General features: G+C 36.9%; 2 protein-coding genes across 10 annotated transcripts in view; one reads left to right on the forward strand and one right to left on the reverse strand.

Annotated features, from left to right (window-relative positions):
• Positions 1–18,118, forward strand: part of LOC148076354 (transcription initiation factor TFIID subunit 4) — a 120,540-nt gene extending 102,422 nt beyond the window's left edge. For all 5 annotated transcript variants that reach the window (XM_087793581.1, XM_087793584.1, XM_087793582.1 and 2 more), the window contains one exon: positions 16,129–18,118. In XM_087793581.1, coding sequence (XP_087649707.1) covers positions 16,129–16,296 — 168 coding nt within the window. In that variant the 3' untranslated portion in view covers positions 16,297–18,118. The remainder of the gene's footprint in view (positions 1–16,128) is intronic.
• Positions 18,119–19,038: 920 nt separating this feature from the next.
• On the reverse strand, positions 19,039–60,557 carry kctd15b (potassium channel tetramerization domain containing 15b). Of its 5 annotated transcripts, none has more exons than XM_087793597.1 (5): positions 60,493–60,557; positions 55,558–55,733; positions 48,195–48,339; positions 38,189–38,494; positions 19,039–21,611 (listed from the first exon to the last, which is right to left on the reverse strand). In XM_087793597.1, the coding sequence occupies exons 2-5, from the start codon at positions 55,719–55,721 to the stop codon at positions 21,453–21,455; spliced, it is 774 nt and encodes a 257-aa protein (XP_087649723.1). In that variant the 5' UTR covers positions 55,722–55,733; positions 60,493–60,557; the 3' UTR covers positions 19,039–21,452. The 5 variants fall into 5 exon arrangements, with proteins under 5 accessions (XP_087649723.1, XP_087649721.1, XP_087649720.1 ...); XM_087793595.1 differs by lacking the exon at positions 60,493–60,557 and adding an exon at positions 57,525–57,966; XM_087793594.1 differs by lacking the exon at positions 60,493–60,557 and adding an exon at positions 57,208–57,447.
• Positions 60,558–60,948: the final 391 nt, after the last annotated feature.

The following is a 60,948-nucleotide window of genomic DNA, read 5'->3' on the forward strand; positions in this document are numbered from 1 at the left end:
TATAACATGTTCGTCCGTTGACCTTTGACTTTGATGTTTTATTCTGTTAATATAAGGTTAGTTTAGGTTAGGTTATGTAGAACTTCATTGATCCCTCAGGAGGTCTCCTTTGGTATTTTTTTTTTTTACAATTATCCACAGCAAATACAGCAATTTTTCATTAAAAATAATCAAAATAAAATAAGAACTTTATTGACACCACACAGTCACAGAAAACAATGCGGATAGACAATGAATGAATATATGAATAAATATTTGGAGTTGAACTAGTAATACATACATACATACTTAAAAAGTAAACAATACTTCTACGTGATCAGTTTTTACTGACACAGTTTTGAGGGACCGTCAAACCAAAAGAACAAAGTGACAAAGAAAATAAGCATTTTTTTTCTTGATGTATTCCTGACACAGGAAATACACAAAACGAAAATATGAGCAAGTTTAATGATTATTTTAACAGTTGAATATACATTTTATCTTAATATAAATCATAAAGTTTAGGTTGAAAAAATGTTTAAATATACATCATAAAAGTGGTTTAGCTCAAAATATATTTTCATCTGATTATGAGGGACAAGTAATACTTGTTTTTTTAAGTGTCTTATAGCTAAGTCTTTTTACAAATTATATTTGGAGTTGAACTAGTAATACATAGTTTAAAAAGTAAACAATACTTTTACGTGATCAGTTTTTTTAGTTCGACTCTGACCTAATAAAGTTTTGAGGGACCGTCAAACCAAAAGAACAAAGCGACAAAGAAAATAAGCATTTTTTTCTTGATATACTGTATATCTGACACAGGAATTACACAAAACGAAAATGTCAGCAAGTTTAATGTTTTTTTTAACAGAAAACAATATTTGAAAAAAATGTACCAATGGGCCGCTTTCTTTGTCATAAGCTCCGCCCATTGAGTCAGTGAACTAATACATTTGATTGGATCAGCCAATAAAAACTAGTTTAGTTCTTGAAAGATCCTATCAATGCAACATGAAGCAGATAAAGAAATTAATGCTATTTTAGAGCAATTTTCCTGTGAGTGCTCTGGTGGATTTGCATCTTTTTTTTTACCAAAAAGTCAAACGCTGCGACCACTTTTTCGCGTCCTGTGTCAGGATCTGGATTTGTTTTGCGGCAGTTCTGGGTTATAAATACGTTCTGTCCGGGCTCCCCTGACTGACTTTTATGTACACACACCACGGGGTCTGGAGCGCCACGACATGTAAACATACCTCCTCGACTGTTTTGTGTCACTAAACTTTAGTGCTCTGCCGAGTGCTGTGTGTACTTGTGTGGGTTTTGTGCGTGTGGTCCGACTTCAGCGGAGATGTTTAAAAGACCCCTGTTGTCTTTAGGAGCCGCTGGACCTCACCGAACACACAGAAGCTACGACGACTCCAAAGAGAAACACACTTTAAAATAAGGTTATAATAATGTGACCGTTGTCTTTATCAAATGTATTTATAAAGATATATAATAGACTTGACATAACAATTATAAATTAGGATTGATCATGAATTAGCCTTTCATGATGATTTAACCTGTTGTCTATTATGACTAAATTGTGTTGACCTTATTTTAAGATGTACAAACAAGATTGAGTTGCTTATGAGTCATAAGTCATAAGATGTCAAAATTAAGCTTGTTTGTTGTGACTAAAGGGCAACATGGGTTCAAGACAGTTTCAATGAACAAGACATTCACGATGCGTTTAAAAACTATCTTTATATTTTAACTTGAATATTACGTCAGTGGAGCCACAATTTACCCAGTTGCGAGGGACCGTCAAAACCAAAAGAACGACGAGACAGAAAGAAAAAAAGGCTTTTCTGGACAAAAAGAAAATATTACTTATTGGAATTATTATCTCAAAAGATCTAATACATTTTATTGAAAATGTTGGATTATTTAAAATTAAAATTGCAGAACTTAAAAGAATACTTTTATAATTTTAAATAACAAGGTCCTCAAACATACAGTTTAAGTTTTAGGGACCGTCAAACCAAAAAACAATGTAACAATGAAAATTATTGTTGTATTCCTCACATAGGAAACAGACAAAAAGGAAATATCAGGAAGTTGAATTACTATTTTACCAGTTTTAACCCTTGTGTAATCTCAGTGGCCTAAAAACAAATGTTTTTGTGGTATCCCTTGTGTTGTCTCTGGGTCAAGATGAATGACCTCCACCGTTGCATATGTATTCGTGGAAGCCAGGGAGGTCGTTCACCTTGACCCAGAGACAACACAAGGGATAATATACTTTTTATATAAATATACACCATAAAAGGTAGATTTAAAAACGTTTAGAAATACATTTATCTCAAAATATATTTTAATTTTATTCTGAGGGACAAGAAATACTTTTTAGTGACTTGTAGCCAACTATTTTAACAAATGATATTTGGAGTGATACATAGTTTAAAAAGTAAACAATACTCAATACAGTTGTTAAGTTCAACTTTGACCTAATACAGTTTTGAGGGACCGTCAAGCCAAAAGAACAAAGTGACAACGAACACAGGAAATACACAAAACGAAAATATCAGCAAGTTTATTGATTATTTTAACAGTTTAATATACATGTTATTTAAATATAAATCATAAAGTTTAGATTGAAAAACGTTTAAAAATACATCATAAAAGTGGTTTATATCAAAAAAATATATTTTTTATCATATTCTGAGGGACTAAAAATAACTGGAAATGCTTCTCCTATAATAGTTGTGACTAAAAATGAGATATAAAAAAATACGTGACAATAGTGTTCTCGGCGCAGAAAGCCTGGATTGCGCGGTAACGGCCGTGGGTGAACACTGGAGCTGTTTGAACACCGGGCGGCGCCGCAGGTGCGCCTTCGCTCGGGCGCCGGTGGGCGACTCTTCCGGCGGTTCCCGCCTCAGGTGCAGCGAAGAATTGAGCACTTCCTCTTACCAGATAATTATTATAGCAGACAAGGGTGTGGATTTAAAAACCATGTCAATATGTAGATAAGCTCTACACACACACTTGTGAACACACAGCTGCTTGGAAAAACTGTTGTATTTGGTGTAATAACGCAAGGTTGCCAAAATGCTGTGCAGGTAGAAAGAGAAAAAGCCTCCTGGGCCCCCGTGGAAGTGAACATGGTGGGAGGAATGAGGCCTGCAGGAACCAGAGAGAGAGAAAACATGAACTCAGTCCAAATTCTGCAGCGCTGCCTGTTATTTTGCCCCGAACCTACCCTCGGATTCCACACTAAAAAATTGTATTTTGGTATTGACACCGTGGCACGGAATGCTCTTGATTCATTGCGCTATGCACCGATATCAACTTTATTAGCCGCGAATCACTGGCAGGAGCTCCAGCAGCTCTCGGCCCTGCCGGCTCGTCGGATGAGAAGCGGTGACACTGGGGGTCAGGAACACTTCATTACAGAAAGTAGTCCATAAATTTTTTTTTTTTTTTTTTTTTCTGGGGCCATCTGAATGAATCATGTTACAGAAGAGACTTGGATTTTTTTTTTTCTTTCTAGCGCAGGAACGCTGGGACCGGTGTCAAGAGGCGACGATTTAAGCGATGTCAAAAGTGGCCCCGTTTATATCAATCGTGGATCAAAGACGGACCCGTCGTCGTGTAAAACGTGCTTCCTAATCTCTTGCATCTGCATATCTATCCCCCCCCCCCCCCCCCCCCCCTCGGTGCCTTTCCATTTCAAGTATCTGAAACATGTCTTTTGAGGGGTTTTCGGTGGAGGCTGACAGTTTAACAGGCGAGGGGTACGTGTCGCCTTTTTTCTCGGGTCTCCAGTCGCTGTGTGAATGTTTTAAAAACCCTTTGCTCGCGTCTAATTATTCCTTTTTCGTGAGGTCATTTGTTCAATACCTTTTTTTTTTTCTTCTAAACTGGCTTTTTTTTCCGTTAACTGGTGGTTCACATCAAACAAAAGCCTCATTTGCTAAAGTTGCGCCCCGATATATCCATCGGCGGCGACAAAGAAAAAAAAACACCCTCCATTGGTCGCCACCCTCTCACTCATGGTGGATGAAAAATGCAAGAGGAATGACAGCGCCACACACCAGTGGAAGTGGCTCAAAAAAAAAAACCAACAAGGGCTCATTAGCGGCTTCTGAAGACAAGCGTTCTGACTTGAGACTCATTACACTTCTTTTATTTTTAACTCTAATTGGGTTCATTTTATATATGAAACGCTTTGAATATTTCATGTCAAAAAAGAAAAGAAAAAAAAGTTCTGCTTCTGATACTTTGCAAAGAGGCTTCGGCACCGCGACGGTTACGGCTCGGGTTATCAAACTAGTTTGTGGATTATTTGTGGGTCAAAATCTCCGGAGAAAACAAACAAAATTTATGCAGTAAAACCAAACACTCGTGATGTTGGCTCTGTTTATACAGTAATGAAATGAATAAGCTTTTGTTGTTTTTTTCTATGAAGCTTGAGTTTTTATGACTGAATCTTTTCATGGACGTCGTAGAGGTTTTCTGATTTGCTGCTTTAGATTTAAATCTTAGAGGTTTAACGTACACGTATGTTTCATGTGACGCTAAATGTTGATGAAGATATACATGGTATTTATACATTGAATTATTAAAAGTAAAATAAAAAAGTGTAGAGTCATTTTTAAGACATTAACCTAAGGTAACAAAACTATAACTGCAGCTAGAACTGTTTTCTTATGAGCTAAGATAGTAAGTGTATAATCAGTTTAACGATAATTTAAAGTAAAATAAAACCCATTGTATTATTGTTAAATATCGTTACAATTGAAACCAAATTAAAGACAAAGTCAATTTAAACCTTTATATCTTGTTAACAATTTATTTAGGCCAAAACAAAAAACAAAAAATTAGATACAAAGACAGACTTTCCTGATTTCACGCTACAAAAATAGTCTTTACTGGTTGAAATCCCTGAATGCGAGTGTGAGGATGTCAAGGCGACCAATTGAACGCTTGACGATAGAAGGCGATCGACCAATGACACGCTTACGCTACTGTCTGACCCTTTTCTATTGGTCGACATTTTAATTAGCATTGAGATGGAAAATGAGTGGTTAAGCGCACATGTTCTAAAAAGACGCAGATAAACATGACAATAAATCGACATTTAAACTTTTTAACCCTTGTGTTATCTCAGGGTCAACGTGACCCGGAGGCCCGGAAACAAATGTGTTTGTGGCATCCCTTGTGTTGCCTCTGGGTCTAGGTTAGCATATGCAGTGGTGGAGGTCATTCACATTGACCCAGAGACAACACAAGGTGTACCACAAACACATTCGTTTTTTTGGGCCTCTGGGTAACCTTGACCCAGAGACAACACAAGGGATACCACAAACACATTTGTTTTTTCAGGCCTCTGGGTCACCTTGACCCTGAGATAACACTAGGGGTTAAGATGATGAAAATCCTGGGTAGATTTGTAAAGGGAAACTATTTTTAGCAACCAAAACAATAGATTTTATGAATATTTCTCTGTTGTTATTTTTTTGTTTTTTCATTTACAAGGATTGAGTTAAACTGCAGATTCAGATTTTTTCCTGGATGTTATTCAAGTGGCTAAAATGTTGTCAGAACCAAACGATTTAACCCAATGCTAACAGGCATCTACGTCTTAGCTTAGCTTAGCTTATTTTGCTAACTGATTACACTTTTTTAATTAAAGTCTAAAATTCTGCCGTAAGCGTTTCAATGAGCCGCCCTTAGAACCTTTTGTTTGCCTTCACGCAAACCTTTTGTTTCTCTCAGCTGTAAAAAAAAAAAAAAAAAGCCAAAGCGCTGAGATGGTGTTTCCAGGCCTGGGAAGTTGGAAGCTCTTTGTTTTTTCATTTGTGCGAAGGAAAGGTTCCGGGTGCAGCACACGCTTCAGCTGGGGTGACCCTGTGACTGTCTTCTGAGGAATCGTGCTCGCAGCCCCTGCAGAAAACACTGCTCCAGGGTCAACTTTCATCTCAGCGCTAACCTGTGGACTTTGAAACTCAGGGGCGATGGAATTGCAGCTTTGTCAGTACACTTACTAATTAGTAAATTCCTGACCCGGAGCGAGATGTTTTAATTATGTGTTGTGTCAACGAGTTTGCAGATTTAATCCGAGCGTCGGTACACACTCAAGTGCGCCGGAGATTGTCGCTTTTTTTTTTTTTTCCAAGATGAATCGCCGATTGAATCTCTCTCTGACCCGCATCACCCCGGTTTTGTGGGGCGACATCAGGGTCCCCGAGTCGCCCCAATTAGACTCTTTGAGTCGAACCAAAAAAAAAATCTGCGTGGTTCCGATGGCGAAACAATGTGTTGTGCTGGGCGTGAGCTCTCTGTTGCAGTGAGTCAGTGTGAGGCTCGGCAGGAAGGGGTTAAACAGAAATTGAGCGGGGATGCTGGGGGCAGCAGTGCTGCAGAACATAGCAGTGTTCGTGCGAAGGCAAGTCATTTCCCGAAACACTGCAGACACATGGCCTGCGGCGCTCTAAAACCTTTGGAGACCAAAATGGCTTGCAGGAGTTAGAAGTAATAAGGTGTTTTTTTTTTTGCCTTCTTTCTCCTTGACTGGAATTCTGCACGGTTGCTATGCATTGCCACGGAGCTGTGTTTCTGTTTTTATGGTTTATGTGGGTATTAAGATGCTCTGCGAGCGGCCATTTTTGAGATTTGTTGTTCTTTACTTGTGGAGTAAATGGAAGTAGTTTGTTTTCGAAGCAATACCCTTCGTTCTCCTGCGCCGATCAAAGCGTGCCCTCGCACCTCTCTGTATTTCACCTCCATTTTTTCCCCGTCTTCCAAATTGCACATCGGATAAAAGCGTGGACTGTTCCTCTTAAAGGGATAGTTCACCCTACATTTCACTCATTTTCTGCTCGCCCTCGTGGCGACTTATCTGGGTTTTTTGGAGTTACAGGCAGAAAAGTCTATATGGCGCCCGCTTTTCTTCGTCCTTCTTGTTCTAAAATACAAACTTAAAAACATCCAAATACTTCCATACTGCTCGTACATAATGTCCATCTTGTCCTGAAGTATATTTAAAGATCATATTAAACAAGTCTTTATTTCAAGCTTGTTTGTAGCAGAAACTAAAATGCTAACATGCTCATATTTTTAGCTCATATTAAACATATCTATAGTATAAGCTTGTTTTTAGCAGAAGCTAAAATACTAACATTCTTATATGTTAAGCTCATATTAAACAAGTCTATATTTTAAGCTTGTTTTTAGCAGAAGTTAAAATGCTAACATACGTATATTTAAAGATCATATTAAACACGTCTTTATTTCAAGCTTGTTTGTAGTAGAAGCTAAAATGCTAACATTCTTATATGTTAAGCTCATATTAAACAAGTCTATATTTTAAGCTTGTTTGTAGCAGAAGCTAAAATGCTAACATGCATATATTTCAAGCTCATATTAAACAAGTCTATATTATACTGTAGTTTGTAGCAGAAGCTAAAATGCTAACATGCATATATTTCAAGCTCATATAAAAGATGTCTATATATTAAGCTTGTTTATAGCAGAGGCAAAAATGCTAACATGCTTATATTTTGAGCTAATACTAAACAAGTCCATATTTTAAGATTATTTGTAGCAGAAGCTAAAAGGCTAACATGCTGGCAAAGTACGTGTTAGCTCATATTAAAAATATCTTTAACTAACACTAGTTTGAAGCCGAAGCTCAAATGCTAACATATTTATATTTCAAGCTCATATTAAACAAGTCTATATATTAAGTTTGTTTGTAGCATAATCAAAAATGCTAACATGCTTATATTTTGAGCTAATACTAAACAAGTCTATATTTTAAGATTCTTTGTAGCAGAAGCTAAAAGGCTAACATGCCGGCAAAGTACATGTTAGCTCATATTAAAAATATCTTTATTTAACACTAGTTTGAAGCCGAAGCTCAAATGCTAACATGCATATATTTCAAGCTCATATTAAACAAGTCTATATTTTAAGATTCTTTGTAGCAGAAGCTAAAATGCTAACATGCTGGCAAAGTACGTGTTAGCTCATATTAAAAATATCTTTATCTAACACTAGTTGAAGCAGAAGCTAAAATGCTAACATATTTATATTTTAAGATCATTTTTAACAAGTCTATATTTAATGCTAGTTTGTAGCCGAAGCTCAAATGCTAATATGCATATATTTCAGGCTCATATTAAACAAGTCTATATTTTAAGATTATTTGTAGCAGAAGCTAAAAGGCTAACATGCTGGCAAAGTATGTGTTAGCTCATATTAAAAATATCTTTATTTAACACTAGTTGAAGCAGAAGCTAAAATGCTAACATGTTTATATTTTAAGATCATTTTTAAAAAGTCTATATTTAATGCTATATATATTTTAATCTAGAAAAGTGAGCTCCTGTAATGACCGTCATATGAACTAACATTTGTGTCTGTAACTCTAAAAAGGAACATATTACTCTGAAAATAATCCCAACTCTCAGTCGACATGAGTTTGAGTAGCAACTGAGTGAAATTAAAAATTAAGGAATAGAAACCCAAGACGTGAACAAAGATGCAAGTGTCGGCGTTTGGTCGTAAAGCCGCGGCATCAGTCGACCACGACCTCTCTGATGAGCGGAGCGCTGAACCGAGACGCTGTTCATCCTTTCCCAGGGTTCTGCTAATCTGGGCCGACGTCTCAGGTTCAAAGACGAGGCTGCGGCACATAATCCTGCGAAGTACATCTGTGAATTATTATTCTAATTCTCGATACATTTATTAGAGCTGAATAAACTCCACATCAAATACATCACTCGGGCAACGTCGGCAGAGCCCGAGGCCGATACGCCGACATCTGTTAACTCTTTCAAAATGGCCTCATCCAGCATGTCTGTGGGCGTCGGGGAGCAGGGAGAAGACGAGAGGGAGGGAAAGACTCTGGTGCTGATTAATGGCGGCGCTAGAAGAAGCTTTTCGTAGAGACGACGGGGCTGAAGGTGAAAGTTGAGGCAAAGATTTGAGTCGTTTTTATTCATCGTAACAAACCTACGGTGACGTCCATACGGTTGGTGTTGAAACGATCAGGAGAGTCTGCAGTAATAACATCTAATATATTGAATTAAAGGGGTTTAAGACAATATTGCTACACCTCAATATCCTGATTTTTTATTATTTTTTTGCACAATACAGTATCAATATTTAACAGTGATCTGTAAATTTCAGAATCTAATTTTAAAACTATATTTTTGCTACAAATCTGTTGATGATTTAAAATAAAATAAAATTATAAAACGGCATTCATGACCTGGAGGTACTGAACCATTAAATCGCTAATAAATAAACGCAAAAATAATATTTGTTTAGTGTTTTTATCCACTTCAGAAAGATGACTGCCGTAAACAGGAAGTGACGTTTCAGTCCGTCAATAACAGGAAGTCTATCTTTTTTGGAAAGTGTATAAAGTTTATCAAAAATGAATTGTTTGTCAAGTAACTACGAGTGAGTTAATTTTCTTTCTTTGATTTAATTTAATTTTAATTGTTGTTTATTCAAATCGTATATATTTTTTATCACAATTCTTTATTATTTATATTTGCAGAAAAAGTGTTTATAAAATAAAAAAAATTGATAAACAATGAACATGCAAAATATTCATGGAATAAGTTCATTTTAGCGTTAAAAATAAATATTGATACAGTTTTATATTGCGTTTCTTTTTCTTTCATTTCCACAATACTTTTATCGATATTCCAAAAGCACTGTATAGATAGAAAAAATAAAAAAAATGTAAACATTCATTATTATTATTATTATTATTATTTTAAATTATTTGGTTTATATTCGTTTTTCATGGTTTATACGTTTGTGTAAAATTAAACAATATTTTTTAAATTTAAAATCTAAATGCAAATATTCATAATGTAAGATTGAAACAGTCATTATGCCTCCACAGCTTAAGTAAAAATGAGTCCCATCAGTTACCGGTGATGACTGAGGACGAGAGGATACAGTCGACTCCAGCAGCTTTTAAAGCTGATGTTTGGACATATTTAGGTTTTAAATCAAATGAAAGCAGTTACGACTTCATCAAGAGTCATGTGGTCTGTAAATTCTGTAACACCAGAGTCAAGTACTCGACAATACTACAAATATATCCTTGTTACTACAGTACTACAATATATGGTGATCATGATTTGTTTGTTTGTTATTAAGAGAAGGGCAAATTTTGTCCTGCGACTGATCAAAAACATCATAAAAATGTGTGTTTACTGCATTCATTTGTGTTCAATTCTGCTTCTACACACAGACTCACAACACAAACAGGTGCACACAGAGAATGTGTGCGTTTCTTTCTTTTTGTTTCCGCCACTCAGCGTCTGCTACTTTTGCTGAGAAGCGCTGAGGCAGCAGTTTGTCCCGCGGAGGCCGGGCGGCTCTGTGGGCCTGGCAAAGTGGGCCATTAACCCAGCGCCCTGAGGTGTGTGACCCGGGCCAGATCCAATATTGGCTTCGGCATCAAGGCACAGGTGCCACTCAGGGTTCAAATCATCACCGGCGCCTCTTTTCTGCTGTGATAAAGGATCAGAATGTAAATTCTCTGACTCCCACCCCCTGCTTCCATGGTGCATTCATGGACCGTCATGGAGCAGTTTTAGGTTCAGTGTTAAGGCGGATATACTGATTTTGCTTGGTTTTTGATATCAAATCAGCAACAAAGACAGAAAATACCAGGCCAAGAAATTACAGTTAATATTAACTGTAGTGTAAAAATTATTGTTGTTTTTTTTACATTATTTTCACAAATAAGTTCATTATTTATTCAATTTCTGTTCACTTTATCTATTTATCTTTTTTTTTAGAGCAATCTATGTTAAACCACAGATATAAAATGTAAATAAAACTTGAATAGAAACCAAAAGAAATCTGTTAATGGTTTGTGAAAAACCACACAAATAAAAAGGTTATCCATGATAACCCAGAGGTACTAATAGTCCTAAATGATAAATTTGCTGAAAAATAAATGTCAAATGAATGTTTGTTTAATTTATTCCGCTTTAGAAACTCGACCGCCGGGTTTTTTAAGTGAATAAAAAAAGAATATTGTCAAAAGAAAGTCCAAATGGATCGACCAAAGGAACAGGAAGTGACTCTGGTCACTAACAGGAAGTAAACCTGGAATGTGCAAGAACTTTTTCAAAACAAACCATTTCTTTTGTCAAGTTACTGAGATTTTAGTCAAATATTATTAAACAAAAAAAACAAGATTTTAAGCGACAAGTGAAGATAATTGAGCTGTTTCTTGTTATTTATTTAGAGATATGTAGAAAATAATCAGTAAATCTAGTAAAAGTTCTTGAAAATCCGTCTGAGAATATTTTCAAAGAACTAGAAATAAAAAATACTTTAAAGGGAAACCGTATCAGTGATTGATACATTGATTTTTTTTCTTCTTCTATTTATTGCATTCTATTATTATTGTTATTAAGTATTATTGTTGTTAATGTTATAAGCTACTGCATCTAAAGATAAATGTTATTTTGGTTAAAAAACTTGTTCAAATCCAACTTTACTTGAGATTAATCATGATTAATTAACTGCATTTGTTAATAATTGAATCTATTCAATAAATGTATCATGTTCATGATGTCATTCGGATATAATTCTATTCTTAAATTAATATTTTTCAGAATAAATCCAAAATGACACCTGTTAACAGTATATATTTCAGAATAAAAGCAGCTTCTTTTCCTTGTTGTCCTTTTATTTTCCAGGTTTTAAACCACAAATAACAAAATCAAGAGTTTAAAACCTTCTCCTTCCTCAAACCTTTCTTCTTTCCTCCTCTTTGGTCGTCTCCTCCGTACAAGTGGAGATGTCTGAAGAGATGTATCGAAAGTATTCCTGTGCGTTGTGTACGACGGATATGTCATGTGACAGGAAGCCCGTCGGCGGCCATCACAGATAAAATGACAGATGCTGCTTCTCTGCCTCGTGGATCCGTTTCTCGGGCCGAGACGATTTTTTATCTTTTTTAATCTCCTTCTCTTTCTCCTCCTCGCCTCGACCCGACAAACGCTCGCATGTCGTTCCGCACTTAGACCCGTAATGGCCGCCGAGCGTGTGGTCGATGGTGTTTCTCTGTGTTGTGGTGCTTAGACGTCCGGCTGTTGTCGGTCAGCGGAGATGACAAGAGAGTGGATTCCTGGACGAGCCTGACCTTTCCGTCTGTGTTTGGATCATGTCTGCGAGCCAGAGACGGAAAAGGCTTTTCTGGAAAATCTCACGACAAGTACAGCAATGTCTGACTCTAATCACCGCCCCCCCCCCCTCCTCCTCCGGGGCCCCGGGGCCGCCCGTCCGTCCAGGTGGATGGATGGCTTTGATTGGTAAAATCTGTGCCCGTGTCACCGGGCCGGCCGGTGAGTGGCAGTAATTGTCATGGCAGCGGGCAGAACCATCCCTCACTCGTGCTCGACCACCGCTGACCTGATTAGAGGTCGAGCGCTCGGTTCTGACTCGGACGCACATTATGAACCCTAAAACATTTGTTAGGATTTACTTCATCAAAATATTTTCATCTTGTTTTTCATCTTATCGGATCGAACGTGTCGCTTTATTTCTCGGACGAATATCTGACCCAACGTGGATCTGCTGCAAGATTTCACCAACAATTTTTTCGTTTTTTCTTTTACAAGTTTTCTTTTGTCAACAGTGGAGTGAATATTATTTATAAATATTTTAAAAATATTTTAATTATTATTATTATTATTTATTTTATTTATATATTATTTTTTCACATATCTTAATACATTTAATTTATTTATGTTCTATCTAAATTACCTATATTATTATTATTAATATTAAATTTTACACATTTTATTATGTATTCTTTTGACACATATTCATTATATTTAATTATTATTATGGTTCTTGTTTCAATTGTTATTTTTTATTATTATTTTATTTTATTTTCCAACCATATCTTATAGTGACTATAATGGGATTTTTTTAAGTTTCTGTTAAAATTGTATTAATTATAATCTTCAAATGTGGCTTGACAACGATATTGTAATTAAAAAATATATATATATATATAAATGTCACAATTTTGGCAACACCATATTTTACATTAATATACTCAATATCACTAATATTCTTTGCCAGTAGGATATTCTTTGCAAGTAGAAGTAAAAAAAACTAAAAATGTATACAGTACATTTTTATTTGTTTTATTTGTTGTTGAAACTGTCATACACCCGGATTTTATTTTTATTTTTTCAAAATTTTATTACCATTTTTGCGACACAATATTCGAAATGTATGTATTAAATTTGACCAAATTTTAAAATGTCTTTTAATGAAATTATTTTACACTAAATCAAGTTTATTCTTATACGATATAAGAATCTACTTCAGGTCATTTCTAGTATGATATTCAAAATAGAAAATTGTAGTTTTTAGAAAGTAAAAAAGTGTTTCTGTTAATAACAAAATTGATGATTGACGTCAATACTTTGTACTTGGAAAAAATATTTTCCTTTTCATTTTATTTTTTCTTAATCAAAGCTGTTTGAAGAAACACGAGAATATTTCTCTTAGTGTTGATGGAAATAAGTGCAACTGTCGTCTCAGACTCACCGTTGTAAAGCAGTTTCAAGGTCACGTGACCCTCTCTGGGTGAAGGTGTCCAGTGAAGAGCAGTATTGGAAACACAACTAGGGGGCGCTACTGTGCGAGTCCTGACGTCACAGATAAGGTGTAGGATGTCAACGTTCATGTTGAAGTCGTTCCTCACTGAAGGTCCAGAAGAGGAACGTGAGGCTTCACTGCTTCATCCGAACAGATGCTCCAGTAATTCTTCTGCTGTTTCTTGTGAATCCACTCGAACGTTTGCAATTAAATCCTGTCGGTGCCGACTTCACTGACTTCTCTCGGTGTTTACGTGCTCGTGGAGGATCAAACACAGACGACTATTTGTGTTGCAGAGAAGTTCAGTCTCGTTGTTTGTGCCGCGTCAAAACACGTCCCCAGTTGTTTGACTTCAAGATTATCGGGTTTCAAAATGGCCGACACGCGCCTCTCTTTGACCCGCAGGTTCATTTGTTGCACACTTGTGTAAAACATCACAACCTTTGAACGTCTTTAACAAAGTGTGATGAATTTGAAAAGCACTCAGTGAGCGCAGGCCTCTGCCAAGGGTCACATATTATATATATATGGTATATTTGTGTTACTGTGTTCACACGCCACGATTGTTTCTCTCACTGGGAATCGAACGTGGGTCGACGGTTGAAAGTGTGTTACGTCGAAATATGTTTGTCAAGATTCTAGTGCTGTTTGTAGCAACACTAAAACAATGAGACAACACAAGGGATACCACAAATACATTCATCATGACAAAATTATGTGTAAATCTTTAATGAGCATAAAGTTGATGTTTGTGCTTCAAGACAAACAATGTCAACAAAATGTTGTGTATTTCTAAACGAAAATCTGACTTTTTTGTTACTTGCTCACTAGTTTTTGTGATAATTCTTCTTTATTTGTATTATTTATTATAATGTTAACACATTCATTATTACTTTACATTTTCATTTTAGCTTACATCTGTTTTTATTTACACTTCATATTTTATTATTATTATACTTTAGTACACATTTTATTTTATTTTTCACATTGTGTACTTTTGTTTTACACATTTAACTGTTGTTCTTTATTTGTAATATCAATTATTATGTTAATACATTTTATTTGTAACTACTATACATTTTAAACCTTATATCTTATTATTAGTTAACCAAGTTTGTTTTTTTTCACATTTTTTTCTTTTTAGATATTTTTATTCTTCACATTTAATTATTGTTCTTTATTTGTAATTTCAATTATTATGTTAACACATTGTATTTATAATTACTATACATTTTACACCTTATATCTATTATTAGTTTACCAAGTTGTTGTTTTTTTTCACATTTTTTTCTTTTTACATATTTTTATTCTACACATTTAATTATTGTTCTTTATTTGTATTGTTTATTATTATGTTTACACATTCATTATTACTTTACATTTTCATTTTTAGTTTACATATTTTTTTATTTACACTTTATATTTTATTATTATTGTACTTTTGTACACATTTTATTTTATTTTTCACGTTTAACTATTGTTCTTTATTTGTAATTTCAATTATTATGTTAATACATTATATTTATAATTACTATACATTTTACACCTTATATCTTATTATTAGTTTACAATTTGATGTTTTTTCACATTTTTTTCTTTTTACATATTTTTATTCTACAGATTTAATTATTGTTCTTTATTTTTATTGTTTATTATTATGTTTACACATTATATTTATTATTACTTAAAATGTTTATTTTAGTTTACAACTTTTATGTTTTACCCCTTATATCTTATTATTAGTTTACCAAGTTGTTGTTTTTTCACATTTTTTTCTTTTTAGATATTTTTATTTTACACATTTAATTATTGCTCTTTATTTGTATTGTTTATTAGCAAGTTTACATATTATATTTATTATTACTTAAAATTTGTATTTTAGTTTACAACTTTTATTTTTTACCCCTCATATCTTATTGTTAGTTTACCAAGTTGTTGTTTTTTCATTCTTTTTTTTCTTTTTAGATATTTTAATTCTACACATTTAATTATTGTTCTTTATTTGCATTGTTTATATGTACGTTTGCACATTACATTTTTTTATTACTTAACATTTTTATTTTAGTTTACAACTCTTATGTTTTACGCTTATATCTTATTATTAGTTTACCAAGTTTTTTTTTAATATATATATCAATTTAATTTATAGCATTTTTCTTGAAATATATATTTTTGGATTTTTCACAGATTTTCTTTCTAGATTTATTTCAAAATAATCCTTTAAATAAAATATTTTTATTTCAAAAAATAGTTCGCAAATGTTATTATTTATATATATTTTTAGATATAATTTTAAATATTAGACTATTTTACTTTTTTCTTCACACATCTTGTTGTTATTAATATAATTATATGATTCTTTTTACACATTACTTGACCTCATATGTCGTAGTATCTTTGTTGACCTCGTGTTCGTACTCACGCCTCTTCTTCTTCCTCTTCTTCCTCTTCCTCCTCCTCCTCCTCCTCCTCCTCCTCTTCCTCCTCCTCCTCCTGCAGGTGTCGGGCAGTTCGGCGGGTTCCCCCGCCGGAGCGTCGGGCGCCTCCACGTCCTCGCGCCAGCGCCAGCGCATCACCCGGGTCAACCTCAGGGACTTAATCTTCTACATGGAGCAGGAGCGAGCGACGTCGCACTCGCTGCTGCTGTACCGAGCGCTGCTCAAGTAGCTCCGCCCCCTCGCACACCTCACCCCCCTCCCCCCCCCCCACAGGTGCCTTCAGGACAGTTTCTCCGTCGAGTGTCGTCTCCATCGACTCACCTCAAGACTCATCAACACTGATGTTCGTTCGATCCACGTTCAGTGAATGTAGCAGAAAAAAAGTCTCGCTCGTCATGTATATACTTTCATTTCAGCGCGCTGACCTTTGACCCCCCCGACCACAGAGGTCAACGTTAATAATGTGAAGCTTCGGCAGCAGCGTCGCTTCGGTGACATCATCGCGAGTTTTACGACTTTTTCCCGATCGTTCAAATAACCAGGAACTACTTTTACGTTCGATTTCAACACTGCCCGACAAAAAGACTGAAAAAATTGTAACATTTTAAATAATTACACTTTTATTTTATTGGCACTGGAGGAAAATATAAAGATTATTTGGCAACAGAAAAAAATGAATATAAAACTAAAATGTGCTTAATTTTTTTCTTTTATATAAAAGTCACTTTTATAAATGTGAATATTGGGATGAACTAATGATTTAATTTAAAAGTGATTGAAAAATATAATTCAGGTTATTACAAGAAACAATTAAATGTGGTAATAAAAACAACTCACAAATTAAAAATGATTTATTTTTATTTTTAATAAGTCGTTTATTTTTAAACATCAAAACAAAAAGTTATATAATAATCAAGAACATTTTAATTTGTCAGTAAGACATTTTAAAGACTTTTTAAAATGTATTTATTGAAAAAAAAATTAAGACATTTTATTTAGTTAATTTTGTTATTGAAAAAACAGAAGAATATTGGGCTAAAAAATAAACATATTCAATTTAATTAAAATAAATGCTTAAATCAAATAAAGTTTCTACAAGTAAAAATAAAATTGGGTAAATAAAACATAAGAATCACAAAATAAAACTATTATTTATTAATTTGAAAACATTTTAATGATTGTACGACTTGAAATAAATTGGTATGAAAATAAAAAACTGAATTTGTCTAAAAATAATTCATTTTAATATTAAAACTAGTGATGTGTTGATGAAGCTTCACGAAACAGTGTCATTATTCCCAGAAGCCACTAGATGGCGTCTCTGCACTATTTTCCTTCGTTTTGAACATCTGTTCTAATGAAACATGATTTTTAAACTGATGGCGCCACCTACTGACCTCTGAACAACATGACACTGTTTCACGAAGCTTCATCGACTCATCGCTAGTTAAAAGTTATTGTTGTTATTATAATTGTGTTTTTAAAAACTAAACTATTAATTTGCAATAACCTTTCCTCACGTCCGCGTCCATGATTTCTCGGAGACGAAGAATCGTCGTCACGTCGTCTCATTTCGTTGTAAAGTTCGACTGAAGTATTTTTCCAAACTGGTCACATGACTTGATTTCAACAAACGCCTCTATGCAGCTTTTATCTCCTCGTACTTCAGCGAGAGCTTGTAAAGTTTCAGCACTTTTTTTATTTTCACAGAAACATCTAGAACCACGAGCAGCTGTATTATACTCTCAGTTCAACAGTATTTGTCAAAGGAGTTTTTTTCATACTTCGTCCCTTTTTTGTTTTTTTCCCGACAAGCACAAACGCTCCGGATTCTAACGCTACAGCTTTTTAGCCAAAACGACCGAACGCTAGACGAACAGGGGATTTGACATGTCAGTGTAAATATTGTTTACAAAAGTATGTGTTTATTAGATCCACGTTATTTTGCTATAAAAACAACGACACAATCTTGTAAATATCTCCAGGATTTCCTGTTTGTGTGAGAAATGATGTATTTGTACCTATTTTGTAAAGAATAAATCAGCTGTTTACTAAACCCACCACCGTCGCTGCTCCACTGTTATTTACTGTGAGATGCTTTCCAGGGTGTCCTTCTGCTTCATGATGTGTGGATTTCTAGAACATTTTTTGTCATTATTTTTGTTAAATTCAATTCAATTAAATCATCAAATACCATTATACTTACTTAGATATGTGCTTGAGATAACTAAAATAAAAGTTACTTTTAGAATAAAATGTGTTTTTAAAAAGGGAAAAATATTTTAAATAACAGATTTTAAAATTTACATAATAAAATAAGATTTATGTTTTTTAAAAATGATGAATAAAAACACAAATAATGTAAGTATATTAAATAATTATTGTAAAAATATCTATTATTTAATAACTTTTTAGATATAAAATAAATAAAAGAAATTCAATTTTTATTATTACTTTACATTTTTATTTTAGTTTACAACTTAACTTAACTCATTATTAGTTTACCAATATTTATTTTTTTAGATATTTTATTTAATGCATTTTTTGTAAAATATTTTGATTTATTATTCACAGATTTTCTTTCTAGATTTATTTAAAAATAATTATTTAAATATAGTATTTGTATGTAAAAAATAATAACAGATATAAAAAAAAAGGTATTGCAAATGTTATTGTAATATTTTTTATTTTATTTCTAGATATAATTAATAATATAGACAAATAATATTGAGATTTTAAAAGTAATACTTGAGGAAAATATTTGTAAATAGATTAAGATTTAAAATAGAATATATTTCTATATTTTACATATACATATATAAAGTGTCATAAAATAGCTGAAATGGAATATTTTGTATCCTCTGAACTTCTGTATAAACTTTATTTATACCGGATTTAGTGACAAACCTTTTCAAGGTTTTTTTTTCTTGCTCTGAAGAAAGTAAACGAGAGAAAAACAAACACAAGGAACCAACGTTACATCTTTTTTATTATCGCAAATTTGCAAGAAAGTCCAAATGGAGACGATGTCGATGAACACATGCCCTTTAATACCACAGTCCATTTAAATAATATACATTTGCACCGTATTATTGTTATATGTACACCAGCTCCATCTTAAAAACACGGGGGTCCTATAAAGCCCCAGAGTCCGGATCATATACAAGAGCGGGTCCAGAGATGGGAGGAGGGAGAACTGACCGGGGTCTGCTCGAGAGCCGACGACCTGCCGGGTCCGGTTCTGGTGTCGGACCCGGTTTATTGCAGGAGGAGTCGACGCTCTGACTCATCGCTTTTGTTTTTGCTGCGGTCCAGCGAGTCCCAGCGTGGGAGGCGGTTCTGAGGAGCAGGGAACGGGGATGACACGGCAGCAGGGGGTCCGAGGCCCGGTTTCTACTGGCACCGCTGAGCTGGAGGACCCCGCGGGGGTCAGGGGTGGGGGTTCTTAGGGGGGTGTGGGGGGTGTTGAGCCTGACATGAAAAGGCCTGGTTGACCATTCCCTTTGAGGCCCAGGGATGCTCCGGCGTGGGCCACTGGCGGGTCAGAACAAAGACGGGCCTGTGAGGAAGAACCGGCGTCTCATAATGAACATCAAGAAGAAGAAAAAAAAAAAAGAGTTTGTATAACTAAGATGAGAATGTCTTGGACGTGATGAATGTTTTTCTTGTTGATCCACGAGACAAAGACGCCCACTCGGATCCCAGCGGATCAAGGACTTCCTGTCGGAGACGATAATCCAGGACCAGTCGAAACCCACGACGAGAACTTGAGCTAAAAGGTTCCGAGAGATTTGATCCGACAGCTTTTTTTGACTTTAGAACTTTAAGTGGGTTTGAGTCGAGAAATCAGCTTGATTTTGAAAAGAAATTTGATTGATTTTCATTGAAGACTTTACAGGAATTGAGTTTTTATTTAAAAATCTGAATTCTTGTTTGTGCTCATGAATATTCAAATTTAAATGAAAATATAATTCTGTTGGAAAAAACTGACTCAAAAGTTGCTTTTGCCACCTTAAAAATAGAATAAGGTTAAACAAAATCTTAACAAATATTTAGAATAAAATGAAAATATACAACTGGGTCATTGATTTTAAGATGCAAATCAATTGGTCACATTTTTTTTAATGTTTTTCTTTAATTAAATCATCATTTGAATCAGCAAAAAATACAGGTTTTAATCACTCATTTAATCCATCTTTAGCTCAAGATGATGATTTTAATGCCTTTTTTCACAATGTTAAATATTTATATTTTTTGTCATTAACAAAATCCATTTAAAAAATGTCATATCATTTTTTAATTAATTCATTTATGGTTTGAAATTAATTCTTAATCCATTTTTTTTGTTGTTTTAAGCTTAAATATTAACTTTAAAATCCATTTTTTTAACTGTTTAGGTACTTTTGAGCTCATTTTATTTTACTTTTCAAGATTTAACCACAAACGTATGATTTTTAAATTGGTTTATAACTTCAAAAATTCCAAATGTCCAAAGGGAAATACAAAAAAATCTTTTTTAACAAAAATAATGAAAATAAACCCCCAAAAAACATCCAAACCTAACTCTTCCTCTACTAACTAAATTAAAATAATCAATTTATTTTCTCAAAACATTAACAATGTAGAAATTCTGGTCATATTTTTTCGTCTCGGGTTCAAGTTTCTATGGGAACAATTTTTAGATGAAAGCAAAAGAAAAACTTGCAAAAAAAGCTTGAAAGTGCAAAGAAGGTATATTTTAGAGTACATCTCTGGAGAGACAAACTAGTAAACGCTGGACAGAAGCAGGATCCGATATGTTGATGAGCACGTGGAAGTAGAAACGGGTTGAACGACAGGATTTTTTTTTTTTTTTTTTTAAGTCCATGAACGCATCGCCAAACCCGCTGTAACCACGATGGCCTGCAGCCTTTTTTTTTTTTTTTTTTTTTTTTTTTTTGCCAAGAGTTGCTCCCACACACTCTCTCGAACACAAACACATCCTTCATTTTGGAGAAAATAAAAAATAATCCTATTATTTATCATCGTTCACAACAGAAAAAGGACACAAAAACGAGTGGAAGAGACAATCATTCTGGCGGTCTTTCGTCAGTGGACAGTTTCAAGGACGAGGTTTCCTCGGCTCGTCCGTCCAAGACTCGTCCACTCTGGAGAAGAGTTCCTCCCGGGGGGGTCGCGAGTCTTTTTGTCGGAATCTTTGGGCACCGTTTTCAGTTTCTGTTACATTCCCCTTCAGAGTGCGTTCAGAGGACGAGGTGGACCGGCGGTCGCACGTAACTCCCTGAGGTAGGGACGCTCGGGTGTTGGGGTGGTCGGTGGAGATGGTGGGGGGGCGGGTGGAGGGTCAGGGAAGGGAGAAGGATTGGGTCTTGTCCCCAGAACTCTCTAGTCCAGAGGCTCCTGTTTTATCCTGATGGGCGTGTTCATGGACAGACTCCGCCGGTCCTCGCGACACAACACGTACTCGCTGAACTGGGACGAGTCCACGCCGCCGCCGCAGGACGCCGCCACGCTGAAGCCCTTCTGGAAGAGACGCTCCAGCACCTGCAGGGAGGAAACCAGAGTCCGTTAGTGCTTGAGTCTACTCCACGGAATAAGAAACATAAACAGAGCGAGTGATGAGGCTCTTCCCCAGAAACATAGATCCTAAATAATAAATCTTAAGGAACAAACACACATTAAACACATCATTTTATTTAGTTTCTGTGTTCATGATTAGGGGTTTGATAAAGTATTGATACACTTTATTATTTACATGATACTGTATTGATTTCCCAGTGTCGGTGGGTTTACTCTTAGCACTCCGGTTTCCTCCCACAGTCCAAAAACATGCAGAAGTTGATCGAGAACTTGGGGAAACTCTCCATGGGTATGAGTGTGTGTGTGAATGGTTGTCGACAGACTGGCATCCTGTCCAGGGTGTCCCCTGCCTCTCGCCTAATGAAAACTGGGACAGGCTCCAGTCTCCCAGCGACCCCCATAAGGGATAAAGTGGTAGAAAATGAATTTACGAATTTATTTTTTGGTTTATATTTCAATAAAGTGTTTATAAAATAAAATACTTGTTTTTAGCATATATTATCAGCATGTATTGTTCATTTATGTGTTTCAATTATACTTCTGGCAGCAGTCATTACGCAGCTAAAGAACAAACAATGAAATTCCGCCAGATCCCGGCGATGACTGAGGACGAGAGGATACAGTCGACTCCAGCAGCTTTTAAAGCTGATGTTTGCACATATTTTGGTTTCAAAACAAATGAAAGCAGTTACGACGAGTCATGTGGTCTGTAAATTCTGCAAAACCAGAGTCAAGTACTTGACAATACTACAACTATATCCTTGTTACTACAGTATCACGATATTGTTGACCCTGTATCGTGATACATATGTTATCGCCAGGTTAAAAAATACATAAAAATGTACTGACAAGACGTACAGATGAGGCTTCTAAGTACATTATAAACACCACCTTCTACAATTGTCAGATGTTCATCACTGAAAACACCAGAGTGTGTTACCGACACCACCCCCCCCCACACACCCCCTCTATTCGCCCCTCTTGTCCAATCACCCGTGGTGAAGGAACAGGACCAGAGGGCTCTCCAACATCACACCACTCCTGGAATATTCATCGCGCTCGCGCGGGATTGGCAACTGATCCGAGGGCTTGAGCTCAAAGGGATGTAGGAAGTGGGAGCGGGCGAGGTGCGTTCAGGGGCAGCGAGGAGCTCTGCAAGGTGATTACTGGGGCTCCTAATTTAAGTAATGAGGAGCAGCAGAGTCTGAGGGCGACGTGCCGGGAATGAGGATGTGGAACCGCGGACGATCGGCATCGAGGACAAAGTGTGAGGCGTGTTTGGCGCGGAAAGAAATCTCAACAATTCACTGTAAATACCAAGTTCTTCTGATGGAACAAGAAGAAATGGGAACAAAACTTTTGGCCAAAACTACTTCAATTTAGTCGTAAAACAGCAGGAAAATTTAAGGATATTAAAAGGTAAAAACATGAGTCACATGACTTCTAAACTACGATTGATAAACATATATTTACTTCCTGAATTAACTGCAGTTTAAAAATAATGTATTTTGTGCTTTGTTCTTTAAACTTAAAAAAAAAGTGTTACGGTAAGGTAAGGTAAAGGTAAAACTTTATTTACACTTCAATCTAAGAAAAAGGCTCAGATTTATAGGATGAAATGCAAGAAGTGACTCTTGAGCAAAAGGTCGCTGGTTCACATCCAGCCTCAGGAAACATAAATGAATGAATGAATGATATGATAAATGAATACATGAATGCTGTAACACAAAATGAATAAAATCACTGATTCAAGAATTATATCGTCATTGTGCTCAAACACATCTGTTGGTTAAGAAAAAGAAAACATTGCAAACTATTAGAACTGGACAGAAATCAGTATTTTTATCTTCAGGAAAAAACATGAATATAAGTACTTGAAGGTCCACCAGTGATGTTGGCTGTAACCCGAGTATTCGACCTTAGATAGTAACCCTAAAACAACGCTACAGTGACAACTCTATGACCTGTATTTGTTTAATCGATTGACTCGATGTACAGTAGGTTATGTGTTTTAATGGTTGTTGTTACTATACTGTTACTGTCATTCCTCCTGTTATTAGATATTAGTACAACTCTGAATTTGGGGGCAGGAGTGAAGTGAAAGTATCTTGACATTCTGTTAATCTTTGTATCCTTTGTCTTTGTTATTTGTCTTTGATCTATGTTCTTTATCTTTAGACTTAGATTGTGTCATCTTGTTCTTTAATCTTATAGAAACTTTCTTCTTGTTCTTTTTTGTATTTTTATGAATTATCGTCTGTATTGCTGGGTTCTTATTGGTAAAACAATTTCCCGAAGGAGACCTTCTGAGGGATCAATAAAGTTCTATCTAATCTGATCTAATCTAATCTACTAAACAGATGCATAAGCAGATGGAGCACGAATGCTCCTCCCATGATGCAGCACTAATAGACTCAGGGACTCATTCATTCCTCTTGATATTACATTGTACAATTCTGAGTTTTGGGGCAGGAGTGGAGTGAAAGTATAAAGTATCAAGACATTCTATTCTATGTTAATCTTTGTATCCTTTTCTTTGTTACTGCCTTTGATGTATGCTCTTTGTCATCCTTTGCCCTTTGTTCTTTTTCTGTCCTTTGTTCTTGTTCTTGTTTTTATGGAACTTGCTGTACCCTCTATTGTCTGCTGTGAACTGGAAACCCAATTTCCCCGAAAGAAATCTCCAGAGGGATTAATAAAGTCAATGTATCCATCCATAAGAATCAATACAAGTCAGTATTAAATCCATATTGCGCTTAAACAATCAAAACAATATTAAATAAAAAAAATACTTTAAAGGTCAAGATAACACTGAGAACAACACAGGAGTCTCAGAGAATCAATATATATATAAAATGAAAATCTTCTCACTATATGTGTTGTTCTCAGTATTATCTTGACCTTTAAAGTATATATTGTTTTATATTGTTTTGATTGTTTAAGTCAAAAATAGTTTCCTGACATAAGAACTTTTATCAGTTTTGAACATGAAAGAATGAGAGAACTTTGGTCAAACCAGAACAAACTGTTGATCTTCTGCTAAAAATCCCGGCTGTTGTTTTGGGAGCAGGTTCATCCAGATCCCAGTAAAAAGTAGCGCTGCGTCGTTGACTTACTCCCTCGTCTTATTAGCTGGAGTGTGAGCAGAAATGAAAGGTCTCGCTGAAGGGCTAAGCCTTTCTGCCAAAATCTCCGAGCTGGCAAAGTTCATGCAAAACAGCCGGCTCGCTTCAAACGTCCGCAGACGCACACACTTTGTGTGGAGATGACCTCTGTAATTACACCAGCGAGGAGAGGAGCGATTAGACCTCCAGGTCAAAGGGCCGAGGAGAGAAGATTCACTCCAGACTGTTGACGCTCATGAAGGAGGAAAACAAAAGATAAGAAGACTTGAATTATCTGATTAGAAGAGACTCTAGTGGAGGCAGACGATAGAAGTCTCTAGGTAGAATAAGTATTATTTGTAAAGTGCCTTTCTGGAGGAGGGTCAAAAACCACTTTAACAATCAAAAACAATACCCAACAAAGTATATACTTTAAAAGGCCAAGACACATGAGACAAACACGGGAGTTTCAGAAAATTAGGAAAAAGCACAAATAAAAAGGTCTTAAGATGTTTCTTGAAGGAGTCAGTAGATCATCAAACAAACAGAGATGGTTCCAAAGCTTAGGAGCAACAGTCTGGAAGGATTTCTCTCCTCTGGTCCTGAACCGTGTTCAGGAACCATCAGTAGATTCTGATCCACAGACCTCAGAGCCCGAGCTGGGGTGTAAGGCTGGATCACATCACTGATGGAAGATCTGACCATGAATAAATCTAAAGGAAGAACCAGAATTAAAAAAAAAAAAATCAGTTTCATTCCTGATACTGCCCGTGCTTATACGGTTCTTAAAGATTCTCAATTTGCCCAAAAATACCAATTAAACTAACAAGAATATTTGTTGAATTCCGACCTACTACAATTCTGCTTTTACTCCATTGGAAAATACTTCAGATCAGTTCTGTGAGGAGTATTTGGAGGTTAATTTGTTTTTTAAATAAACCTTGAATGTCAGTAGTAGCACATGTGTCGCCATCCGTTCAATGGTTTTGCTCCAAATCAAAGTAGATTAAAATCCTAGTTGATATCGCGACTTAAAAAGACGTCAGAGTTTAATCGACGCTAACTAACTGCTTAATCGTCGACGTCCATAATCTGAGACTCACAATAACAGTCGACACTTCGAAGAAATTTGATGTTATTGATTGTTTGATGAAGGAGGATAAACACTACATTTTGGGATAGATTAAGCCTCCAAGAATGAAAAGACAATATTAACATCTGACTCCTACTTCCTGTTTAAGGAAGTTGGGATAATATCATATTCGTTGGCCCTAGATTGTTAAAAGATTTTGGCCCCTGGTGAGATTGAGTTGGACATCTATGGTATTAGTGTTTTTTTGTGTATTAGCATTCGGTTTTTTGAGTAAGGTACGACATCAGTGACTAAGAAAAGTCTCTGATAAAGTAAAATAAGGTTGTTTTTCAAAATAAAACATCTCACAGACTCTACTGTGTCATAGAGTCAATTATCGAAGAACTGAAGTATTCAAGGACAACATCTTGAAATGCCTCAAGTCTCAGCGTAACAGAGAAGCCTTTAGTGAAGATTTAAAAAAGCTTCAACTGTTGCTGTGCATTATGAACCTGTCGAATAAGTGTTGGTAGAGAATATCCATTAACGTTTAATGAAGGTTTCAGGGCTGAAGTAGATTAATCAGATGTAAAGTATTGGCTCGTGGTTATTGTATTTGATTTGCCTGAATCTTCTTTTGTCATTTTCACCCGTGGATTATCTCGATGATCTACTCGAGTCGCACCTGAATGACCTCATCTGTGGACCTCAAAGGAACACACTTAGTAGAGTCCTTAGTATTTATGATAAACAGATCACAATTCTGGACTCAAACTGTGTTAAAAAATGAATCCAATAATCTCTTTTAATTGACGACCTGTTGCATAAAAGAAGCTCCGGCACAAGAAAACTCGAGGTCTTGTCGATCAGACCTGAAGCGGCGGCGTGTCCTTATTTCACTAAAAAAAAGAAAAAAAAAAAACTTGCCCTTGGAAAACTCTGGGTTTTTTCGGTCCCGGAGCCATGCGAGGAAGAGAAAGCGGTAATTTGCGAGACAGACAGCTGACGGTGAGGACGGCTAATTAAGAGACCTGAGCATCAAACACTGCGAGTCCATGACAGACGACGGAGGAGCCTAACGATTATGGAAATGATATTACATCGCCGGCTTTGATCATTGCATCACGTCGCAACCCCCCCGATCATCTCCTAACACATGTGGGACTCAGTCATGTTCCGTCACGGAGCGCCGCCGCGATCAATGAAGACGCCGTTATCGTTAATCAATGGCATCACTTTGGGACGTTGTTTTGGGTGAGTGACAGCTCGGGAGCCGACGCCGAAATCTAACTTGGCATCCACTCGTGTCGCGTTAGCCGTACAGCGATAATTATCTAAATGTTTTCATGTCCACGGGAAACGGTCCTGGATTCGTCCCTTAAGATTAAAAAGAAAAAAAACAGGTCCTCGTAGGCGGGTTCATCAGGACGCACTCGTGACTGCGGGCTCGGAGTTTAAGTTGTAGCCTCTGGAACTATGACAAAATACATCAGTAACATGAAGCAATCTGATTAGCTCGAGTGCAACTTGTTAGCATTTAGCCGTCAGTGCCACGCATCCGAAAATCACCAGGGAGGCTTGAAGAAGAAACGGGTGTTTTTGGTGGTTGTTTTATTCCATTTACTTGATTGTATGCTGTATTTAAGAAAAGGTCAGTAACCAATCCTTTAAAAACTAGCTGGATCCAGATGGTAAAGTGAAACAAAATTGTAATATATGGTCCTTGTACAGTCATTTCAATGGGTATTTTTTTATGTAAGCCATAAAATAAAAAATAAATAAAAATAAATAATAAAAACTTGCTGAAGCTAGAAAGTAACCTTGAAAATATTCAAAATGTAAATTTAGATATTTTATATTAAACTTGTTTGACAGATGCGGACAATCATAACTTTTTTTGGCACAGCTCATGAAAAAAAATTAACAATTAGAAGAAAAATATATCATCTTTATTGGGATAAAATGGATATTGCTCCCTAAATTTCGTAATAAAACATTTCCAAACATAAAACTTCTAGTTGTATTTGTTTTGTTAGTTTGTTTGTTCTTCTAATTCTGAACGGAGCAGCATTGAGCCATACAAGTCAGTAACAAATCCTTCAAAACCTTGCTGGATCCAGATAGTAACCTGGAGCACCAACACATTTTTAATATCTGGTCTTTGTCCCACTATAAATGTTTCGTAAACATCTTTAAAAAATCTTATTGAATTTTTCAGAAACAGATGCAGGTGTTTTGGTGGTTGTTTTATTTGATTAAATTGATTGTATTGTGTGTTTAGGAAAACATCAGTAGCCTATCCTTCAAAAACTAGCTGGATCCAGATGGTAACCTGGAACACTGCCACATTTTTTAATACCTGGGCTTTAACATAAAACAAATTACGATTGAAACAATTAAATAATCCGCATTTTTGTTCAACAAGGTTTATTTCTTGGTTTTAATCAATTGACCTGGTTAAATGCACAATTTAAGAGAAAATCTTTTTTTTTTCAAGTTTTGAAACAGAGCAGCAATGAGAACCATACAAGTCATTAACAAATCCTACAAAAACTCGCTGGATCCAGATGGTTACTCGTCACATTATACACATTAAACAGTACTTTATAAGTGTTTCCTTAAAATATTTTTTTTATAAAAACTAAATTTAACCAAGAGACAACATGTGGAAACATATGTGATTTGCAACTTAGTTTTCACATTGATAGTCTTTATTTTAACGTAAAATTTTGATTTTAATAAAAGTTAAGAAACTAAAACGCATAAATCTGTGTTACTTTTCAGAACCTTTATCTACCACTTGTAATGACTGCCAAGTAGCAACTCAACATCTGTCACACCGTTACGATAACATCACAAAAACACACAAAGATGACAGATTTATGTGCTAAAACACAACAACCTTAAGCAACACACTACAGTACGAGAGTCGACGCACTGATGTGTCCAATATCGTTCGACTGATAACAAAGTAAAAGGGGGCCAAAGTACTTTGTCAAACTTTACCTCAAAGAAAACCCCTCTCCTCCCTCTTCGCTCGCCGTCAAATGAAAACACAAAACCGTTCCCCTCTTCATCCAGATCTGCCTGTCAGTGTGGGGTCGTCGTGGGGATGAGACGAGCATCTATCAGCCTCTAACCTCTCGACACCGACTGTCTCTGAATCAAAGAGGTCGAGTCTCGGGGCTGGAAACCAGAACACAATGTAATATTGATGGCCACCGGAGTGCACACAACGACACACACACACTCCCGACGACACCTCTCCGGAGGTGCGCCGAGACCCTCGCCCCTCATGACACGACCGGGGCTTGATTGACGGGCCTGAAGTGACACACTCATGGGGTCCTTTTTGTTTAAATATGCACACTTTTCAAATGTGACACAAAACAAAAGTGCAGTCTCTGGATCCCATCGTCTGGTTATTGCGAGCATCTGGCCCAAAACAGTCGACATGATTCGTCTCATTCTCCGAACCATCTGCCGTTATTTGCCGGAGATGGCGAGCGACACGAGCGCTTATAGATGCTGAGGGAGTCAAACAGCCTGAGACGCACATGTTAATGTCAGGAAGTCTGATGTTGAAAGATATGGAACAATGTGGCGAGAGAGCGTCGCAGCAAAGAGGTTAAAAAACAACCTTTGATGCGACACCAGACATGGGAAAAGTGTGGCCCCTTGACTGTACTTATGAGGCCCTTTGACTGTACTTATGTGGCTCTTTGACTGTAATTTTTTGTTGCTCTTTGACTGTACTTATGTGGCCCTTTGACTGTACTTATGTGGTCCTTTGACTGTACTTTTGTTGCCCTTTGACTGTATTTATGTGGCCCTTTGACTGTATTTATGTGGCTCTTTGACTGTACTTATGTGGCCCTTTAACTGTACTTTTGTTGCCCTTTGACTGTACTTATGTGGCCCTTTGACTGTACTTATGTGGCCCTTTGACTGTACTTATGTGGCCCTTTGACTGTATTCATGTGGCTCTTTGACTGTATTTATGTGGCTCTTTGACTGTACTTATGTGGCCCCTTGACTGTACTTTTGTTGCCCCTTGACTGTACTTATGTGGCCCTTTGACTGTATTCATGTGGCTCTTTGACTGTACTTATTTGGCCCTGTGACTGTATTTATGTGGCCCTGTGACTGTATTTATGTGGCCCTGTGACTGTATTTATGTGGCCCTTTGACTGTACTTATGTGGCTCTTTGACTGTATTTATGTGGCCCTGTGACTGTATTTATGTGGCCCTTTGACTGTACTTATGTGGCTCTTTGACTGTATTTATGTGGCCCTGTGACTGTATTTATGTGGCCCTTTGACTGTACTTATGTGGCTCTTTGACTGTACTTATGTGGCCCCTTGACTGTACTTGTGTTGCCCCATGACTGTACTTATGTGACCCTGATGAAGTCAGAGTACGACTGATACAAGTACAACATGAATAAAATAAATTATGATAACTAAAGATTAACTCTAAATATAACTTTCTAAAAAGTTATTTGTCCTTTTTTGAAAATATTTCTGGTCCTCAAAATAATATAATTAGAAATGCAGGTCAAAATATAACATTTTAAATTTCAGTTGTCTTTTTTCAAGTCATACGCAGGTTTATTTTATGAAGATTTTTTTTTTTTCCAAGTTGTGTTGTTATTTAAGTTTTCCATCATACTTTGGCTCTTTGCTCCTTTAACTAGACGGCCCTTCACAACTATACAAGTTGCCCCTGAGGAATTATAATTGTCCAACATAAATGAAATTCATAAAAAGCAAAAACAAAAGTGGGTTATTATTTTGCAGAGCAAAGTTTTTGCGTCTCAGGGAAAGCGTTTTTGCTCCAACTTGACTTTTCTGGAAAGTCAATTTAGTGCTGATGGTTTTACCAGAATAGGTTTATTTAGTAACCTCCAGATTAAAGTGATATAAACATTGAGTTGAGTTGAGCAGGAGGGTGTAGCTATCCCAGCTACCCCGGGCAAGAGACGGGGAACACCCGATCAGATCGACAGTCAATGAGAAAAAAAATCTTGTTTTATTTTGTTTGACGACTAACTAGAGAAAGGCAAACTAAAAGACACATTAAAAACTTGAAACAACTACCATCAACCTCACTTGACCTATGTCTATTTTTGGACGGTGGGAGGAAAGCGGAGTGCTCAGGGAAATCCCACCGAAGCACAGGGTGAGCCTAGATAACACTCTCTCCCACTTCCCTGTACACATTCTTTTAAAGCCGTATATAGGAGACTCTTGTTAGGAACAAAAACATACATTTCATTCTTTCATTATGCACTTGTGACAGAGCTAAATAAGCCACATTAAATATATATATATATATATATATATACATTTATTTAATGCAACTCAAAATGATTCTGAGTTTTTAAAAAAAGTACAAAAAGTATGAAAAAAAAGGGTAAAAAAGGGTTAAAATTAACAATAAAAACATGATATACTGTGGCTATATGTTGCAATTAGTAATACAAAATAAATACAAAACAGGCAAATTTCCCCCTGAGCCACACTTTGCTGTGTACGGATGAATAAACCTTTCACTCGAGAACAAGCGCTCAAGTCATCAATTTCTGGTTGAACTCAATCATTTCTCCGCTGACAGGCTCGACAACTTCTCAGGTTAATCAGCTGCTTCCGTGGTCACACACGTGTGTGTGTGTGTGTATAGGTGTGTGTGTAGGTGTGTGTGTAGGTGTGTGTACCCAGAGCCCTCGCTGCAGCAGCAACTAGAGAGTTCCAGTGGATTTGTTTGCCCCGATGCGTTCAATCTCTCTCCAGCAGAACCACGGATTGATGGATTTGCTGTGTGACATGTAAGAGAGTGTTGCAAGCGGTTGCGAGAGGGCAGCGGGGGGCAGCGAGGGGGACGGACAGGGGGGGACAGGGGGGTCCTTTTCTTACGACCGCCTGAGCTTGTCAGGTTGATGAAGGACGGATCGGCTTCGCTCTGATCCCGACGCTTCATCACCGTGATGTATGGACCGGTCGCCGCTTCAGATCCACGTCTGTGAGTGTGTGTGTGTGTGTGTGCAGGTGTGAGTCTGTGTGTGTGTGTGTGTGTGTGTGTGTGTGTGCACCTTTGAAAGACTAAATGTTTTCCCTCCTCTGGAGTGACTCAGCTGCTCTTAGCTGGAGCCACATCACAGGGCAGGTGGCTTCCATTATCCCTTAAACTCCTCTGTTGACATCACGAATAATGAGTCGAGAAAGTGCCGTCGTGGTATTTGTAGAAAACACAAACACATGAGTGTTTTATTTGAGCAGAACTAAATATAAATGGAGGAGTGATGATGAACTAATATTATTCTCAGAAGATCTGTTTACCACAACAAATACCGAGTGTATTCTGTGAAAAACACGATGAATTATACAGGAAGTTCATAAAGTATCGTTGACAAATGTTTAAGAAACGCAAACGATACAAAAACAAATAGTGAACAAGGATTTATTTATTATACTCTGGATTAATGTTGATGTACTTAAGTAGATAAATCCTGCAAAAAGTTACGTTTTTAACAGTTTAATGAACCATTAACTACATTATTATTACAAGTTTATCAACTCATTAATTTAAATTGTAGATACATTTCACTTACTTTCACTTTTACAGATTCAAATAATTATTTTTACTATCCCTTAGTTTGACTCTGTATGTGAGATTTTAGATATTTGTGTGTAATTTTAACTTGATATACGTGAAATAAAACGAGGAATTTGTCACGTGAATTATTAAAAAGAATTAGAGTTAAAATCAGAGTCTAACTCAAACCTGGACAATATATTTATGTGGCCCTAATGGGGTCAGAGAAGTTGTATTATTACAGTGTATAATGAAGAATATATGTAAATTTAGTTGTGGGTCATATTCTTTTTTCATTATTAGAATAATTATAATTTGGATTTTAATGGGAAAAAAATGTTTAAACTCCATATATACAGTATTAACTTTCATGTTTCTCCGTCTTTGTTACATATATTGATATATTTGAGATAAAGTGAGGAATTTGTCACGTAAATTATTTAAACTTAAATGTCTTCATGTTCACCCACAACTTCAACATGTTGATCGCAAATAACTGCAACTTTAAAATATCACGAGCTTCAACTGAATCATTCTTTTGTGTAAAACAATCTTGAGTCTAACTCAAACCTTATGAGGCCCTCATGGGCTCAGAGAGATCTTATTATACAGTGTATAAATGAAAGTTTTGTTGTGGGACATATTTTGTTATTTATTAGAATAATTAAAATGAGTATTTTAATGAAAAAAATGTTTTTTAAGGGTAAATGTATATCATATTTCATTCTTGTATGTCTTTGTTACTTATATTTGTTTATTTAATGTAATTTTTTAAAGCTTATTAAGGTTATTTCCCCACGAAAACAGTCCCAGTATTTAACGTGGCCCCAAATAAATGTAACCGATCTCACTTCCCATCAACACAAACCATCAAACTGCTTCCTTATTCTAGACTTTTGTCAGTCGCAGACATCATCCCTCCATTTCCCCTCCATCCTGGCCCTGGTTGTTCCTCCCTGGGCAGGGTGTGGTGTGTGTGTGATTGTGAGAGTGTGTGTGTGTTCCCTTGGGTTACTATCCTGGACTGAAATAAGATCAGAAGCTCTTTGTCTGGCGGGTAAGACAAGGATTATTGTCCTAACCTTCTCATACCTTCACGCAACAATGACAGAGGACAGAGTTGTTTAGAACCATCTCGCCTTACACCGAACAACAGCTCCATCTGTTCGCCGTGGCGACGATGGGAGCGAGTTTAATGTCGTTTTGCATCGAGACGACCCGGATCATGAATTCATCTTAAAGCCAAAGACAACACCAAGACGACCCCCTTTTTTTTATCTCTCTCTCTCTCTCTCTCTCTTCAGTGACACGACAGGGGGAGGAAAGAAAACGGTGGTTCCACCTCGAACGCTCGGCGTCGTAAAAAAAAAAAACACCGTAAAACGGCGCCTTCAGTCCATGTTAGTCAGATGTGCTCACATCCCATAACCAGTCTCACTGGTAAACAGAGTGAGAAAATGTTGTGTTAGTTGATGCGGCCAATTAATTATATTGCAAGTCATTTAAAAATCTATAAAAGAAGTATAAACCGGTTTAGGCTGTTTGAGAAATTGTAAGTATGGTATTAAAAAATGCAATACGTGTATTTCAATCGCCCGCGGCCAAGTTATATTGGAGTCTTTTTCAAAAAGGAGCTGTGTCTTAAAAAGGAGTAAAGCGTGAATTATGCATATCATCCCCTCCCTCTCGCAATTCCTCTTTTTCATTTTTTCGCAGAAAAACATGGCCGCAGTCCACGCAAGCTTTGTCCCGCTCGCTCGCCTCTCCTCCCCTGGAGGTTGTCTCTCCCTCCTTCTCTCGCCCTCTTCCTTCCCTCTCTCCACCGGCGGGCTGGAGGTGGAGGTGTCGAGAGTGTCTGCCTCCCAGAGACCCTCTCGGGGCGACTTTTTGCAAGAACCCCCCGAAAATGTTACCGTCTTTTTGGCGGCTGGTGGTGCTCGCCAGTGTTACACGTGTGACATTTCTCTCGCAGATCTGTCTGGAGAAACAACTTTTTGGCAGGATTCTCATTTTTTTTTTTTTAAAAAGAGCAGGAAACTGAACTTGACTTTTATTTTTTTAAATCTTCCCAGAAACAAGATGATGCCACTGATGTTTGAGCAAGCAAAGAAAATAATTGATATTAAAGTGGATTATTTAAACGTTTATGTGTGAAAGTAACATTTTTAAATGGTGAAACATTTTAAATTACATTTTTAATTGCATTTTTTTTTTAATCTTTTAATTAAATTCATTTTAATTTGTAGTTTTTTTTTCAACTCAATAAATTAATGGTACAAATATTTATATATTGAATTTAAAAGCATATAAATTAAATTATACTTAATTTAGAACGTTTACTTTCACATTTTTGAATAAGAATATCATTTAAAAAATATTTTTGTTTATAAAATGAGAATTTTTGTTTTTAAAATGAAATAAAACAAAACTAATGTCGATTTAATTTAGAAATAATTTAATTAAATGATTTTAAAAAAATCCACAAAGAAAATATATCCTTTCAGTAAACATATTATTTAATTAAATTTGTCAATTTAAACAAAGTCAATCTTTCAATATCGAAATTATTTAATTCAATTGATTAAAGAAAAATAATTCTATGCTTTAAATTCTACATTTAAATAAAAATAATTCAAAATTTTAACATTTGAAATATGAAAAACCAAACCAGGAACAAAACCTTTCACAAACACCACCAAACTTTTAGGGAATAAAAAAAGTCAAACCTTCATGTACAACTGTAAAACCTGCTGTTAAGCTTTTGTCGAGCCAACACTAGTAATTATCTATAATGGCAGCTTAAACTCCAGCACAACTACATGGAAGATAAAGCATCGAAAATAACCTCTTTTTTTTTTTAAAGAGCCATTTCAAGCCTCCGCTGATGAGCCGTAAGATCCACACACTGACTCTCAATATCTGTACTGTAAAGCTGCAGCCCGAGTAACTCCAGCAGAGCTCCAGGTGATATTCCAGTGCGTTAATGTCTACATATGAAGATTTATCGTCGCCAAATGAGCTTCATTTTCAGCAAGTTTAGTGTTTTACATATTCTATGATCTTGTATCTCTGTTGGAGTTTTTACTCACACTCAGAGTAAAACACCTTCTTGTTAATGAAGCTGAACCCGCTGATCTGTACAGCTTGTTAGAATAAACTCAAAATAATTGAAAGAATACTTTTATTGATCTTATCTACACCAATGTTTTTCTTTAACGTGGCTGCACGAGGTACAGGAAAGAAAGAGTCTATATTTCCAACGAGTTAACAAAGAACTAAAAGAGAAACTGGATTAAAACTTGATTTATTTTAAAATATGAGATTGTTTTGTTTGATTACAAATTCATAAATTAGTTGGTAAGTTTCAATACTTGCAGCAGACGTGTTATATTGTTTTTATATAGTCTGTGATTAGTGGCCATTGGAAAAAATTTTTTTTTTAAAAAGAGCCAAATTGGTTCTAATTCTAAGCATAAAAGGAATGCAAGCAACAGGTTCCTCATAGTTAATTTTACTAGTAAAAAAAAAACTTGGTCAGTTAAGGTTTTTTAGATCTGTTTTTTTTGTCTTAACTACACTTTGGTTTCTTTTGACACTGGTAGATGTAAAAAAAACAGAAAAAAACTAAGTGCTAAAAACTGCAACTCTTCCTATGGTTGAACCTTCATTAGGGTACGATAGTGTTCCTTGTAATCCTGTAAACATTGGTCATGCTGCAGTCTAAAAATAAGGTAAGGTAAGGTAAAACTTTTTTGAACCAATCTACTTTTTTTCCCTGTGTTGTCCTTAAGGGCCCATCAAAAACATTTTTTTTCTGACTTCTATCTCCACAGTTTCAGCCTTGCATCTTCCTATAACCAGTAAAAACAAAAAAACAAATACTAGACCAGACCAACTTTTCTGCAACTGAGAGCTCCTCCATGACCCTTCCATCAGTTTGGTAAACACTTCTATATTATAATGTATGATGAATGATTCCTCTGATAACCTTATCACATTATTAATTTCATAATTATTTAAAAGGTTACACAAGGCAACACAAAATTCAAAATAACAAGATTGTTATTGTATGAAAAAGAGTTTTTTAAAACAGGCTCATGGGTTATTCCTTGGGTTCCTGAAGGCACCACGTTGGTGGCCACATTGTCTAGACTGGGACACGAGGCGGACCCTGAACACATCATCAGTTCACTCATGTCTCATTATTCTTGTTAATTAAAACATTGTTGTCTGTTGACCTTTGATATTGATATTTTATTCTGTTAATAGAAGTACATTTACAACTTTATTGAAACTAAACGCTCACAATGCGGTTTGTCAAGGTCCAGCTGATTGGACCAGATACCACCACATGTTAAGAAGTGAAGTTATGAAGTGAAGTTATGAAGTGAAGTTATGAAGTGAAGTTATGAAGTGAAGTTATGAAGTGAAGTTATGAAGTCAAGTTATGAAGTCAAGTTATGAAGTGAAGTTATGAAGTGAAGTTATGAAGTGAAGTTATGAAGTAAAGTTATGAAGTCAAGTTATGAAGTCAAGTTATGAAGTCAAGTTATGAAGTCAAGTTATGAAGTCAAGTTATATAGTAAAGTAAGTTACGAAATAAAGTTATGAAGTCAAGTTATGAAGTCAAGTTATATAGTAAAGTAAGTTATGAAGTAAAGTTATGAAGTCAAGTTATGAAGTCAAGTTATGAAGTCAAGTTATATAGTAAAGTAAGTTATGAAGTCAAGTTATGAAGTCAAGTTATATAGTAAAGTAAGTTATGAAATAAAGTTATGAAGTCAAGTTATGAAGTCAAGTTATGAAGTCAAGTTATATAGTAAAGTAAGTTATGAAATAAAGTTATGAAGTCAAGTTATGAAGTCAAGTTATATAGTAAAGTAAGTTATGAAGTCAAGTTAAGAAGTCAAGTTATATAGTAAAGTAAGTTATGAAGTCAAGTTATGAAGTCAAGTTATATAGTAAAGTAAGTTATGAAACAAAGTTATGAAGTAAAGTTATGAGCTAAAATTTTGAAGTATAGTTATGAAGTAAATTTAAAAATTAAAGCTATAAAGTAAAGTCATGAAGTAAGGTTTTGAAGAATAGTTTGAAGTAAACGTATGAAGTTGAGTTTTTAAATAAAGTTTTGAAGTAAACCTATGTAGTAAAGTTATGACGTTAAGTTATAAAGTAAAGTAAGTTATGAAGTAAAGTTATGAGCTAACATTATGAAGTATAGTTATAAGGTAAAGTTATGAATTAAGGTTATGAGCTAAAATGATGAAGTAAAGTTATAAAGTAAAGTTATGAAGTAAAGTTATAAAGTAAAGTTATAAAGTAAAGTAAGTTATGAAGTATAGTTATGAAGTAAAGTTATGAGCTAAACTTATGAAGTCAAGTTATGAAGTCAATTTTTGAGATAAAGTTATAAAGTAAAGTTTTGAAGTAAAGTTATGAAGTCAAGTTATGAAGTCATGTTATGAATTAAAAGTTATTTAACGCCTGCAATTTTTTATTCATTTTGTAAATTTAACGGACAAACTTTACTTTTATAACTCATTTCCTGCCTGAATCATTCCATCAACATCTGCGGCGCAACATGACACTGATAAAAAACAAAAATCACCTGCTTCTATTTCTATTTTCGACGCAGTAAACAAACAGTGCCACACCATGACTGCTTTTTATCCGAGTTCAGCGTAATCGTTATAAAAATCTGTCGGTGTAAGACTTGGCGTCAACCGGCATCAAGAAACCACTGGACACCATAAAGGAAAAACAGTCTTACCTGGACGGAGTTGAGCCTGCAGTAGCCGTTGAGCGGGAAGCGGATGACGTGGGTCGGGTCCTGGTTCCAGCCAGCGTTGACCGAGTTGCACATGACGTCGCCAGTCTCCGGGAAGATCTCCTCGATGAGGACCTTCTCTCCGCTGAGCGCGATCCTCTCGCCCAGGTCGGGCGTGACCCGGACCACCAGGCAGTCGCACGGCTGCGCCATCCTTCGCTGCTCGCGCTCCTGCTTCCAGCGCTCCAGCTCCTTGATCATGGGCGTGAGCTGGTAGTACCGAGCCTCCTCGTACAGTAGGTGGAAGTCCTGGACAGAGAAGTTAGTTTTAGGTTTGATTGAAGCTCAAGTGTGGGTTCATCTGGATCTCAGACACAGTCTAAAGACAGTCTAGAAGAGGAACAACCTTGTTTATAGCGACTTAAATGAGTGTTTTTTTTTTGTCTACTCGCATTAAAGTAGATCTTTTTCACAAGAGATCAGTTTGTTCTACAAGTTTATCACCATTTAGTCATGATATTTCTCTTTCTGGAACAGTTTTTTCCAGAGTCACGGCACATTTTTTAATAAAAAATCACATGGCAAAATCAAAAGCAATATATAATACATCCTTTAAAATGATAAATTACATTACACAATTCAAAGATATTATATTAAAGGCAGGCGATCTAATATCCTAAAGGGCTAACTACATGTATTTTGACAAGCAAGACAAAAGAGATGGATTGAATAAAAAGATAAGTTCAATAGGTTTTGTTTGAAAACATAATCGAATCCAAAAGATTATTTGAATTAATCATAAACATGGAAGATTTTCTATTCAGGTGTTGAACTATGGGTTAAAGGTTTTTCTTCAGTTTTTGCATTTTGAGGTACAATTTGAAGACATTTTCGATTAAAAGATTAAAATGCTACTAATAGCAAAAAGCAGAAAAAGTACAGCAAACTCATATTTAAATGGAAGCATACTGCTCAGGTGTGTTATAAGTAGGTGTGTGAGATACACCGATATATGGTGATTTTACTTCTGAGCCTCAGATTATACTTAATTGTTTTCATAGTTTATGGTTTATATTTCATAAAAAATTAATCACATCTGCTGCTAAAGGAAGATTTAAATCCCCCGACATCCTGGCGATGACTGAGGACGAGAGGATACAGTTGACAGCAGCAGCTTTTAAATCAGATTTTGGTTTCAAAACAAATTAAAGCAGTTATGACTACGTCAAGAATCATGTAGTCTGTGAATTCTGCAACACCAGAGTCAAGTACTCGACAATACTACAAATATATCCTTGTTCCTACAGTATCACGATATATAGTGTTGTTGTTCCTGTATTGTATCACCAGATTCTTGCCAATAAACACCAATAGTAATAAGATAAAGTTTCCACAGGTTTGAGAGGAGTCAGGTACAAATAAATAATTACAATAAATGAGTATTTGTTTCTAAAAATCATGTTAATGTTGAATGAAAAATGGAAATCTACATTAAAGCGAGATCAAGCTCAATATAAGAAGACGATCTCCTCACGTCGTACCTTTGATATCCACCTAAATGATTCCACGCCGCTCTCGTTAGTTAGCGGTTATTACAGGGGAAAAGAGTTTTGAAAATTGAAGATGACCTGAAGTTTGCCCCGTGTACCATTTAAATAAACAAAGCATCACCGCGGAGCGAGTTTGGCCCTCAGCAAGTTATGGCAAGCCGACTGGAGAAAAGGGCCGTCAGCGGGGATCCGGCGAAGTGGGATGGTGCATTCCAGTGTGCAGACAGTCTGCAGCAGATTGCCTGCCTCTCCCTCCTGGGCTGAACCTGCTGGGGGGCATTTGCCCCGGCACTCTCGCCTCTAATTTCCCACAAGAGCAGATGGCACCATCATTCACCGCGCCCATGGAAAACACAGGGACGCGGAAGTTTTGCAATCGGGAGGCAGATGGGAGGTGAGGGGAAAGATATGTGCAAGTGAACACGAGGACAATCATGAGGACTTTAATGTATTCCTCACATGGAGGGCTCTTTATGCTAATGAGGCTTGTTGCCCGATGTTAAGCTCCTATTAGAAGAAGATTTAATTAGGTTACACCTAAACGCCGCAAATCCTTCAGCTAAACAATTAGTCATTAATAAATCCGTGTTGTGATTAGAGGTTTGTTTCCGGAGAGATTGACGGCTTCGTTTTTTTTGTTCTGCTTTTGGTCCCGCGCCATGTTTGCGTCCGTCAGCCCCCCCCGCACCCCCTCCGGGGTTGAAGTTAAATGTTTGGACTTTCGTGAAAAAAAAGCGGACAAAAACCGTCATCCAGTTGATTACACAGACGGTGAAAAGACGACCGCAGTGGCCGGGAAAAACGTCTAAACACCTTGTGTATATGTGAGACCGTCGTGACGCTGAAGCTGTCAAACATAATCACGTCTATTCTGGGACTTTTATCGTTCAACGCACTGAACTTCTAAACTTGGAGGAGGAATGTTGTGGCGAAAACCTGCTCGGATATATAGTGTTGCTTTGTTTTTTTTAAAGGCAAACAAATGGACGGTTCGGCGCCAAATAAATAACTGTCCGGAGGGGCGACTAGAAGGTCACTCCTTGTCGAGACTGAGCCGCCACCATTTCAATCCTACGTGATGACAACACACTCTGCAAACACAAACACCTATTTTAAATAGTTTATTTATGAGTCAACGAAACATTTGTATTAACAAAAAGACGCATGTGACTCTCACCGCGAGGGAATGTGTTTCGGGCTACATGTGAAGGCGTCTGATTGAATGGATTGGAAACTTGGGGAAATTGTCCATAGGTATGAGTGTGTGAATTGTTGTGTGTCTTGACTGGTGTCCTGTCCAGGGTGTCCCCCCGAAGAACCCCTCGCGTCCCCCATAAGGGAATAAGCGGTAAAGAAAATGAATGAAGGAGTAATCAATGCATTTCATCAGTTTTCCTTTGTTATGTAATCCCTGTTAGTCACTTGAAAGTTTATATTGCATTGTCCAGTTACAAGTTATCTTTAGTTAGGTTAGGTAGAACTTTATTGATCCCTAGTAGAATATGTTTCAGCCAATCAGTGGCTTCGCTACATGTTGGCCGGACACATTCCCTTAGGGTGAAAGTCACTTATGTCGCCCGACCCGGAAGTTATAGACAGACAGAAGCTGGGAAATTAGTCATTTTATTTTTAAAAATGTATGGGGGGAGGGGGTTTGTCCACTTAGCTTGACCTTCACTGACATCGTTTTCTGTGACTGTCAATACTATTTTAAAAGGTAAAAAATAATGGTTAGGTTGGAATCCAGGGTTAGGATGAAAAAAATAAAAGCTAGATGTCATCTGATTGGCTGCCCTACTTGTCAATCAAGGGACAGGACGGGTGATAGGCTGACATCTAATATTTATAAAGACATATAAAAACACTAGCTTTAGGATCGACTAGTACATGGTATTGATGAAGACCAGGTCTTCACCAACGCTGTGTTTGTGAAAACATAGATGCCTGCAAGAACCACTGAAGAGGCCCACGAGAATTATTCTAAAAAATAGCTAAGGAGCTCCTTTAAGACATTTTTTATTATGTTGAAAATCTAAGAATGGATCACTTGTTCTACAAAAATAGCAGGTACGGTACCTTACGTTCAAATATGGGGGGTTAATAATTGAACTTATATATATATATATTACTATATTTGTTTGTATTAATCCTTGTGTTGTATCAGGGTCAAGGTGACCCGAAGGCCCAAAAACAAATAAAGCTGTTGCAACACAATGGAACATTTTTTGTTTGTTTGTTTTGGTGCCTTCGGGTCACATTGACCCTGAGAGAACACAAGGGTTAAACGGTTCCTGGTAGCTCTTCGTACCACACCCAAGAAGTAGCCCTCGGACGCAAAAAGGTTGGTGACTCCTGGTCTAGAGGATCAAGCCTGGGAAATATTTCCTTTCTTGTTTGGTGAAAAACTGTGGAAGAGAAGTAAACACTGCTCGTCCTGTCAGGTCGGCTCATGGTTGATGGGCCTCCAACAGAGTCTTCATCCAAACGGTTCCTTCATCTGAAGCCTGCAAACACGAACAACTGGATGTGCGGTTGATGCAACACATCTTAAGCTGACGGTCTAATATTTTGGATTTTCAGAATGTGAAGCAGTAGGGGAGTAGCCCCTTCTCTTCTTTTTCCTCTCTCTTCTTGTATTTTTTTTTCCCTGTCCTGGCCCTCTCTCTGGCGCTGACAAACCTCATAGTGAGACGCTCCCCTTCAGGCAGCTCTCTGTATCAAAGTGTAGCTCCTCATTCTTCACAGGTCTGGAGCCATGGATGGATATGTTTTTAACGGGGGTCTGTCTGCGAGGCACTTTAGTCATCCTGAGCAATACAGAGAACAACAGAGTAATCCTGAGGACTCAGGTGAGGGCGAGGAATCGAAGACCTTCCTCGGTTACCTGAGCTGCAACCACCACAATCTTCATCCCACAATCATGTCCAGAAACCCCTTTTTTTAGCTTTATGATAATGATGGCTGATCACCAGTCGGCAAGGCAACGCCTGAGGGAAGGACAGGGAACTAAAAGAAGGGAGGTAGATACTAGCGAGGAAGGTTGATGGATGGGAAGTGGGTCCTCGATAGGATGAAACTCAGGACCTTATTTGCAATTTGTGTTATACTTCCTGGTTGCATTGTAGGGTGCAAGAAGTTTTTCTTCGCAACTGTCAGTCATTGTTAATTGTCTGGGATAGAAGTGTGTATTGGCAAGAACCTGGCGATATGATACGCATTACGATACAAGAGGCAATGATATTGTAGGAACAAGGATACATTTGTAGTATTGTCAAGGACTTGACTCTGGTGTTGCAGAATTTACAGACCACATGACTCTTGACGAAGTCGTAACTGATTTAATTTGTTTTGAAACCAAAATATGTCCAAACATCAGCTTTAAAATTTGCTGGAATCAACTGTATCCTCTCGCTCTCAGTCGGATTAGAATTTTGTTAGTTCTTTAACTGAGTAAGACGTTATGACTGCTGCCATCTAATGGCCGAAAGTTTAATTGCAACACATAAATGAACAAATTCCCGGAATATTTGAATGTCAATAAATAAAATATACGCATTTTATTGAATACAAACCATAAAATAAATACGATTAAATATAAAATTGTAATGTGAAATTGTATCTATATTTCCTCACAAGCCTAGTCTGGGACCTTACAACGTTTTATTCAAAGTGTAAAGTATTTTTTTAACATACTATTGAATTAAAATGTGATGTTAAAACCTCGTCAGTTCACGTATGCAGCCGACGTCGCCGAGCTTTACTTAAACGCTTGTGATTAATCGGAATAATGCCGTGGATATTAATACGGAGTATTTTGTTCCACTCGTGTAGGCTGGAAACATTTATTTTCCTATGCTGCTCAGACTTTCACATTGATTTAGCAAAACACACAGAGCCGTGGCTGCCAGCAGCACCACAGACCCGGGCCTCGGGCGACGGCAGGCCTGATTGTGTTCAGATAAGGACGTGCTCAATTCTGCCTTGCACTATTTGCATTTTCCCCCCCCGGCGTCACACAAATTGAAAGGTATGCAGATCAACACAGGCTTATGCGAGGCGATCATAATGAGTTGAAACAATGCTTTCCCTTCAATGGTTGTGTCTGATTGGACTGTCAAGACTTCAGCGAAGGAGAGCATGAATAAAAAAAGAGACAAAATAATCGGCAGTGAGTCAGGGCGAGGGTTTGCCAAAATATGCAGAGCTTTCATGTCATGTTTGTTGTCTGCGGTTTGGCCGGAGCTCAGGCTCCCCGTGAGGGCCGGGAGAGATGCCCCCCGGGCGCCTGAGCGACTTGGCCTCGCCTCGTTCCCTCGTAGGAAATGATGAACAAGTGCCAGCCCACTGGAAAAGGTCATGTGAGTTAAAGGAAAGAAGATGTGACGGGGCGAAGACAAACCCAGAAACAACACGGCAGTAAAACACCATTAACAGGAACCAGCCTCGTACAAAATCATCACATATGTGTCAAGTCATGTGGTACGAGATTGGTGTTCCACTTGGTGTGTTCCAGGCAATTTCACAGCTGCAAGAGCTGGAGAGAGCCGCGGTGCTTTGATTATGTTCGAGCCGGTAATCAGGAGGATTCTTGCTCATTTTGGCGCCGGTTTTTCGATCAGACCAAATCAAAAGAGGAATGAAATCAGGACCTCGGAATCCGAGTCCGTGGTTCTCCGCCAGAATGAGGTGGGTGGCCCTCATTAGGGTTGAGGTCGAGTATCTCGTGGTCTTGTTCACAAGTGAGGCGGGAATACAACGGGATTTCCAAAAGGGCGGATTGTGGCGACGTCAGCTTGTATGCAGACGATGCAGCGATCTGTGTCCGTAAAAAGAGGCAGATCTCTTGATCTCTTGTGTCTCTACCCTCATCTATGGTCACAAGCGGTGGGCAGTGACCCGAAGAACAAGATCGATTGTAAGAGCGGTCGAAGCTCCGCAGTTATTAGGAATAAATTTGATTAAGATTGTACACTTTATTATAGTTTAGGATAAGGAACATTTCTAAAACATACCTTTTCAACGATTGATTACAATAGCATTGGCATGTATCTGAAGGTGTCAACAGCTTTTATCCTTCATTGGTCAATTTCAAATAATACGTCTTCAACAAAATCAGGAGCTTGATTGACGTCTAATTCTATATTGAAAAAGTCTATATCCTAAAGTCTTGTTCTCGAGTGAGTGGGGAATTTAAAAAGTACTTAGTTCATAGTTACAAATTACTTGTCTTGAATACAAAACCGAGGCGTCCAATTAAATCCTAGATGAACCAAATAACACCTCATTTATTATGTCCCAGGACTGGACAAAATACATTGAGTTGAGGAGTAAAAATGTTATTTTAATGTTATAAAAAAGGAAATCACGTCCAATAAATGTTGATATAGGGTTTCCTTCTGATCTAGATGTTGTTTTCTAGCCAGCAAAGACCTGCAATATCAACAGTTGTACTGGAAACTGTAATAAAAAAAGATACAGATCTAAGGAATTTAGCGAAAAAAGGTGAAGGTGGAGTCGAGACTTTATCTTCAGAGACACAAATTGACGACGATTATTGTTAAATGTGGGTGAGGCGACAACTAAATAAACACAAATTAACCAATCTGACTCGACTTGTGTTCCACGGCTTCAACTGACCCAATTATTTATTTCTCGTTCCAGTATTTAGCGCCGACACTTCTCCTGCTATATATATATATATAGATTATGTCAACCGACATGGTTTCCACATAGACAACTTTAGAGCTTTTCAACAGCTGTTTTGGTTTTAGAGCTCACAATTTTTAATGTTTAGTGCTTTTTTTCAGCGCTCATCAACATAATTCAACAACAGCAAGCATCTGCTTTCAATTAAAAGAAGCTCAGATAATCCAGCTGTCCACTACCTGCCGAGCACCAAACAACCGCACACTCACCGGCTCCAGTCGGAGCCTCTGCTGCCAAACCAAACGTTTATACAGTACATTTACCTTTTATTCACTTGAAAATAATTATATTCACTAGTGGGAATGATTTTCTTTTGATGATGTTTTGCTTCATTTGAATTTTATTTAACATTATAAATTCAATCGTATAAGACCATTTATAACTTCACCAGAGCAACTCAAAAAAACATTTAATTACACTTGAATCACATCATCACTTATATATCGTATATATGTCATTAAATATAACTAAAGAAGTAAATAATATTTAGCTAGAATTTCATATTTTGCTTAAAGTGGTGCTGCAAAAAAAATAAACGTTTAGATCAAATGTGATTTAAATGTTTTAATTTAATCACAAGTTATCTCTAGCCGTGTGCAAAAATATTATTGACAATTATTGTTTTTATTTGAAGCATATTTTACACAGTCTGCACACATAGTATTTAATCTTCTATTTGTGGATTTGAATGTTAAATTATGCTCTAAAATTGACCCTTAAAGTCTAATTAAGATATTAACTTTTCAACAACTTGCATGGATGTTAAAGAGGTTGATATAATTATTCATTAACAGTTTCTTTGTAAAATAATTAATACACAAACAAGCTGCATACACAATAGATTTCTATCTTAAAATGTTTAGGGGTTTTTTGGCCATAAGAGCACAACATTTAAAACGATGCTGGTCGAAAACATTTGCCCTGCAAAAATACTTCTCTAAAAAAAAATAATTTACACAAAATAAAGATTGGACAATTTTCAGTGAGTGTAATGAGAAAAAAAGGATCTTTGATTAAGATCTGAAAAATGTAGAAATCCAGGCGCTGTGCTTTTGACACTTGGAAATGGATCATAAAATAAATTAATCAAGCTAATGGTTAAAAAAAATTATATAAATAATAACATTTCTAATTATGGATCCCTTTAATGAAGGTATTTGGTTTAAATAGAATCATTTATTTTATTCACCAATAGCCAAGTTATATCTGCAGCCATTTAGATTAAGATTTAAGAAACAAGTTTCGTGTTGGATGAAGATAAATCGATTAACATAGAAAATAAACAACATGTTAAGAGTAGAGTTTACAGCTAATTGTCGAGCTTTTGAGCTGCGAGTGTTTCCGACGATATAACGAGTGAAGACGAGAGAAAAGAAGCCAAACATGTCAACGCACTAACATACTCTACATGAGCAGCCCGGGGCCTCGTGGAGATCTTCATTTATTGTTAAGAGAAGTTGGAAATCTATAAAAGTTTACAGTAGACATTGTTCATTTAAACACTTTAATGAAGATAATTTTAAGATCACAGTACGCAGAACTTCCACACAAGCTCAGAGGTCAAATATTTGAAGCCTTGAATATAGAACTGATGAAGATCTACTAGAGTTCTCACATGAAAACTGTGTCGATCAATATATTGGTTTCGATATGAGCATATTTAATCGGTAAATCAAATGACAAATTAAAAAGCTTTGGAATGACTGTTGAAACCAAGATTGAAAAACATTGTGATTCAAACTTAACTTCCTTTTTAACCAGGAATGATGCGTTCAATGACGTGGGGATTGCTATGGTGGATTCAAGACCTCAAGATGTTTGTCATTTATTTTCCTATAAAGTTTGTTGCTGTTGTTGAACGTGTTGATTTTAGAGTCTCTTAAATGTATCTTGGTCTCCATTGTATCGTCAATGTCTGTTTGTACAAAAATATCTTTTCATTAAAATATTTAGATTAGAAAATGATCTTAAGCCCCGCCGACAGAAAACACTTGGTTTTTTTCTGGAGATTAAATCTCATTTACCATAACCACACCACTGTGATTGTTCAAGCATCAGGGTTTGTCCCCTTTTGTCATCAATCTCAGAAGTCTCCAGCTCCAAGGGACTTGTTGTATAAACAAAGCGGGGCATGATTACAGCTGGCTGGAGGATGGACTCTGCTCTTGTAACCTCTCGTTCGCCCAGATTTTAGACGGGGGAGAACTTTATAAAGTATTAACTTACAAATCTATCAACTGGAATCTTTTTCTGTGAGCGTGTAGTGTCAATAAAGTTGTAAATGTACTTATATTATCAGAATAAACAGACAAATATGTTATATTTTGAAGGGAATAATGTGACTTAGTGATGATGTGAACTGTTCAAGGGGGTAAAGAAAGATGGTCACCAGTGGTCTTGGAGCAGCGAGGCGGTTTCACCTGTATTCACCCTTACAAAAAAACTTTCAGGACCGAGCTCCAGTTCGTCAGTCACTTCTGAGAAACCATGAACTTCTCAACTCATTTATATGCAGAGATTTTGAAGGTGTCATTGTTTCATAGCAACGCTTAAAAAGTTCCAGCTGAAGTGAGTAAATATTTTCAGCGCATTATTAAATTATCTTCGGGAAAAGGCAGGAGTAAAGTCAATACTGTGAGGCGGAATCGAGCATGTCCTTGCACACTTAAGCGTTTTATGTGGTTCTGCTCCAACACTGCGAGCTACATGCAGGCGAGAACACAAGTTGGTCGTGGTGTGGAGTTTTTTTTTACCTTGAAGTCATCTGGAAGGAGCAATTTGCTGGTCCTGAGGAAGCTGAGAATGTAGCGGAATATCTCTCCGTCCCGATCTATGAAGTAGTGCTGCTTCAAGCTGTCCAACACGATGGGCTCGGTGCCATTGAACAGACGACTGATTCTGAAAATGGAAATAAACACAACACACATACGTGAGCGAACGCACACACACACAAGAAACAGAGTCGGGCTTCCTTCAAATGCATGAAACAATTACCCTCCATTTATTTTTCAATTTTATTAGCACTAAGCTTGAAATGCATTAGCATCCCAGGTTGAAACAAGACGCTCAAGGCGTCACTTTCTCCATCCCAGACTTTGAAGTGTCCCTTTCTGCAGCCAGATTACGACAACACACATGCTCGCTGCTCGTACTTACAGAAATTAATGGCATAAATGCAGCGTTACAGCTCTATTATTACACCTGTCAGACGGGCCCGGGAAAGGGGAAGAGAAGGAGAGGATCGTGGGCAGAAATACTAATGTGGAGGCACATATGCTTCTTCCAAGAGAATTTGGAAAATGTTAATCATTGTGTGCATTATTTAACATTATCAAAATGTATTTTTAAAGGGTAAGAGTGAGTTTTTTTGACACACATTTCATCTATGTTAAATGTTGTTTTGGCTAAAAAGAATTGACAAAAATACATGCATATAAATATATACAAATATAATATTATTAACATTTATATTGACATTTCTTCATGCATTATTGACATCATAACTAGTAAAAAGTTGACACGAAAAGCAAAGATGTGTCTGACGAAGAATAAAGATTAGGATACCAAAGAAAATGCAGGATAAAGAGTAAGAACCACTGAGGATCATGCATGTGGTAAATACAGAGTAACTAGGTTATCAATGGTGGATGTGACGTCTATGACTTTTAGGGCAAAACAAAAAATAACAAATAAAAAAAAAAGAGATGATTAAACTCCATCATTTTGCAAGCAACAGGCACTGCGGTTGATTTAATCGGATTATCATAAGAACGGGTTTCTTTGACGATAATTTATAACGGTAATAACCGTCCGGCTAAAAACATGGTTCATAATCAAAATAATATCTTCCAGTAAAAAACTGAACAAGACGAGTTGTTCCGTGTCTGTTAAGTGATGAATTTGTAACAGTTTAAATTGAAGACTGCAGTTTCTACACAAAAAGTTTGAATATTCATAAAATGTTGTTTATTATTTTGAATTTATTAACTAAAAATAACCGATTTAAAACTGAAATCAAACAATTTTCCGCTGATCAAAGCCAGTATTTAAAATATTAAAAAGGTTTCAGAGAGAAAAAGAAAAGTTCTATTTTCTTTCTTCCTCTTAGTCTTACTTTTCTATTTCACTGTTTATTTACTTCATACTTTGTTTATTTACTATTGAAATTACATAATTCTGAATTCATCTTTTAGATTATTTATTTGTACCATGTGATCTATTTATTTATTATGTGAAAATTATAAATAAATACACAAATGTTTTTCATTAATTTGTCTAAACGTCTTCACATAAATGTTGTTGATTTTCTTGTGACTTATCAGCTCAAAGTTCAAAACATTACATTGTACATATAAATAATTCTCAATATAGTTATAGATAAATACATGTTATTAGCAGCTAGATCATTTTAACTTACTGAAAAAGTCTCACCACTGTTTTAAACTGTTTTTTTTCAGATGTCATATACAGTATATAAATAAAAAAAAATAGTTTTTCATAAAAAAGCCTCCATATAAAATAAATAAAACTACAATCACTTAGTAACATAGGTTAGTTGAACTTTTCTGACAATACATATCTAGTTTTAGGGGCTAGTAACTAGTTTTTATCCATTTCAAACCACCAAAAATGAACTTAAGTAGCAACACATTGTAGAGAAATATCTCCATTATAACATGACATCCATCATTTATTCTGATTCTAATGTTTATTAAACTCAAGTAGGGCAACATTTTGGAGCCGAAATTTCCGGCGCAGACGCTTCTTCCTGCCTTCCAGTTGGAAATGAGGCACAATAACAATCAAGTGACACGTTACAGTTTTGCTGCATTGTTTGAAAAACAGCTGCTGGCGCGACACTGCTGCGCTGTTGTTATTACACTTCTAATGTCATCAGGTTTCGTAATCACCAGCGTGGCTTTGATGTCTTCTCAACAATAATGAAAGGTGACAACGTTGTCCGACCCCGACTCTGTCCCACTTCCCTCTAACTTCGTCTACGAGCGACGGTTCCATCAGGTGACCACGACGCGATCAGATTCATTGTTTATCTTCCTTGACTAGAAGGAGGAGAGCAAAGAAGGGTTCTCCCTTCTTCGCTCCGTCTTCTCCTGCCATCCTTTTCTTCTCCTCCACTCCTCCTCTCCATCTCCATCCTTCTGCCTTACTCGCTTTCTCTCTGGAAATCGATGCAAAATGCTTTATAAAAAACCAATACTCATCTCCCTGTTTGGCCCGAGGTGTTCCTTTCTCATATGGTCTTGCAATTCTTCCAGCTAGAATTTCACCATACCCCTGCAGGCTAACTCTGTTTTTCATCTCCACTTTTTTAAAAAGCAATTAAAATGCTGCCTGTTTTTCTTTTTCTTTGCACCCCCCCACCCACCTCCCTCTCCTCCCTTCACTCCCGCAATCCTTCCCTCTTGGTCTCTGTATTTTTTTTTCTTCTCCCCCCCCCCTAGTTAAATCTCCGGATGTGAGGACAGTGTTAACAGGTACGTGGAAGGTACACATTATAAATGGTGGTTCATTATAAAGACAAAAAAAAAAAAGAGGATTTGAACGGAAACAAACAAGCGAGAGATGAAAAGGGCGAGAGAACGAGAAGTGGGTGGAAGAAGTTGGAGAGGACAGGAAGGACCGAGAGCGGCGGAGCCAAGTGAGTGCAGGCATCGGGGCAGTAGGTGGGCAATATCTGGCAGCGTCCTCGCCGCCGCCGCCGCAGTCGAGGCTGCCAGAGAATCTGCCGGGATGGCTTAGAGGAGCTAACTCAGGTAACAACCGTTCCATCGGAGCAGATGCTAACAGGAAATAAGCACTTATGGACGACCCTTCCTGCCCTCTTATGTCTAAACTACTTTATTAAAACAACGAGAAAAAAATTGCTGAATATCACCAACAACTGTCAAAAGTATAGCCCTATATTCACGTGTACGTTTAGAAACAATCGTTCAATTTTTCCCATCAATTCTGTCGCTTGATTAAGTATGAATTCGATTCATTGATACTAAGTGTACTTTATTATTTACTCATAAAATACGCATAATAATCACCAAAATCAAGTTACACCCACTATAACGATTTAACTTTTATTAACTAGTTTAACTGAGCTGCACGGCATGACTTCGGTTTAATCGATTTTAAAATGTCATATAAATATTGTGAAGGGTTTTGAAGAAAGAATCATCCTCCTCAGCAGGTTCTGTCAGAATCTAGAATATCTACATCCAGACCTTGAAACCAAGACCAAGAGATCTTCCAGGACCAGCCATTATATTTAGTTTTATTGTATTTATTTGAACTATGTCAATAAATAAGATGGATCAAAGTTTTTTTTTCATAAACCTAATGGTATAAAAAAAACTAAGATTGAGAGGCTGTTCCATCCTGACTCGACAAGACAATGACATATATATTAAAACAATGTTGCACAGATGCAGGCCTTGTTTGGACTTATAGCCACAGGCAGCAATGTCCGTGTTTGACTCGACTTTATAAGAAAAACTCAACAAAATTCCAGAAGTTAAAAGATTTCTAAGTGGAGATGAACAAAGTACATTTTCAGCCTTAAATACGAGTCTGTAGTCATGATATTGCCCTTTTTTTAAACATTTTTTGGAAACTAAAGGACTTTTTAGATTAGAGAAATGACAAATATTTGCACATATTTTTTAACATTTATGAGAAGTTAATAACATGCACTTAGTAAGTGGATCATTACCAATCGTATAGTAATATAAAAGCAATAAAAAGTTATTCGATCCAAGTCCACAGTTTAAATTGAAAAATGCTGTTTCTATACTTGAAAAAGAAAGTTTGAAGCTACTTCTAAAGGTTTGATTATTTATAAAATATATTGTATTCTTTCAAATTATAAACTAAAATCAACCAGTTTATAACTGAAATCAACCAATTTTCCCGCATTATAATATAAAAATGATATATATTATTTTTTTATTTATAAAGTTGCCAAAACACTTTTTAAATGTTTTTAAATAAACTAAATTCAGATTTTAATGCTAATTATTAGTTCAATGGTTCTTTTATTAACTTCTGATAATAATACTTACGACACAACATCTCATTGGAAAATTGTATTCTGACTAAATCTTCACTTTCAAGATTCGATTTGGTTGGAATAGATTTTCCAATAATCACTTGAAGAACATTGACAACAATGCTACAAGACAACGAACGACATGCTTTTTAACAAGACCCAGATGTACTTTATAAGGATGACCCCCCACCATTGATTCGCAACAGATATAACAGCCCATTGTTGAGCATCATTGTCCCCCAACACGAGCTAATGGCCACATCAGTCACATGAACGATCTACTTGAGAGTAAATAAATGCTTTATTCACACACAGTTCTGAGAAGCGACACACTGTGTAAAGTTATAAAGAAAGGGTTATAACTTTTTTTTTTCAAGATGAAAGCTGCGTCGCATCCAACAGCAGTTTCTCCGTGATCAGCGCTGACAGGGAGGAGAAAAGCTTTACGGAGAAATGATGCGACTGGAACACATCTTGTTGACTCGTCTGATGTCTCAGTGGCGGGCGAGAGTTTTTCTGCTGCAGACGACTTCAACTCTTCTTTTCGGATTTCTGTTTCACGTTGAAACGCTAATGATGTCGTTCTGGTTTTATACGCTCTTTTTTTTTTTTTTACTTCCTGAATAACTTGATCGTAAAGACGGCTTTTAATCCAGGAAGTGTTTCACTAGAGTTTCGTTTTAAATGTCTTAAGTATTTTTTTAAGTTTTAGTCCCACTTTTATAGAAAACAATCTATTGAAGTATAAACATCTATATCTGACAGTGTTTGTTATTGGATCCTTTTGACTGAACTACTCGTTTAACTGCAAATGACAATTGTTTTTGTAACTATTAATTTGTATATTTTTGGCGGGAGATGTTGGGGCGGCATCTCCACCCAACCCTGAGCAACTGGGACACCAGGATTTGCCCAAAAGAACGTCAGCATCTTCCCAGTTTGTATAAGTATTATTTTAAAAGCCAGATTTAAGTTTATCGTCTACTTAGTGACAGCCAGGATCTAAAAGAATATATTTTTTGAACTCAAATATTCATATTCATTGCTTTATAACTATTGTCCTGTTACCATCATTTGTCGTCCAACATGGCCGCCATCGTCAACACTTCCTCTTTGGCGGATTCTTCCAGTAACAAGGTCATTACTTTCTATTACAACATAAGCCAAAACTTGAACAAATGACAGTCCGAAGCAAAAAAAAACATTCCCGACCCTCCGAACGTAATGACGCATTTTCCAAGCCAATTATAAAAACGTTGAGACCGTTGGGACTCGGAGGAACCTTTTTAAGAAGCTAGTTTGGCATGCCAGGGACAAAAGCTTCATCTTCAGCGAGCGAGAGAGAGAAAGAGAGAGAGAGAAAAAAGTCCAGTGGTTCTTTCTAAAATAGTTTCCTTGTCTCTGAACATTTCCCCCTAATTTCCCCCGGTTTCTACTCAACTGCAGACTCTCTTGAGTTTCACAGAGTGAGCATCAATGTTTCATGACCACTGTCCCTGAATATGGCCCCCTCGCAGAAGAAGATGGATCCCCGCACATTAGTTACTAGACTAACTTTCGCCCGGCGCGCTGCATTATTCAGCGGGCGATCTATTAAAAGTAATCATCAACTTGAAACTCTTTAACCCGGGCGCACCGCCGATTAGACCGTCGCCTCCCCCCCCCCCCTGGATCCAGGGCTGCCCTTCTGGACCGGACGTGGCCCCGAAAAACGCAGCATGTACACGGATCCGTCTGTGTAATTGTTTTGCTTTCTGCTGTCAGCCATTATCCTAATTCACACAAAAGGGCCCCTCCTTCCACTGGCTCCAGTGGAAAGAAGTGCCCCGGGGCCAAATGTACACTGAGGAGGCTGGGAGACAGAGTGTGTGTGTGTGTGTGTGATCCGAGGAGAGAAAGAAACCAAAAGAGACAAGGAGAGCAGGGAGAGATCGAGCTAGCCGGGGTTGAGCGAGGGAACATATGTGGATGAAAACAGAGGAGAGGACGAGGCATTCTAGCGGACGCTGCTCGCCGTCACTAAAAACACTGTTTGCTCTGACGTGCCTCCTGCTCTATGAGCCCCTCGCTCAATACCCCTCTTTGTTAAGACCAAAAAAACCCAAGAGAAACACATCATTGAGAAGAGAAATAAAAAATCTTCAGCATCAAAAATTCAATCCGCCGCATAACGCCCGGGTAAAAAAAAAAAAAAACTACCAAAATATGACAAAAACGATAAAGATGTAAGAGCAGGGATGAAACAAGAGACTCCTGTCAGCGGACTGCACTTGTATAAAGACTTTATTGTCAGGGGATGTTGTGGATTGTTTCCTGTAGCCAATTTGGCAGATTTTCTAAGAAACCTAGTGAGTGTTTACCTTGGCCCACATGGGGACGAGTCAGCTGACATGAATGGAGGAAAAACCTGCAGACTTTAGTAACTGACATGTCTGTTCAAAGACTGAGAAGTCTGGGGAGTAAAGCAGATGCACTTGAAAAGCCATTCTTAGCAGGATTATGGTGGGGTTTGAGGCGTCGAAAGAGTTGTGAATGGAGTTGCACGGAGAAGTGGAAATGTATTCATTTATTGTAGCGTGCGTGGATTTTAGTAGCATGACTACGAAACTACAGATGGTTAAAAGTTGTGCTCCAAGTGTGGAAAAATAAGAGTTTTTTTTACAATAATGATCAACTGTTTTTGTGGTAACTATTAAAGCAATAAAACAGCTTAAAAAGGAAAAGAAAAAAGATTTAAATGAGTTCAGTTGAAAAAGAAGAATGTTATACTAATGACTATTGTGGAAATAAAAGGCCTGTGTAAAATTCATAATAAAAAAGCAGCAAAATACAAACATGAATGAGAGAAAAGAGGTAAAACTACATAAATAGATGCAAGTTAAGTGCGATATAAAACCACCAAAATGTACAAATATCAGTCTTATTGACTCGTCAACAGCTCAGATGCAATAAAGAACAAAATCACATCCAAATATTTTTATAGAAAGTGAACGAAAGCCTCCAGCACTTTAATCTCCAACGTAAAAAAAAAACATTATTTTTGAAGAAGTCTGTCTTACCTTGAGTCTGGATACTTGGTGAGGGTCGCCAGGCTGCTGGTGTACATGTGTCCCCCGACATCGATGTGCACTGGGGCGTTCGCTTTGGTGAGCTGAGCCGGGAGAGGGATCCCCTGAGTGGCCAGGGGGGAGACCGGGGACCGGGTCAGAGACAACCGTGACATGCTTCTTCCCTCCTGAAAGCAAGTGTAGATAAAAGCCATGGGTGTGTGATTTTTCGCTTAAAAAGTTCCTTTTTACACGGAGACGCAGATCCTATCCTTCCTGTATGATATCAGATCACTTCCATGTCTGTCTGGTCGCATATTTAGCCTGGAAATTATTGCCACCGCTCTAATTAAGTATGTTTGCATCTTTTCATGCGGCACCGCGGGCGAGGATAGGAGGATGCTTATTAGAGAAAGTGAGAGATAGACAGATAGAGAGGGAGTGAGAGAGAGAGAGAGAGAGAGGCGATGGAGGGAGGGAGGGAAGGGAGGAATGCTAGGTGTCAGCCTCTAGGGGAATAAAACAAACTGCTGCTGCAATATTCTAATTAAAGGTCGCCTTATGTGTTGGATGTGATGCGCCCAGACACACCGGGAACCAATCTGAGAGCACGGAGGGAGGGACACACACTTCCACAAATATTCAACGCATTTTCGGAAACTTCCATATGCAACGACAAACACTCAAATCAAGAGAAGTTTTCACCAGATTCACCTTCAACCACCAAAGTATAACATGGATTTAAGGGGTAGGAAAGATAACAAAAAACAACTTTAAGATGTTCTTTTTTGATGATGACAGTTGAAAGGTCACACGCTTTAAAAACAAAAAAACAAATTGCCTTTTCCTGGCATACTTTCCCAATTCAATAACAAAGAGAGAAAACATTGAATAGCTTTATGGTTTGGGATCTAATAAGAGATGATTCGATTTCACCCTCCAGTGACCCTGCAGAGTTTCTGACCATCTTGTTGGTGCACAAATGTTTACTGTCACGACTGGTAAACTGAAGAGCCCCTTGTGAGAGTCCAGATCATCATCCTCCCTTCAGCTCTGGACGACGACGACGTGCCTTTGGGGCAATAAAGTGAGACTGAAGCTCTTTATGTCGTATTCTTTTCTCTCTCTCTCTCCCTTTTTCTTTTTTTTCTCAGGGTGTCGCCCGACTCGCAGCGGTATCATGTTCGTTTTAATACGATTACAGGAGAAGCGGATTACATTTCCAAATCCCAGGGAAGTAGTAGAAGGAGAACTTGAGGAGTTTTCTGGGAGTAGCCAACAAAAAAAACACACTAGAAGTCAATTCATTCAAAGGAGGATCAAAAAAACAAAACAAGTCTTTAAAGGCATCACAAGTTCACACGAGGAGCTGCCCCGATTCTTGCCTGATTAATTATACTTATAATACACATATAATCGATAGTATTAATATATCGATTAAAAATATATTTTTAAAAGGAGTAATCGGATGAGCGAATTCTCCTCTACATTTCCCCGCAACATGGCGTCTTATTCCTGGTGTACAATTTAAAAAAAAAACGCCGTCCTATCCGATGCCTGTCCAATAAAGAGAGAAACAACAACAACAACACCCTCCGTTGACAGCGATCTCCCGGGTTAAAAAGCTTGGATGTATTTCAACGTGGATCCATCAACCGTTACCGTTTCAAACATCGTAGGGAGTCCAGGAGGAGATCCGTGCCGGCGGTCAGTCCCAGTCGCTGCCTGCGCAAAACCCCCACGAAATTCTTTCCCGATTTAAAAAAAAGAAAAAGAAAAAAGAAAAAGATCTCGCTCCAGAAAATCGCTACTTAATAAACCTTTTAACCAAGACCGGAATCGGAGAAGAGAGAGAAGGGGGGAGACGAGAAAAAAAAGAAGGTACGAGCTGAACTACGCACGACTGGATGTGTCGGAGCTCGTGTGGTAAAAGCTTGAAGTTGAAGCTGAGCTTCTTTCTCTCAGGGACGCGTCCTTACCTTGTACATAGATGAGTCTCGATCCCTTCTTTTTTCTGCTCTTGTTTTTGGGATGCGCGTTTTTTCCTTCTTCTTTCTTTCTTTTAAAAAAAAAAAAAAAAAAGAGGAATAAAGAGTGCGCTCCTGCTCCGTGTATTTCGGCTTCTAAATGAAAAACTGCCCCTGTGTGGTTTGTTATGGGAAGAAGACGAAAGAAAGCCAATAATCCGTCTCTAAATAACAGAGCTGAAAAGGAGAAGAAGAAGAAGAAGAAAAAAAGATCTCGCTCCGGGCTGCCCAGGAGCCTCTGGGCCAGGGATTAGGCTACAATTAGCTCAACTCCACTCTCTCACTCCGGTGGGTTTTTTCTTTTTTTTTTTTCTTCTATTTTTTTTTTCTCAAGGAGGAAAAGCGAGATATGCCCCCACTTTTTTCCCCCCAAATCGCGGCTGCACTGATATCATAACTAGAAGTCAAGTTTGGAAACACATTCAGATCAGAGCAGCAGCAGCAAAAAAAAAGCAGATTGTGATCACTGTCATTCTGCTCTGACGTCACACCTCCCCGGGCATCACTCACAAAACTTGTTGATGAAATAAAGAAATATGTTAAAAAAAAAGAGAGATATATATCCTTGAACCAATATATTTCATGCGGCGATTTCCCCTCTTTCTCCCTCTCTCCCTCTCTCTTCTTCTTCTTCTTTACTCCCCCCCTTTTTTCTATCGCTCTTAATGTCTAGAGTTGTAACGACAATTTCCCTGCAGGCCGTTCAAAATCCAATGACGTCCGTGGACGCGCACGCACGCACGCACGCTGCCGCAGAAAAAAGCGCCCTCACAACCCGCCCGCAGCCAAATGCGCCATTTCAATTATAGCGCAGGGCTTTAGATGGAGATATCTGCCCCAGAACACCCCCCTTCATCCCCCCCATCATCTTCATCACTCCTCCTCCTCCTCACTCTCAAATGAAAGAAGACAGCCTCCAGACTTTTTTGGGGGGAATATATAAGATTCAGGGGTGATTATTGTTTAAAAAAAATAAAAAAAAGTAATGGCGGGTGTGAGTTAAGAGTCATCCAGGTGCATCCGAGATGATCACTTATGTATTTGTATGTTTGTTTACTTGCGGGTAAATAACTGTGAATAATTGATGCAGCATCGAGACCAGTAATTACTCTGGACCAGCATCCCAGGGATATTTCTGGGTCTCTGGCGCCAACCAGTGTAGAAACATGTTAATGGTCGATCATGTTGAACATGCTTCACCTCAGAGCACCGGTGTAGTTTCTCCCTCTGTCGCCTCATTTTTTTGAACGACTACAAAAATAAAAAAGGATGGTCTGAAGACCGAAAGTGACGTCAGGGGTTGATGATTCAGTGATGTACACATCATCAAAATACTATTCCAACATCCAGCTTTATTTTGCCTTCACTCTACTTTATTTTAAAGTGATAGTTCACCAAAAATCACAAGTTTTCTATTTACTAAGGGTTGGGATTATCAGAGAAATCTGTTCCTTTTTAGATTTATAGACAGAAAATGTATGTTCATTTTAATGTAGTGACCATAGCCTCAGTTGTCACACTTAAAAACATCCAATTACTTTTGTGATTCTCGTCTGTGACCTCCCTTTTGTATTGAGAGGAATTGTCCTTAAAAAATATTTTTAAAAATCTGCATATTTTAAGATCATTTGTAGCAGAAGCTAACAGTATCTCGGCTGCTCCCCTGATGTTTTTCCTCATTCAAACATATTGCAAGAGTCAGTACGCAGGGTTTAAAACAGTCTTGAATAATTATAGACTTGTCTCATTTTTTTTTCAAGAAACAATTCCTAATGTCGAGGCTTATCAATACAAGATGGACGTTGCATACGAGATGTATGGAGGTATTTGGAAGTTTTTTAGTTTCTCTTTTTGGACGAAGATGAAGACAAACTGAGGTCCTGACGCTACAATAAGATCAACAAACATTTTAATCACTCTAAAAAGGAACAGATCAATCCCGACCTTCGGTCTTTGAGTGTAAATTGAAATGAGCAAAGTTTAAATTTTGGGCTAAACTAACTCTTTAAGTCCCTTAACTGTCGCTAGTCGATCACTATAGATCATATATATATATATATATATATATAGTCGATCACTATAGATCATATATATATATATATAGTCGATCACTATAGATCATATATATATATAGTCGATCACTGTAGATCATATGATCTATAGTGATCGACTACATATATATGATCTATAGTATAGATCATATATATATAGTAAGTAAGTAATATTTATTTATATAGCGCTTTTCCAGACCAGGGTCACAAAGCGCTTAAACAAACAAAACAATACTCAAAAAAGTACATACACTTTAAAGATCAAGATAATACTGAGAACAACTTAGTCGATCACTATAGTTCATATATATATATATAGTTGATCACTATAGATCATATATATATATAGTCGATCACTATAGTTCATATATATATATATATAGTCGATCAGATAGATAGATTTTACCTTACCTTACCTTACCTTACTTTAGATAGATAGATAGATAGATAGATAGATAGATAGATAGATAGATAGATAGATAGATAGATAGATAGATAGATAGATAGATAGATAGATAGATAGATAGATAGATAGATAGATAGATAGATAGATAGATAGATAGATAGATAGATAGATAGATAGATAGATAGATAGATAGATAGATAGATAGATAGATAGATAGATAGATAGATAGATTGATTAGATAGATAAATAGATAGATAGATAGATAGATAGATAGATAGATAGATAGATAGATAGATAGATAGATAGATAGATAGATAGATAGATAGATAGATAGATAGATAGATAGATAGATAGATAGATAGATAGATAGATAGATAGATAGATAGATAGATAGATAGATAGATAGATAGATAGATAGATAGATAGATGGATAGAGAATTATTAGATTAATAGATTTTGTTACCTCAGCCGGTTTCCTTCGGGAAATAGTTTTCACAATTAGAAACACCAATAAAGATGATACTTCATAGAAAAATTTCATAAGAATAACAAGAACAAAGTCTCTATAAGAATAAAGGACAAGATTACACAATCTAAGTCTAAAGATAAAGAACAAAGCTCAGAGACAAATAACAAAGACAAAGGACACAAAGATTAACATAGAACAGAATGTCAAGGTACTTTCGCATCACTCAGAGTTGTACAATCTAATTACACGAGGAATGAATGAGTCCCTGAGTCTATTAGTGTTGCATCATGGGAGGAGCATTCGTTCACTCCATCTGCTTCTCCGCTCACTGATGACAGTGTTCAGAGGATGATGTCATCATCCATGATGGACAGTAGTTTGTCCAGTGATCTCCTCTCAGCAACTGTCACCAGTGAGTCCAGAATAACGACTGGATTTGTTTCTTTTTGT

Source organism: Callionymus lyra, chromosome 6 (genome assembly GCF_982586985.1).
Source record: "Callionymus lyra chromosome 6, fCalLyr1.hap1.1, whole genome shotgun sequence".
NCBI lineage: Eukaryota > Metazoa > Chordata > Actinopteri > Syngnathiformes > Callionymidae > Callionymus > Callionymus lyra.

What these genes read in the sequence shown, in the direction of transcription:
- kctd15b (XM_087793593.1), bottom strand. Translation starts at nt 55,760, where the DNA reads ATGGCTTTTATCTACACTTGCTTTCAGGAGGGAAGAAGCATGTCACGG. An exon ending in ACCAAGTATCCAGACTCAAG is followed by an intron (nt 48,340 to 55,557) that starts GTAAGACAGACT and finishes TTCCATTTTCAG; the next exon opens with AATCAGTCGTCTGTTCAATG. An exon ending in TCCTTCCAGATGACTTCAAG is followed by an intron (nt 38,495 to 48,194) that starts GTAAAAAAAAAC and finishes TTCTCTGTCCAG; the next exon opens with GACTTCCACCTACTGTACGA.